The sequence below is a fragment of the Cupressus sempervirens genome, chromosome 5 (genome assembly GCF_028749045.1).
Source record: "Cupressus sempervirens isolate cs-2001-9-10 chromosome 5, ASM2874904v1, whole genome shotgun sequence".
Taxonomy (NCBI): domain Eukaryota; kingdom Viridiplantae; phylum Streptophyta; class Pinopsida; order Cupressales; family Cupressaceae; genus Cupressus; species Cupressus sempervirens.
In genome coordinates, this window is record NC_143122.1 from 223,098,734 (window position 1) to 223,159,681 (window position 60,948).

The 60,948-nt window shown below is 36.7% G+C and overlaps 2 protein-coding genes across 8 annotated transcripts; both read left to right on the plus strand.

Annotated features, from left to right (window-relative positions):
* Positions 1 to 10,942: 10,942 nt before the first annotated feature.
* On the plus strand, positions 10,943 to 57,749 carry LOC149555230 (UPF0548 protein At2g17695-like). Of its 7 annotated transcripts, XR_016364468.1 has the most exons (6): positions 10,946 to 11,243; positions 11,326 to 11,502; positions 11,621 to 11,879; positions 23,079 to 23,311; positions 23,429 to 23,581; positions 57,225 to 57,749. XR_016364468.1 is itself a non-coding variant. In XM_089829306.1 (5 exons), the coding sequence occupies exons 1-5, from the start codon at positions 11,176 to 11,178 to the stop codon at positions 57,408 to 57,410; spliced, it is 747 nt and encodes a 248-aa protein (XP_089685432.1). In that variant the 5' UTR covers positions 10,946 to 11,175; the 3' UTR covers positions 57,411 to 57,749. The 7 variants fall into 7 exon arrangements, 6 of the variants coding, with proteins under 6 accessions (XP_089685435.1, XP_089685432.1, XP_089685436.1 ...); XM_089829306.1 differs by lacking the exons at positions 23,079 to 23,311; positions 23,429 to 23,581 and adding an exon at positions 57,070 to 57,126; XM_089829308.1 differs by lacking the exons at positions 23,079 to 23,311; positions 23,429 to 23,581 and adding an exon at positions 57,070 to 57,126 and having other exon boundaries at positions 10,961 to 11,192.
* Positions 24,212 to 25,392, plus strand: LOC149555231 (uncharacterized). Its single transcript, XM_089829312.1, has 2 exons — positions 24,212 to 24,563; positions 24,699 to 25,392. The coding sequence occupies exons 1-2, from the start codon at positions 24,212 to 24,214 to the stop codon at positions 25,274 to 25,276; spliced, it is 930 nt and encodes a 309-aa protein (XP_089685438.1). The 3' UTR covers positions 25,277 to 25,392.
* Positions 57,750 to 60,948: the final 3,199 nt, after the last annotated feature.

Consider the following 60,948-nt stretch of genomic DNA (forward strand, 5'->3'; position numbering starts at 1 on the left):
AAAGGATTAGGGTTAAGGATTTTCATGATGTGTGATGTGAAAATTGGTTCTTGCAGTGATATTGAGCTATAAGGGATTACAGATTGTAATCAGGTTGTAATCACCAGATTATAATAATATTGGACCTACTATTGGTGGACATAGCCCAGGGATTGGGTGAACCCCATTGAATCTTGGTGTCTTGTGTTCTCTTTTATGTGATCTACTATTTTCTGGTATTGGTTATATTTGCATGTAACTATTATTTCTATCTAAGATTAATCCTAATAACATCCAATCCCTATCTTATCATAAACAAGTCTTTGTGTTGCATTATACTCATCAAGCTTTTCAGTGCTAGAATATAACTTCTCAAGATTTTGCTTGGTTTGTGTAAGCTCTCCTTTAACAATAGTGTTATATTTCTCAAGTTCTATATACTGTAGTTATGTAGTCTCAAGATTTGGATGTCACCTCAGTAATTTTGGATTTCAAATCTACATTCTCATATCCCAAATCTGATTGACTTTTCTTCTCATCTTCCATCAAACTCATCTTAAGATTTCTAATCTCAAGTTCATGCTTTAGAATCTCATTCTCCTTCTTTCATTTACATATTGCATCAGTATCCTTGATATGATCATTTGATTCCTCTTTTTTGGATTTAGTAGATTCAATCTACTCCTTCAACTTCTTAATAAAATATTGTACATTTTTAAGTTTGATCTTTAGATTGTCTCTTTCTTCTGTGACTACATCAAGTTCCTTAGGAGCTTCTTCTAGGTTCTTTTGTAGTTGATCCATACCCATAGAAATCTTACTCAAGTTGTTAGGTCTCCTTTGAACAATTAAGATTTGATACCAATTGTTAGAAATAGGGAATACTTGGCCTGGTGAATTAGTGTTGCACAAAAGTTTTCCCAACTATGGATATTATTTACAATCTTAGAACCAACATATATGATCAAACTGAAAACTAAACATAATAGTGACACAATGTAATTCATAACACCATTATTTGTTAACTAGGGAAACCTTGGCCATGATAAAATCTTGATGGGGATGGTACCCATAAAATGATCCACTAATCAAAAGTATCTTGTGAAAGATATTGACCCTGTTAGGAGTATATTACATTCATATAGTGTATATGTCCTTGTTACAGGAGTAGGCCTTATTAGAAGCCTCAAACCTATTATGAATTGGTATACAATTTAAAAACTAGAAAGCTAAGTCTACTACTCAAAAATGCATATACAATAGGTACAATCTTTACACAAAAAGGTATAGATACAAAAATCTTTCTGACTATTCTGATATCTTCAATTTCTGATTTGTCGTTTATAGCTCTAGTCACAAAATTGATCATACAATTATACATTTTCATATTGTCATCAATTTTGCATCAATACTAATTATGCAAAGTGCACATTACAACATTATAGCATTACATCAAAATTCCACACTTTTACAAATAAAACTATCTTCCTTTATACTCAACTTCTTAGCCAGTTGGCTGTCAAACCTTGCACATTTCCCAAAACTTAAAATAACTTTTTTTTGAGTGAGGATTAATATATAGGATGTCATCCCAACTTTCTTAAGTCATTGTTGTGGTAAACCAAAACAATCCCTTAACCAAAATGTATTTACTTTGTTATCTTCTATGTTATGCATGTATAACTTATACCTATAAAAATTGCCATAACTATGTCCATATAGAGAATATTCTTAAGTGCTCATAAACATGTGCATATTATATCATGTTCTTGCTCTCTCAACTTAGCATAACCTCAACTCCTTTAGTAAACTGTGCTAAAGAAAAATGTATGATTGTTCATTATTTTCCTGAATTATACTTAGACAATTTTCTAAGTCCAAGTAACCAAAACTTAATATAATGTTTTGTCTCCTTCACAGTAGGTATATGTTGCCATAAATGACAACCCTAAATCATCCTTACATATCCTTCTAGCCAAATTTCTAACACCTAACCCTTTACTTCTCCCAAGTCTAAAACCCTAACCCTAACCCTAACTCTACTTCTAAGCATCACAATAATTATAATCCTAAAAATTGCCCTATCATAAGTGAACCCTTCACTTATATTAAGTATGAAAACCTAACCCTAAGTGTACTCCTAAGCATAACACTAATTATAATCCTAATAATTTCCCTATCATAAGTGTGCTCCTAATCATAACTCTATATCTAACCCTAACTTAATGAGTAATCCTACTCCTAGCCCTAATCCTTTGTCTAACCGTTCACTTATTCTACGTCTTACCCTAATTATAATCATAGCCCTAACCCTACTCCTAATAATATTTTTAATGTTTCCTCTAATGGTAACCTTATATATAACCCTACTTCTAACCGTAAGTGAAACCCTAAACCTAAATATAAGCGTACCTATCATCTTAACAAATACCATATTGTATGCTTTACTCTAAACATAACCCTAATCCTACCCTATCCATAAACCTAAGTCCAAGTGTAACCCTAAGAATAGTTCTAATGCTATGTCTAGTTGTAATCCTTTCCATAACTCTACTCCTAACCCTAACATTTTTCATAACAATATCCTTAAAATAAAAATAAATTAAAGTTATGCAAATTAAATAAGACATATAGAATTTTAAAGAAAATTTTGAAGAATAATTTTTTGTACCAAATTTAACAAAATATACAACTATAATAATAAACAATTAATAATTTGATACTAAACTTATCAAAATAAAAATTATAATTAAATGTTTTTCCAATTGCACCACGATTGCCACTAGCTTATATACACCTATATATATCATACATTGAGAGTAATCATTCTCGAGGAGCCTATTGTCATCAATCCCAACTACAGAAAATAAGCTTAGGATTTGATGAAAATAGGCACCTCAAGAATGATTACTCTCAATGTATTATATATATAGGTATATATAAGCTAGTCACTATTCTTTTTCAAGCATTCACTTTTGGCATACAAGTCATCCATCACCTCTTGTTTTCTCTCAAATGAGAGGGATCTTGATTGTACTTATTTGACCAAAGTAATACTTGTGAGGAGATATTGAGCCATCCACTCTTTTGTCATATGTACACATTTCTTTCTTTTCTTTTTGGAAGATGATTGTTTTTCACAAATTTTTCTTACCTTATTTCTCTTATTATGAGGGATTTATTTGTTTGTACATGGGTAACTCATCAAGTGTAGTTATGACCCATCCATACATCTACTTTTTACATTCATCATTGTGTTCTTTAGCTTTTCTTTAAGTTGTACTTAAGGGGGAGTTTTAGAGTAAATAGGTAATCAACTACTAGTTAATAAATTATTAAATCCATTTTACTTGAGTCACTTAACTAAGAAATTTTTTTTTCATTAGATTTTTTTTTGTAAAGTTTTAAAACATAAGATGAGATATCTGTCATAATCTAATATATCTTCATAGAAGATTGATTTAAAGATTGTTTTTCTCTTTTTAAAAGATTCATCACTCATTAAAATCATTATTTAGGAACAATGCATTTTCTAAGGTTACATTTTCTCTCAATTTTTGATAGAAGTTTTAGTTGTACGTGATTTTTAAGAGTTGTAGGTGATGACCCTAATTTATATATACATATATATACACATATATGTACACATATATGTATACATATATGTATAAATATATGTACACATATATGTATACATATATGTATAGATATATGTACACATATATGTATAGATATATGTGTACATATATGTGTACATATATGTGTACATATATGTGTATACATATGTATATGTATACATATATCTATACATATATGTACACATATATGTATAGATATATGTATACACACATATATATATACACATACATACATACATATGTGTGTGTGTACATATATGTGTATATATATGTATACATATATACACACATATATATACATATATGTATACATATATATACATATATGTATACATATATATACATATATGTATACATATATATACATATATACACATATATAGATATGTGTGTGTGTGTGTGTGTGTGTGTATTGTTAAGGGTTTAGGACATATTGTTGATATGTTTTTATGATGTTTCCTTAAACTTATCAAGCTTGGCACATGAACTAATCCTCAAGACCTTTTTGATAATATTAATCTCCTAAGTGATATATATCTATGTTAGTGTTGTATGTGATTGAATAATTATTATATTGAAATGATTATACATATGCAAATATTTGTATACACACTAACATCAAGATGCACTTATGAACAAATATTGGAAAGTGGAAGAAACTCCTGGTAGAATGTTGATCGTTGATGAAGGCAAATAGGATAGATTATTGAAGAATTCAAATAATTGAAGACTTTCAACTCTTATAGAAGTGATAACTCTCCCTTTACTACTCGTGTCCATTAGTTGAATAATTTTAGGAGGGCTTATTATGTTAGATCTTCTTTGAAATAGGATTGAGTTGACTAAGTTTTGTCCATGCACAACTTCCTCTTTGTTTCATACTTCCATTAAAGTTGTAATCTCCTAGCTTGATGTGAGTGGATCCACTAAGTATTTGTGATTTCCTTCTATAAATAAGATCCAATTGTTCCTCGAGGCTAGAACTTCAAAATGTTGTTGTATTACTTTTAGTTCATAGTTTTAAATAAATACAATCTTATATTATCTTATGATGTTTATGAGTTCTTAACAAATAAAATGTTGTTTAAGTCTCTTGTATTTGACTAGAGTTTTTGGAGTGTCACTCAAGGAGGCTCACTTAAGGAGGTAATTTTCGTTTACTGGTTAGAATTAGTTCTAATAGTTGTCTGTTGCTACAACTACTAGGTTTTGATTTTGTGACTTTTCTTGCAACTAAGGTAGAAGAAAGTAGTTCTTTGTTTATTTGTTAAGGATTGTGTTGTTGTCAATTGTCTCACTAATATTAGTTGTTGATGCATGTGTAGCATTTATGTTATTTCCTTCTAACCACTTTACTTTTCAACAATCATTGTCTTTACATTTAAAGTAGACACGAATTTGGTTAGTTCTTACTGCACATACAATTTTGTACCATTTCAAGTTTAACATTTTGGGTTGACACGAATATGAGTCTTCATAATGAAGAAATCACTCTTAGTATGAATATCTAATCCCTAAGTCATGGTTTGGTAAGCCTAGTTGTTAAACCATTAGAGAAATTCAACATAGGGTTCACTACTTCAATAAAAAATATCTTCTTATACCATATTGAATTGGAAGCACCTCAACTTAATGATGATTTAACACCCATTTAATGTGAAGACATCATTCATTTGCATATATGTCCCTTTCTTCTTTCTTCTCCTTTCTCCTAGGTGGAATTGGGGTAAGACCTAATTTATCCTATTTAAAACTCCTATTTTCATGGTGTAAAGCTCAAGGTAGGATCTAACCACCTAGGTCCCCTCTTTCCTTTACTCAATCACTCAGAGTCACTTATAAGCACCAAAATGGTTGTATCTTGGATTATGTGCCCAATTTCTGGGATCCAAGACTTGTTTTGGGATCTTGAAGGTTTTGGACAATGGTTTAAAGGGACGTAATGTACCCTTGTTCAATCAGGGATACACCCCGATGAGCTAATTAGAGATGCAATGTGTCCTTGTTTGGACCCTATTTTGGGTCCATTACTTGGGTCTCATGTCTAGATAGTTTCGAGGTGTTGACTCTAAGGTGGGTTGGTCTACAAGAGTTAGTCAATTCAAATCCCTTTATAAACCCCTTCATTTGTTGTATTTCCCATCCATAAAGTTCATATTCATCAATCATATGTGCAAGCAATCCATCCAAGCTCTCAAGCATTCAAGGCATTCAAGCAATCTCTCCATTAAAGACCAAGGATTCATATATTCAAGCTATTGAAGGAATCTATACTAGATCTTCTATTGCATTTTCTACATTCAAGATCTCCCTTCATACATTCAAGATCATTTTTTGCATCTTCTACATTCATCATCTCAAGATCTACATTCACTTACAAGGCAAATTTCAAGTATATTCATTCATGAAGGTTTTGGATCTTGGATTGGGGAACAAGTTGCAAATTTCTATACCCTTTTTGGCTTTCTTCAGAACTACAAAATTAGAATCAACGTTGCACAATTTTACATGGCTGAATTAGGTCATCTGTAAATTTAGGGCCCATAGAGGTTGCCCCTGTTGTGGAAGGTCAACCCTGCTAGATCATTGAACAATTTTTGGATTTTGTAGATCTCGCCATTTTCAAGGAAAATTCAACTCTTTCAAAGGTTGTTTGACAACCCATTTTTGGGTTTGTATTTTCACAATATACATCATCTTCCTATTTTCTGTTTTAATATACTTTATCATCTTACTATCTCTTTATATTTCATCTCTATATTGCATATCTACTTGCTTAAACCCTCTTAAGGTGGAGGTGAGAGGGAAATAAATATGAGTTATTCACTTCTTTCACATTAGGTTACCCATGCATACTTCCTTTTGTGTCAATTGAATCTAATTAAAGGGGTGGACCTTGGTCTTCCCCCTTTTAAATGTCTTAGGGTAATTGATCCCATTTTACCCCTGCACACTCCGCTATTACACATAAAAAATTGAGAGGTATCCTTTTTGCCAAAGTCAATACAACAAACCCAATTTCATTCCTTTAATATGATAAAGTCATTAAAAAAATTCAAAAAATAAAAATAAAACTACTCACCTAAACTACATTCTTTCATATAAAATTATGAATTTAACATATATTTTTAATGGAAGGGTGCCCTCTTGATAAGTAGGAGATATTTTCTATATGAAGTCAACTATATACTTTTTGAGTCAAACTCATTGACCCATAGTTCATGAGTAGTGGCTTACATGAACTCGTCTACGATAAAATGAATAAAACACTTTTCTCATTACATCTAGGTTTTACACATAGAATGAGGCATTGAAATATCACTCATTCGATTACTACATCTCAAATAAGCCAACTTAAGGTGCAATCCCATGGAGGAGGGATTCCTAAAAATTTATAGTGGATGCTATTGATATTTTTTAGGATTATTTTAATGTGAAAAGTTTGACAAATTTTGTAGTGGAGTTTATGCTTAAAAGGTAAAGCTTCACAATTTATGGAAGTTGGTTGTCTCATAATTATTTTATTTAGCATTTTCAATTAATGCTCAACTAAATAAATAAATAAGATAATTAATAAGAATTTTTTTATTATGATTGACAAATGTTAAGTTGACAATAATTTCTAACCTCCCACTTTTTCTACTAACTCAAATCTATCACTTTTGAAGTTAAGATTTCAATTGATTATGTGTCAATCTTTTCTTGATTTCATGGGACTTCAAGCTTAAAAAAGAAGGGAAGATAAGATGATGATTGGAATGATGGGTAGAAGGCAACAAACCATATCATCAAAGGGCTGAGAGATTATTGTGAACAAGAAAATGCAAAAGAATTAATAAAAGACTTTCTTAGAGACCAACTAGATTGGAATGGAGTAGTCCTACAAACACAAAGAATTGGAAAATGGATAAAAGGCATTAAGGGTAGCCATGTAAGGGAGATGTTGGAAAATCTAGAAGACAAAAATAGAATCCTAAGTAGTAGGAGGTTTCTCAAAGGTATGCATATTTACTTAGACGACGACCTTACCATAACCCAACAAGAGGAAATAAGAAAGGAATGAGAAAAAGTTAAAGCTGCAAGAGATTATGGAAAAGTTGCAAAATAGGAATTGCCCAATTCAGTGACAAAATAACACATGATAAATAGGGATTTGGGCCCACCCAGGAATACTTACCTATGGTTAGTTGGAATTGTAGGGGTTAACCTTAGAGAAGAGAACCTGGGTTGGGGTCCATAGCTAGAAATAACAAAATTATTTTGCTTATAGAGACACATGAACATGGCCGCATGTAAAGTTCCAAAATTTAAGGGGTACAAGAAAGTCTCAATGTGGAATGAGAGTATAAATAGTGACAAGGGACACCAAGGCATTACCATTCTAATTAAGGAAGCTTGGGGCAGATTTATAAGTATTGAGAAAGATGACGTAAATAATAAACACTCAACCTAGGATAGCAAACAACTAAACTCTTAGTCTCAAGAGGAGTTACAAAGAAAGTAGCGATCTGATATGGATGGAAGAAGAGGGAACTCAGTACTAGGAAAGGTCTTCACAAGACAACAAGGGCAATTCCAAGTACTATGGGGCATAATTACTAGGTTTTTGTTGCATTTTCAACATGGTTATTTGTAACGATATGGAAAAACGACCTAATTTGGTCAACATCATGTGTAAAACCTACAACGGGCAAAGTGTGGTAGATTACGCCATATGCTCTTAGGGCTATACCATAAAAAATATTAATTTTGAGATAGGGGAATGCCCCATTGGGCTAAATTTTGACAATAATCCAATTTTACTAAAGCTAGCCACTCACATAAAAGGATAGCATAATGCTCAAAGTTCCACTTACCAAAAGAAAAGGGGGCCTCCAGTTAGCAGAGTATTAATGACACAGGAAAATCATAATATTTTCAAAGAGTTTCTTAACCAGGTGTTTAATAATCAAGGAAATTATATTAAAACATCAAAACAACACCTTGTGGACAAGGATAATCTTGTCCTTATTATCAACAAGGATACAAAGGAATGTAAAAGATCTAGGATCAAAAGAGACACTAAGAATACTTTCCCTAGTAATCCATGGTTTGAGTGCAAGAGGGCTAAAAGATGTATAAGAGAAAACATGTTTAAAGAAAACAAAAAGGAGTACAACAAAATGTTAAGATGTAAGAACTTGAACAATATGTAACCTTGAGAAGGCTTGAGTTGATCAACCTTGGGAAAAATGGTCCCAAGAAGTTCTAGAAAGAACTTCAACAAAAAATGAAGCAAATAGAGAACAACATCATAGGAGCTTAGTGGTTGGAGTATACCAAGATACTTTTTCAATGTGACTTGGGGGAACATAGTACCATGATAACTAAGTCCACAGGTGATCTTTTCAGAAACAAAGATATTATACATGACATTAGGAGGTTAGAAGTAGGTAAAGCTCAAGATATATTTAAAATGGGGTGATGATATCCTTACACCTCATATCAATAACATCTTCAACAATGTCAATGAGGAGGGTTACCCTATAAAATGGACCACTAGTATGGTGATTCCTCTTCACAAAAGTGGAGATAGAAAAAACCCTTCAAATTGTGAAACTATTATGGTCAATCACTCCTTGGCAAACTATTTGGTAGCATGGTAGAGCGGAAAATCAGTAAATGGGTTGAAATAGAAGGAAAAAGAGCAAAGGGGCAGGCAAGTTTTAGACCAAAGTATTCCTCTATAGATCACGAGGTTTCTCTAAGATGCTTGGTTGAAAAAATATGGGAAACTTAGGGGGTTGAGGCCTTTTGTTGTTTCGTGGACTTTACAAAAAATGTTTGACATAGTGACATGTAACAAACTCTAGGATAGGATGGAAGAGCTATAAATCCCTGAGGAGCTTAAGACTATAGTGCATAGATTATATGAGCATGTTAAGGCTAAAATTAGAACTATAAATGAGTTGTTTAAATGTTTTAGTAGTGACATTGGAGTCAAACAAGGGTGCCAATTGTCACCAACTCTATTTGGGCTTTATATTGACAAGTTAGAAGAATGATTAAACATGGTCAGTGGTGAGGGGGTCTAGCTCGCTAACTGTGTGATAAAGTTGCTTTTGTATGTGGATGATCTCATCATAATTGCTAAGATAACTAATGGTTTGAGAAAACACTTGAAGGAATTGTAAATTTTTTGTTAGGAGGTGGGAATGAAAGTGAACACTAATAAAACCAAAGTTATGATCCTCTTGTTGAAGAGAAATAGGAGGTCCTTAGACACGTTTCTCTTTGAGGGCAATCCTCTAGAGATAATGAACGAATACAAATATCTAGGAATCAATTTCCAAAACAAAAATGTGTAGATAAAAAATAATTCAAGGAGGATGGAAGGTGTTGTATTCTCTACAAAATAAGTGCAGGAATACAAAGTTATGGGACTAGAAGACCAAGAAAATGCTCTTTGGTCTACTTGTCACCCCAATGATCTTGTATGGGTATGAAATTTGGGGCAACCGTATGTCAGATTAGAAATGGAGACAAGTTGAAAGAATTCAGAAACAATGTATTGTCAACAGTCTCAAAATCAAAACTAATGTGCCTTATGAGATCTTATTAGTAGAGGCTGGTTCCTTCCTATTAGAAGTCATTGCTTTGGTCTAGATGCTAAGTTACTTAAAGAAAACTCAAAATATGGAAAGTCATCGCTGACCTAAGTTAGTTACAAAGAAAAAACTTGATCGGAGAAAAAGAACATGGATGAAGCAAAATGAAAAATGGATGCAAAAATGGGATGTTAACATGCATATGTGCCCGATTAGTACTTAAGAAATTAAAAAAAGTACGCAAATGAAAAATTTCACAATATCATGTGGACAAGACACAAGGGACAGAAAAAAACTTGTTATATCAAGGAATTTAATCCAGCTACTAGTAATGAGGAAGAAACATATATTGGAGCTACTATTAAATGAAAAGCAAAAATGCTTATAGCACAACTTAGAACTAGCTCTCATCAACTGAGATGTGATACTAGTAGATGGTGGGTGCATAAAGAGGAATGAGAAAACATGACATGCTTATTCTGTGACAGGGAGGTTGTGGAGATGGAACATCAGTTTGTTATGGAGTGCCCAACATACAAGGACATCAGAGCTTGGTATGCAAAGATTTTAGAACGCGACACCCTGAACTACTTATTTGAAGAAAAATAATTGCACAAAACAACGAACCTGGTTATTAAAATTTACCTCCAAGAAATTACAACTTTGATTTCTCATTCTTTTTAGAAACTAGTACTCATTCATGATCCTATAAAGTGTTGTGGTCTCATTTCATTTCACTTCATTGTGAAGCCCCCTCATTCAAGGACACCCTTCGCTCAAAACCCACCTAGATGTGTTGTCTTACGAAACCGTTAACACAGAACAACGGAGAAATAAATCCGCATAGAAATGAAGCTTTCTTGGCTCTTCGATTGTATTACTAGCCAAAGATAAAATAGTCGCTCAGAAGAGGTGTTAGCTCCAACATAGAATAAAGAATAATAATAAAGGCAGCATTGAGTCTGTTCGTCATGCTTTTCATATCATGGTTGGCGTCTCCCTCATCCGAATTTCAGGCCCTCTGCTTAAAACACACATTGTAGGTTGAAACTACATATTTATTCGTGTACGGTGGATGATGGAATGTTTTACGAAATTGAGTTTTGGTGGCTTTCTTGCAGGCCTGGTTCATTCAATTATGAGGAAAAACACAGGAATGCTACAGAGAAAGCTCCTTTAGCCAATCGACATTCTGAAGAACTTGGCAAGGACGGATATACTATCAGTCATTATAGAGTTAGACTAGGTTCCGGACTCCAAGCTTACGAGAAAGGGAAAAAACTGCTCAATAAGTGGGGGTAAGAGCGATGACCCTATTTGTCTGTTGTCTCAATAAGATTAGCTGTCATTATCAGAAGGAAAGAACATGCGTGGTTGTTGATTTCGTATCTTTTCTCTCCTGATTAAATAGTGCAGACATTTTCAGTTAAGGTGGGCATGGGTCGAGTCCAGCACCTGCATCAAAGTTGGGCAAAGATTTTGTGTGTGCAGCCAAGAACTAGTGCCCTGGGTATTGATGCCACTCCAGATTTTATATGTCAATGATCATAAATCCTCAAAAAACATCTACTCTTCTCCAAACTATGACACTGTGGGTTTGAGGAATGTGCCGAATACTCCAAATCTTAAGGCAATTTACTGTTTTGGAAGTGGAACTCTTCAGGGTCATCTGTTGGTAATTTCTCTCCCTTATCTGCACCGTCATTTAATATTAGTAGCTCATCTGTACGCGATCAGGCATATTTAAAGCTTGGTATCACTTTATCAATAATAACTCTTTTCGACATTGGATACAGAACCATTACATATGGGTGTTTTAAAAATCCTTTGACAGTTTGTTGTGTAGTTTAATGACATGCATCATCTATGATATTAAGGACGCATTAATATGCTCTCATTCTCTATCAAGGACCTAACTTTGGAAATCTGTTCTCGCTCAGTAAGAGTTGGGGTACACTTTAAATCTGCAAAGATGGAATTAGTGTCACCATTTTGCAGATTTCTCCCTACTTTAAATATAGAGTCTCAAACCATTTTTGTTTGTTACCATGGGTTTACTAGTAAACAATACCACCCGCTCAATGCATGGAATGAATTATCAAGCTTATAATTAGTGTTCATATTTAGGCTACAGTTTGGGGGATAGACAAATTTCCCTTGGATTATGGAAATTGTGCGGAAATACCTATTAAAATAGTCTATATTTAAAATTTAAATATATAGTCTGTGTTCTCATTATACACACACACACACATACATACAGGGGAGAGGTGGGAAGAAGACGTTTGGTCCCCATCCCGAATCTTGGAAAACTCTTCAGCATATGCGATGTAACTTAAACCCCTAGGACGCATCCCTATGGACTACTACGTAGAATAGATACACACACACACACATACATACAGGGGAGAGGTGGGAAGAAGACGTTTGGTCCCCATCCCGAATCTTGGAAAACTCTTCAGCATATGCGATGTAACTTAAACCCCTAGGACGCATCCCTATGGACTACTACGTAGAATAGCTATGACCCATATTATCAGGGCCAGGTTAATGAGTATGTCTAGTGGGGTCCGATTATCTTGGAATTACACCGACTTACCTCTAGATTATAATTTGCTCGGCTTGAACAAGGAAAATCTAATTGTAACCAACATGCGACGACTTCTGTTGGACTTGAGCAAGCTAAATCATGATGATAAAGCTTTCCAATTCAGTGAGTGCTGCATATTGATGTAGTTGCATGAATGGAAATAAATAAGTGAACTGAACCACAAAGAAAATTGAAGTTAAACACAGGGTTCATCCTAGAGAAAGTCAATGTGAGAGAACTCTAGAAGAGTATGGCTGTGCCATATCTCTTTGTAGTGTTGCAAATGAATTGCCTTCGAGGTCTCCAAGAACATGAATGATGCTCTCTTGTTTGCTTTGCTTTGCAACTTCCTTAAACAATCTCTTACATTGCACTAATACAACTCCTAAAATGTTTATCTTAGAAGCATCACACGAACCTCAAAGCGTTACGTATACATGATTCATGAAATGACCAAATGCACTATTCAAACAATATTAACTTTCTAGAGGATGAAATTCCATATGTTCAAGCCTCCTTGGATTCATTTGAGTATACTATTTTGTGTCGTCCACACGACTAATGCCTTATTTTGTGCAAAATGGATTTGGCTGTAAAGAACCTTCTTGATGAGTTTGAATTTAATAACACCTGTCAACTATGCCTGATTTTTCAGCTTCCTTTGTCTGTGAGTGTCTGAATCACCTTGGGATTTCTAAAACTTGCATCATGGCTGTCTTTTGTACAAACACTATTTATCTGCTAAATCTCTTTGCTAGGAGTACCAAAGGTGATTAGAGTCACATTTCCATCCTTTTGACTAGTGAGTAAGACTAGTGGCTTTGTTGAATTGAATCCAACTAATTCAAGGCCAAGGTTAATGCCTATTTGACAACTCAATCAAAGAGATTTCAAATAAGTTATTTCTTTGAAAAATTTATGTTATGATAGGGATTCAAGAATATGCTGAGAACAATTGAACAACAGAAACAATGAGAAGACAATGAACAGTCAAATTCGAACTGTAAGAACAAAGTTGTGTTATGCTTAGTTTGATACATGATTTGTTAGAATATATGTGTTGGCTATGCCTTGTTAGCCTCTCCTAAATGTCTAACTTACAATAACTGCTAATGTATACAAAAAGAGGAATATGAAGCATTAGTTAGGACATGGCAATTCACATTCTCATTGAGACTATCACAATTCCTAATGACCACCAATGACAACTAACTATGTGGTAATGTTGATGAGCTATGACTTGTGGTTTGGAATATAAATGTTGAGTAGGATAAAGATCTTGATGATGAAATCATGAAGAATATTAACGCTTAAGATTTGTGGTATGTTCAAGTAATCCACATCCTCTTGGATTGGTTGTCCCTCCTCAAAAAGAAATGATCCATTGTAGGTAGTTGTTGCTAAAAAATTGGAAACATGTTTTTTTTTAAAACATTTTCTTTGGGAAGGAAATTGACTTACTTTGATGATTTGGAAGAGAGGGATCTCTCATTGTTGTGTCCTTCTAGCCATAGTGTCAATGACTTAATTCATTTCCATTGGAATGTTACATTTTAGATTGATATGTGTCTATTGAAGTGTCTCTGCAACATTTGATGAATCCAATAGAAGTGAAAAGTATGGACAGAAGAATTACGCGTTGAAGTGTCACATCCCTCCAGATTACTCATACTTTTGATGCTTTGGTTATGTTGATGCCCTATATGGTATTTGGTTTCCGTAAAACAATGGTTTTCTATTGAATTGATGCCCTAAAAGATCGTTTGTTCCAGCAAACCATGATTTTGTTTGATTGATGCCCTAGATGGTTTTGGATGTTTAAAAAGTAGTGGTTTTAATTTAGATTGATGTCCTAAATGTTAACTACATTTATCTCCTACATTCACAATCATTAGTTCAAATACTTCATGTGGAATGACATGATGATATCATTCTTATCATAAAGTAATGTAATTGTTTATCTTACATTTATGTATACATAACAATGTTGCAATGTCATGATTTCAGACTGACTACTCTTGTTCAGGACAGATGGATGCAGGAATGACATGACCTCTGAGAAAAAAGGGGAGAAGGTGTCACTAGGAAAGGGGGGTGCAATATGATTATGTTCTATGTCTGTCTGGATTGCAGGAAACTGGTAAGTACTGATTAGAATTGGGCTTGTGTAACCTAGATGGCATAGGTCTCTATGAAGATCGTGGGCAGGGGAGGAGGGCTATTGATATCTCTTAGTCGTTTGATTGTAGTCTTGGAGTTGTATGATTATAGTGTCCCTGACTTGCGCCATGCTCGAGCATCCTTCCTTTGGTACTCTAGGTGATAACTTCAGTGCCAATGTTCCTTCTGATTATTATTATTTTCTTACCAAATGGTTATGTGTGTGTGTATGTATAAATTTGCATTTACATATGTGTAATATATTTGGGCAAGGTACTATGGCTCATAATTAATTACATATATACAAGTGCATATATTTCTGTTAAATATTATATATATAGACACACACACACACACACAAATAATAATGAGGCTTGGCCATTTTTAAAAACATTTCAACATTCATATTTTACTAAAACATTTTGATATTAATTATCAATTCAATTTATGAGGCTACTGACCACCTTAGCTCCTGATCGAGTTTAATACTCCTATGGCAAAGAACTTTGGAATTTGAAATTATTCAATGATTTAATAATGTGAGCACCAACTAGTGAACTCTCGACACTGTGGAAACATGATGAATCATTAACATCTCGGTGATATACTTGGCAAGGTGGGAACATTGAAATCATTTTCAATTCTATACTTTGGCAAGAAACATGAATAACCTATATATAATCCTCCACTGTGACCAATGTGGCAGATATGCTAAGACCATTTTCATCAACCAAAATGAAGGGTGGGGAACTTGTAGAGCCAGCTCATCAAACATTGTGGAGTATGTTATGTGAATGGTTTCTTGAACACAATATCCTCTCTTCATTTTTGTTAGCTTGCATTGAAATTGGCATACTGACTGTCCTGAATTTCTTCTTCTTTGTTGTGGGAGTACGAGATGAGAAACTGAGTCTTTGGAAGGCTGGGAGTACGAGGGTAACGAGATTCATGTGATAGAGGTTGTGAGTAGTTATAGTTCTTCTTTATAGCTCAATTGGCCTACTGGCTGTCCTGAATTTCTTCTTTGCTCCTCATGGCTGAGACAGGTGCCTAGGAGGGAAATGAGATTCCTTAATCACACAGATTACTTATCTATGTGATTAAGATGAATGGTTCCAATGAACTGTTGCTGGTCTGGTAATTGATGCCTCTCTCTCTCTGTCAATGCCTTGGGCTTTGTCAAGGAACCTGTGCTCTTTTCTGAGTTGATAAATAGCATTAACTATGGCAGCGAGATGCCTAGGAGGGAAATGAGATTCTTTAATACTCCTATGGCAAAGAACTTTGGAATTTGAAATTATTCAATGGTTTAATAATGTGAGCACCAACTAGTGAACTCTCGACACCGTGGAAACATTATGAATCATTAAGATCTCGGTGATATACTTGGCAAGGTGGGCACAATAAATCATTAAAGTTTCAATTGTATACTTTGGTATGAAACATTACTAAACCTATATCTAAGCCTCCACTGTGATCAATGCGGCAGATATGCTAAGACCATTTTCATCAACCACAATGAAGGGTGGGCAGATTGTAGAGCCAGCTCATTAAACATTGTGGAGTATATTATGTGAATGGTTTCTTGAACACGATATCCCCTCTTCATTTTTGTTAGCTTGCACTGAAATTGGCATACTGGCTGCCCTGAATTTCTTCTTCTTTGTCGTGGGAGTATGAGGTGAGAAATTGAGTCTTTGGAAGGTTGGGAGTACGAGGGTAATGAGATTCGTGTGATAGAGGTTGTGAGTAATTATAGTTCTTCTTTGTAGTTCAATTGGCCTACTGGCTGTTCTGAATTTCTTCTTCTCTGCTCCTCCGTCTGAGACAGATGCCTAGGAGGAAAACGGGATTCTTTAATCACGTAGATTACTTATGTATGTGATTAATGAATGAATGGTTCCAATGAACTGTCGCTGGTCTGGTAATTATGCCTCTCTCTCTGTGTCAATATTATGCCTTGAGCTTTGCCAAGGAATCTGTGCTCTTTACTGAGTTGATTTTGTCCCCCTCAGCACCCAAGATAATGAACTTCATTCCGATAGCATACATAATGGCAAAAGAAACAGAGGGTTGCAAAAATGACCTAAAAACTTATAGTTTAAACTCTTAATCAATTTAAACCTTTGATGAAACTTGTCAACCTTAAATAGAAAATCTAAAAGTAATTGTAACTGAAACAAGAAACCGGCACTACTGATGGAGCCCTATTTTTGGCAAAAAATCAGTGCCTCCATTTATAATTTTGGAGACTCCACGAAGTCATCATCAATATCATAGTGTTGGAATATTGCCACTAGTGTTAGTAAGCTTGATGCAAGACAGAAATATTAGAAATAATATAAAGCATTCTTGAGAAAATATATGAAGACCTTGTGAGCTATTTATAAGGAGACTATAGTCATTGTTATGATATGGTTTCTGTCATAGTGATTGCTAATTACATAAACAGATTTCATGTACAAGATCAATGGTGTATGAGGATTCAATCAAAACTATAAAAGCAATTACAGCAGGGTGGTACATGGAAGTTTATACTTAGAAATATTGATAACTATTTCATCACACAGTATGCTTAGAACATAAAGAAGTCAAACATGAATAATTGTGTTGGACTCAATGAAACTGTATACAGCAATCATGCTTTGAGAATAAAATACCAGTGATTATATCAATGGTTAATGCAGTGTCACAATAAGGAGCATACCCACAAGAGCATTCAAACAATAGAACACATGATGACCAACATATCTGCTGTGAGTCAAAGAATATGAATAGAATATCAATTTAAAATATTGGAAATTTCTTACCCAGCAACAATGCTAATATTAAATCTGCAAAGTGAACAAGTCATTTCCAATGTTAAACATCGATACACACTGAAGAAGTGATGAGAGTTTATAAGACAAGCAAAGGGCTAATAGTTTCCATTATAAACTTAATGTTTCGATATAATTGTATCCAGCAGCTTGATATATTGTGGAAGAGCTCAACAGATTAAAAATTTAGAAGGAAGAAATGAAATATTCGGCAGCCTGTAATCAATTTTATGATATATAAAACATCACATGAAAAACTACTCGGCACATCCTGCAAGATGAAAGGTTAATATGCTATTTAAATTCTGAAGCGTATCAAATATGAAGAGATACATGTGGAGATGCTTCAGCAGTTACGGACATGCAAATATTCGACAAATTCCTTGAATACAGATCCAGAGATTTTTCACCAATCTTTTGAGAGCCCAGGATTCTCTAACATCATTGCAGATGGATTTCAAACCCTTACGCCACCAGTTACAGTCATGTATTCCAAATCTCCTTAAGGTTCTGATGCATAATATGTTACAGCTTAGCATCCTTCGAATGAATATGGAAAGGGAATGAATATTGTTGTTTGAAAGGCATTCAGGAGTGAAGAAGGCTGAGTGATTGATCTCAGTGATTAATCAACATGCTATACTGTCACAAGTGGAAGGATATCTGAAGACTGTAATGATGTTGCCGTGAACTTCCAATTTCAGAATGGATATGAACACAGAAATAATATTGAGTGCACATGGGTCAAACAAGCAACAAGATCAAACAATTCCAAAAACAAAATCCATTATTGATCTTCAAGAGGTCCTCTGTGTACGTAAGATCTTTGTTGAAGAGCTGTCAAGCATAGTTATTTCAAGGCTAAATAATGTTTGAACTAAATATTTTTGGCAAGATAGGCATGCCGTCAAAAATGTTTCATGCATACAAAACGATGAAGCCATTAAAACAATAAAATAAGGTGAGAGAACATTACGATAATGTCAGGAGCACTAACTAAAACAATTTTTATGAAGAGGTGCAATTAACTTTAAAGGATGTAAATTCTATTTATGATTTTTCATATGAAAAGTCACATCCTTAAAATAAAAAGATATACATAAGATGTAAAATAAAAGAACAAGACATTTGGAAAGAAGATATTTGACTAAAAAGCATTTTAAAGAAACAATATTTTATATTTATTTGTGTAGAGGAATAAGGAGCTCAGATATGACTTTGTAATGTATGCCAATATTATATTTCAATGATTTATAATAGCTTGTTGCTTTTTGATTATTTAAATGGCATGGAGAATTATATTGTAGTTGATCGGTCCTTTTTAATCATGTTTTTAAATTCTGTAAACAATTTATGTCAGATTAGTGGACGAGGTCATCTATGGCATTTTAAAACTCGTTCATCGCAGATATTGTGAAATATTTAATTGTTTCTGAATCTATGTCCAATCTGTCTCCCCAACCTTAGGAGTTAAAGTGCAATCTGGACTAGTTTAGAATTGTGTATATATATTTGATCCGTCGCGTCTTAATTATTAAATAGTTTATAGTTTATATGCATAGAACATTATAAAGTTGCACGTTATAATCTTCATTGTAGTTGACTCTGTCGACCGAATAAGCTAAAGCACTGGGATTTTTATCATTAAAGTATTGGATTTATATTTGAAGTCAGAGAATCTGTAACTTCCTTCTTACAAACCTCAAATACATCATTAAAAAACCATATACAGAACACATTTCAAACTATCACATAACTCCATATTAATTGAGTTCAAAGACCTTGCCAGTTGGAGAACTCCAAACCTTAAATTCGCTATAACAAGTAGTCAGCGTTTGAGTTGAAGGTCTACCTGCTTAGGCGTGGCGGAGCCTAAAATGCAGGGGAATCAAAGTAATTCTCATTCGAGGGTCAAAACTGATTGCAGAATCTTGTTGGAGAATCGGCAAGCTCTTGGATTTCCAATCTGCGGTTTTGGGAACCAACAACTACAATAAAAAGATACAATGTGCACGATTTTGTGTGGAAACATTGGATGGGAAAAACTGTTAATGTTTTGCACAAGAAATAAAGATACAAAAATAAAAGGAATAACAAAATAGATACAAATGACACTAGAGATTATCTCGGGAAAACCCTTCCACTTGAAAGGAAAAACCCATCCACACCACGAAAATATCACTTTTTTGATAATTAAATGTTCAAGTACAATGCATTTTTGCTCGATACTATATATATATATATATAGAATAGAGAGACTCTTCATTACACAACTAAAGGTCTTCAGTTTCCAAATATAAAACTCTTCATATTTCCATTTGCATGCCTCTTCGCATGACATGTCTCTACATATTATATCATCTCAAACATTATCATAAATGTCTTCTTCAAGTGAAGATAACCATAACGGCCATATTTCTACACATACAATTAGAGATAAAGATCTCTATCACAGCGACAATCTTCAACACTCCCTCTTAGCAAGAGAGAGATCTTTAGCTTGGCAGACACACATAGCTGCAACCAAAGATGTCAATAATAAATTTGCATCACATAAAATATGTTGTCTTAGCATAACATAATTCACCATACTTACTTCATAGGCACATAAATTAAAGTCATGGAGTCATACACATGACTTCCACCATGCCTACTCGCAGAGGGTGGTCCACCATACCTACTCGTAGAGTGTGGAATGAGGAATTTCACTTCAAACTTCTCCCAGAGAAGAATGGATTTCCACCATGCCTACTTGCAGAGGGTGGAATGAGGGCTTTCACCTCAGACTTCTCCCAGAGAAAAATGCATTTCCACCATGCCTCATCACAGAGGGTGGATCTGCCATACCTACTCGCAAAGGGTGGAATAAATGATTTCACCTAGAATTTCTCTCACAGAGAATTCATTAACGACGTTTGTATGAATGGTTGAGATTCTCTTTCAACTGTGTCTCACTCTCAGCAAGAACAACTTTAAGTCCCAAAATAAGATAGCTGATTCTAATTGATTTGTTGTCACATAAGCTTGCAAGGGGTTAGACATATTTCTCTGTTAAAACTTCCCTTTGAAGCTGAATATACTTCCTCTGAATTTTCCATATCAACAATTCAGTCCCATGAAACATCCTCATGTTCATGAATCTCTCATCATTTCATTCATGCTTCCTGCAGTGAAGAGAGATTAATAATAATTCATAAAATCAATGAGATTAATGCTCAAAGAAAACACTGTTCTCGGTGTTGTCACAGAAATTCAATATTCAAGATATAATTATAGGATACGTATCTCTTAAACATAGATGTTTCCATTCAGATTCACCAATGTTCTGCACATCAACTCTGTTTGTTTTGCATGCAAAGGTAAAAGCCTCTAGAGCATATCTGAGCCTTGATCATCTTCTTATCAACATTAATGCTCCTTGTTGCAAACACCATATCAATGGTAGACTTGGACTCTAGGCTAAATTCACTTCTAGAAAATCTGGACTAAAAAATTGGATTTCCTCACCCCCAGAATCTTTGACCAGGACCACCTTAAACAAATAATCACAGTCATCATCTGCCTTATAGGCCATTGTCCGACCATAGAATATTTTGGGTGTCAAAAGTCCAAGACCTAGATATCTCACCAGACAAATATATCACTTGTTCAATGGAGAAAAGTTATGATCAAATTGTTGCAAACACACCCAATAGCTGAATATGTGACAAAATATGGACACTATGGAATCACAATACGAAAATATTGAATCTCAGAATACACTCTGCTACTCATACACAAAAATAGAGTGAACATAATACTGCAGTTCATCTACCGAGATCAGAATACACACGATACAAAATATGGAATTAAATCTGACTCAGAATGATACGTTGTGAGTTTCTATCAGGGTAACGAGAATCGCCCAAAAATCGCCTGAATCGGCGATTCAGCGATGGCGATTTTTTTGGAGTTGGAAATCGCCATCGCCTATTTCATCAGGTGAATCGCCTGAATCACTGATTTGGGCGATTCATCCAAAAAATCGCATGAATCGCCTGATAAAATCGGCATGAATCGCCCGCGGCCAGTAAAGTATAGAGTTGTAAAATTAAAAAAATTACTTGTTTTTTTTACTTTGTTTTTGACCTATTCTCTTTGTTATAACCCTAAAGGGCCTTCTATTTGTTTAACATGAGTAGAAGAGAGGAAAAGTGAGAGAGAAGAAGAGAAAAGAAAAGCCATAGGTTTCTAACCAACAAGAAGAAAGAGCACAAAAGAGATTAGCAATCCATTTGGGGAGGCCATCAATTGCATTGGGAGCATTAAGGAGCCAATCTCAACACTCTTCAACTCATTTGCAAGAGGTAAGTGCTCTTTTTTTTTTTGCATGTTAGTGTATTATGCATTTTTTGTTAAATTTTTATAGTTTTCAAGATTTTTAGTTTAGATCTTGAATGTTCGTTATTTTCACTAAGTTGCAAACTAGGGTTTGTTGTTTTGTAGCTTTTATTAGCTTCAAATCTTTGATATTTTACATATAAAATTTTATTGCAGCAGCCTTTGCTTTCATTTTTCGCAAATTTGCAATGGGTAGAAAAGATAAATGTTGGAAATATAATGAAGATTCCTGGAAGAACCAAATATCAAACAAAATGTATTTTTTGTAAAGAAAAAATAACTTCTGGGGGTATTTATAGATTGAAATACCACATTGCTGCTATACCTTGACACGATGTTACAATTTGCACTCACCAAACTCCTGAGGCAAAACGCACTTGCTTAATGGCATTAGAAAAAATTGAAAAAGACAAAGCCAATAGGAAAATGCAACTTGAAGGGTTAAGGGGTATTGGCTCCCATGTTCCCGCATCCGCATCCACAGCCGCATCCACATCTGCATCTGCATCAGCTTCTGCATCCGTAGGTTGTGTTGGAGAGGGTTCTTCTAGGCCTCCTTTTTATCCTAGTTCTTCTGCTCGTGCTAGTGCTAGTCGGTCACATACTGAGACAGAGTCCCACACCAACCTATTGCAGCCTAGAGTGCGGAAAAATAGAATGGATAGTTACTTTGTGCCCCGCACTACTCCTGGTTCCCAACCCACGCTTGAGGGCATGGGTTTGAACAAGGAGATTCATGATGCTGCCAGAAAGGAGATATGCAAATTTTGGTACTTTTGCAACATTCCATTTATTGCAGCCAGTTAATTGATTCTTTTTTCGTTGTTTTCTTTAAAGTTAAAATTAAAAGTAAAAGTAAAACTTTAATTATATCTACTTTTTTTATAATTTGAGTCTTTGACATCTAAATTTTTATTTGTGACAGGGCTCCTTATTGGCAGAACATGATAGATGCGGTTGCTATTTGTGGTCCGGGGTTTAAAGCCCCAACTGAGGCTGAGTTGAGCGGATACCTTTTGGATGAGATGGTAGAGGACATGAGGGCTGAGCTCGAGGAGAACCGAAAGGAGTGGATTGCAAAGGGTTGCACCATCATGACTGATGGTTGGACAGATAGGAGGAATAGAACACTCCTCAATTTTCTTGTATCCTGTGGAGGTGATTGATCATTCTACTTTCCTACATACATAATTGTAAATTTTGATTTGTTGAATGCTAATTTGTTGATGATCCATTTAATTTGAATATTCTAATTCGTTGTTTTGTTACTTGTAGGATATACCATGTTCATCAAATCCATCGATGCTTCCGCACATGTAAAAAATGCCACATACTTATGTGAGGCTATTGAGGAAGTCATAGCAGAGGTGGGAGAACAAAATGTGATCCAGGTGGTGACAGATAATGTAGCAAGTTATGTTGTTGCAGGTAAACTTTTAACTTTTCAAGTTTTGAAAATAAATTTATTTGAATTTCTAATTGACTTAAAATTGTTGTAGGTAAACTTTTGATGGAGAGGCACCCCACCATATTTTGGTCCCCTTGTGCGGCACACTGCATTGACCTCATGTTGGAGGAAATTGGCAAACTTGAGTTTGTCAAGTCATGTGTGGAAAGGGCAAAAAACATATGCAAATTCATTTATAATCATTCATTTGTCCTTAGCACAATGAGGAAGTACACAGAAGGCAAGGAGTTAGCTCGCCCAGGTATCACGAGGTTTGCCTCGAATTTCATCACCTTGGAGTCCTTGTTGACATCAAGGGATGAATTGAGGAGCATGTTTGTTGGGCGGGAGTGGATTTCCTCTTTCTATGCTACGACCACTGCAGGGATAGATGTGGCGGATTGCATATTTGATGAGGATGGTTTTTGGAAACCCGCTAGAGAAATCTTGCAAGCAAATTTATTGCAATTTAACATTTCGTATTTTACTTTTACTTTAAGTTATATTATTTTATATTTAAGTTTTGACTCAAGTTTTTTGTTTTACTTTATATGTAGGTCACTGAGCCCCTTGTAGCTTTGCTATGAATTGCTGATGGGGAGAAGCCCTCTATGGGCTACATTAATGAGGGCATGGATAGGGCCAAGGAGGCCATCAGAGCCCAATATGCAGGAGTGCAGGAGAGGTATGGCCCTATTTGGGACATCATCGATAGGAGATGGCAGAATCAACTCCATCGACCCATCCATGCCGCAACTTACTTTCTGAATCCGGCATATCGTTTCCATCCTAAGTTCAAGGCAGATGCGGAGGTTCTCACTGGCTTATACACAGTGATTCAGAGGTTGAGTAGCGATGAAGATAGCGCTGCTGCGATTGTTGAGCTAGAGCAGTTCAACAATAAAGAGGGGCCACTTTTCTCTGGCAGGATGGCCATAAATGCTCAGACAACACTACAGCGAAGTAAAAATTAAATAATATATTCAATGTTCATGAATCTAGATTCTAAACTTAAAGTTGATTATGTAATTTTAGAGTTAACTTGTAATTTGTAAATGAGACTAATTGTTTCTATTTTCAATTTTTCCCTTATTGCAGATAGATGGTGGCAAATGTTTGGGGCCACAATCCCAAAACTTCAAAAAATTGCCATTCGTTTTTTGAGTCAGCCAAGCAGCGCTTCTGGATGTGAGCGCAGTTGGTCCATGTTCGAGCACATCCATTCGAAGAGGAGAAATAGGTTGACAGTGCAGAAGTTGAATGATATTGTCTTTGTTCATTACAACCTCTGTGTTAGGATCAGACAGATTTTGGGCACTGACTCCTCTCCGATCATTCTGGAGGAGATTGATCCAGAATTAGAGTGGCTCACAGAGGTTGTGGATCCAGTCTTCACTGAGGAAGACCGTGTGTGGGTTGACCAGGTGGATATAGAGGCTGAGGCAGCTAGAGCACGTTCTTCAGGCATTGGTAGACGCACATGTGCACGCACAGGCACCGGCCCTAGCGACGTTCATGAGCCCATCTTACATGCGGGAGATATGGCTCGACAGTCCTCTAGGACCTGCATTAGACGCCTTGCTACTAGGCAGACTGGATACTCAGAGGCTGAGGCTGAGGTTGCAGCCGAGCTTCAGGATGATGTTGAGGATGATGATGATGACTATGAGTCTTAGGCTTGAGCTGGAGCCTTGTTTTTATATTTTGTTTACATATATTGATATTGAATCATTGATAGACATGTTTCAAACTTTCATGGATCTTCATCTTAGATTCTTACATACATTTATGATTTGATGTCTTATGGATCATCTTACATACATTCTATGATTTAAATCATTATGATCATTTGATTTCTATTTATTTTAGCTAGGCTACAATTTGCATTTTAGATAACATAGGTACATATGTGATGAATTTTATGTTTCATGTTTATATATGTTAAGTTTTAACTTCTATTTGATGATGTTATAGTGTGTTGAAGTTATATTCAATAAAGGGTGCATGAAATAAGTTTTAAATTGTTAAAATCTTTAAATTTAAAGGGTTTTTTCAAATTTGCCGATTCATCGCCGATTCACGATTCGATTCAGCCTCGCCGATTCCGATTCTTGTTACTTTGCGTTGAATAATAAATAATCTTTGCTCACACAGAGATGAGCGACTAAAATGTCCGCTTCCCACCCAAATCACTGATCCTTGACCCAAGAGAAAATACAAAGCTAGTACAAAAGTCATCTTTCATAACAGTAGGCATGTTTCGATAAAAATGGTAAGAGGTGAATATGAAGTGCAATAAAACATATACCTCCCAATAAGGTTAAGAGATAAATACGAAGCACACTAACAACTGTTGCAACACAATTACAGCACATAAGACAATATGAATCGACACAATAAAGAATTAACACGACACCAATGATGATGTGGATGCTGCCAACGAACAACAGTGCCAAGTAAACCCAATGCCAAGTTATACGAAACCAAATAGACAAGAAGCCTCTAACTCGTGATGCCACATCTGCAATTCACAACAGAAATTTGCTGAAGATAACCAATATAGGATGAAGGAGCTCTCTCACAATAATATAGATGAGATGCTTCACAGGTCTCGACAAGATCTTGCCCTATGTCCCAAGCTGCCCGACTCCAATGGTGCTTCTCAACACCATTACAAACAAGCAACAATGTCACTTTGGCATTATGAAATGCCTTCTACATCTGCCTCACCCTATGCCCTAAAAACCCCTCTCCCTTAATTACTGCTACCTAAACGTGGCTCTGATACCATGTTAATGTTTTGCACAAGAAATAAAGATAAACAACACTAAAAGGAATAACAAAATAGATACAAAATGACACGAGATTAGTGTTAGGATTAACAAGACAAAAATAACAATGACATACAAATATAACCAATATTGTAGCCGACGGTAGAGTTGGTATCCAAAAGGTCGTGTGATGGATGAGTCACCCCTTTGGGAAGTATATGTACATCGTCCGTATGGACTATTGGATCATCATTGTAATTGGAGTTGCATATTTGCTTATATGAGTAAAGTCTTTGTTTAGTGTTACATCTTAATCTATTAATGCGATAAGAATAGTAAATAATCTTTGCTCACACATGGATCAGTGACTAAAATGTCCGCTTCCCACCCAAATCACTGATCCTTGACCCAAGAGAAAATACAAAGCTAGTACAAAAGTCATCTTTCATAACAGTAGGCACGTTTCGATAAAAATGGTAAGAGATGAATATGAAGCGCAATAAAACATACACCTCCCAGTAACGTTAAGAGATAAATACGAAGCACACCAAAAACTATTGCAGCATAATTACAACACATAAGAAAATATGAACTGACACAATAAAGAATTAACACGACACCAATGATGATGTGGATGCTGCCAGCAAACAACAGTGCCAAGTAAACCCAATGCCAAGTTACATGAAACCAAATAGACAAGAAGCCTCTAACTCACGATGCCACATGTGCAACTCACAACAGAAATTTGCTGAAGATAACCAATATAGGATGAAGGCACGTTTCGATAAAAATGGTAAGAGATGAATATGAAGCGCAATAAAACATACACCTCCCAGTAACGTTAAGAGATAAGTACGAAGCACACCAAAAACTATTGCAGCATAATTACAACACATAAGAAAATATGAACTGACACAATAAAGAATTAACACGACACCAATGATGATGTGGATGCTGCCAGCGAGATGAATATGAAGCGCAATAAAACAGTAGGCACGTTTCGATAAAAATGGTAAGAGATGAATATGAAGCGCAATAAAACATACACCTCCCAGTAACGTTAAGAGATAAATACGAAGCACACCAAAAACTATTGCAGCATAATTACAACACATAAGAAAATATGAACTGACACAATAAAGAATTAACACGACACCAATGATGATGTGGATGCTGCCAGCGAACAACAGTGCCAAGTAAACCCAATGCCAAGTTACATGAAACCAAATAGACAAGAAGCCTCTAACTCACGATGCCACATGTGCAACTCACAACAGAAATTTGCTGAAGATAACCAATATAGGATGAAGGAGCTCTCTCGCAATAATATAGATGAGATGCTTCATAGGTCTCGACAAGATCTTGCCCTGTATCCCAAGCTTCCCGACTCCAATGGTGCTTCTCAACACCATTACAAACAAGCAACAACGTCACTTTGGCATTATGAAATGCCTTCTGCATCTGCCTCACCCTATGCCCTAAAAACCCCTCTTCCTTAATTACTGCTATCTAAACCTGGCTCTGATACCATGTTAATGTTTTGCACAAGAAATAAAGATAAACAACACTAAGAGGAATAAAAAAATAGATACAAAATGACACGAGATTAGTGTTAGGATTAACAAGACAAAAATAACAATTACATACAAATATAACCAATATTGTAGCCAATGGTAGAGTTGGTATCCGAAAGGTCATGTGACGGTTGAGTCACCCCTTCGGGAAAGTATATGTACATTGTCTGTGTGGACTATTGGATCGTTATTGTAATTGGAATTGCTTATTTGCTTATATGAATAATATCTCTGTTCTATGTTACCTTTTAATCTATTAATGCAATAAGTATCCGTTTACCCTGTACGGTAAACATTTGGTGCCGTTGCCAATCGAACCTGGCATACAAGAGGTGTTATGAAGATTAATGCCGAATCTGCTCAATAAAGATGGAATAAAATAAAAGACATGATATATGCACAACACGAGAAGCATTAATTTTAACACAACAGGTGGAGCACAGACAAAAGTCTCAGCAGCTCACCTATAGACACCGAGGTGGTGAAGGAGCACAGACAGAGGGTGTGCATTCACCTAGTAGACCGAGGAGTGCTGGGGACTTGTTTGAAGAAATGTGCTAGAGATTGAATTTGGTAGAAGAGACAAGGGTAGAGTTCTTAAACTTGTGTACGCCAAGGGTAGAGAGTCCGAATGGAAGGGAAGAAACCCACACGGCTCGAAGTGCCAAAGGAGCACGGGTGTGGGGTGAACTCTTCGTTCCCAATACACCTAATGAACATACACAAGTAGAGAATTGAATAACTTCGCTTGAAGATCTCTTCACACTGGGTAAGGTGGTTGTCCAAAGTAAGGCAGTTGTTCAAAGTAGCGTGGTTGTGCAGAACGACGTGGGTACTCAAAACAACGCGGGTGCACAGCAAGTACCACAGATTCAGAAGAAATTAACAATGACAGGACCTAAGGAAAAATTGTCGAAGTTTAATGGCAATGGGACGGCCGATCCAGTTAGACACTGTAAAACTTGTGAAACAATCTAAATGGCGAATGGTGTAATGGACCAAGATGACTGGGTCCAACAGTTTCCGGTGACCCTATGGGGTGTAGTGATTGATTGGTTTTCAGAGGCCAATCCACAAAAATTAACTTAATGGCCAAATGTCAAGAAAGAATTCATAGTAGAGTTTTGACTACCGAGGGATGATAACGAGATAGTAGCGAAGATCTATAGTACTAAGTAGAGAAAAAATGAAACGATCCGTGTATATGCAAGGAGGTTGAAAGAGTTGGTGGGAAAAATGGAAAGCCAACCAGCTGACGAGTTGAAGAAAAGGTGGTTTGTTGAAGGGCTACGACCAATATTAGAAAAATATGAAAATTGTACCTCTAGCGTCAAACGTAGATGCATATAACCGAGCGATGGACCTGGAGAGTGAGCAAAAAAAAGCAAAAAGAAGAAAAACAAATCATCGGACTTAGACGATTTGTCTTCCGAAAGCAGCAGTAGCGACAAGGAGTCAAGTAAGAAGGTTCGAACACTACAAAAGGACATGTTATGAATGATGAAGGAATTCAAAAACATGAAAAAGAATCCTACGCTAATGAGAGAAGGGGAAGTGTGGTGTACAGATTGTAAGGAGGGCCACACAAAGGGTTCCTGTTCGAAAAAACAATTTTGCGATATCTGCCAAATTATGAGACATTCCACCAAGGAATGCCCGTTCAATATGAAAATGAAGGGACATCAACAAGTATTACTAACGCAAGAAGTGTCCACCTCAGGAACAGGAACGAGTACAAACAATGATGCAACAACCTCAGGAGGGTATCGTAACAACAGGAGGTGCAGATGGGGCAGTAACAATAATAATAATAACAGTAATGGGGATCAAAGTCAGATATAGTACGATCAGAGTGGCCGGCCGATAATACAACGTCGTGCGTGCAACCTCTAGGGACACTTCACCGGATTGTACCACGAAAGGAACACCACAACTATTGTGCAGGTGGTGTGGCCCTGGAGACCACGAGGATTCAAAATGCTTGAAGCTTGGGGTGAACCTATTAAGTATAGAAACATGTGATGATGAGGAGAAATTAGCCCTCACTCGCATACAAGTAAAAATGTATCCAAATTCAAAGGAAGAAAAGAAAAGGTTGCAGCAAGTGCGAGTAGAATTAGAAAAAGAAATGGAGACTGAAAAACACAACTGAAGGATACATCTAGCACCTCAAGGAGGAACCTGGTAGAGAAAAATATCATAAGGCAGGTAATGTAAGTCGAAGTTCCCATGAAACTGAATGACCTTACAATGCCTTTGCTATGGATTGCAATCCTGAACATGACACCACTTCCAAAGGTGACATAAGAGCTAGGAAAAGATGCACAAGGTGGCAGTGGCACAACCTTGACAGACCCAATGCTACTTGCGCTCACTACAGGAAGACACCCTGCAGTAGTAAAGATGGGTATTATAGGAACCATCCTCACGGACACAATTGTAGATGGAGGATCATGAGTGAATTTGCTACCAGAAGATATATGGAAGAAGTTGGGGCAACCTATGTTATGGCCACCTACATTTCAATTGCTCACCACCGATCAACATGGGATCAAGCCTTTAGAGACTCTGATGGTGCAACCTATAACCATCGGAACACAACCATTTTTATTGGATTTCGTGGTTATACCATTAAAAAGAAAAAGGGTACGATGCCATCCTCAGACGGGGTTGGCTAATATAGGCAAAAGTGAAACATGATTGGAAACAAAATACTCTGTCCATGGAAAGTGGAGGTCAAAGATTTATAATTGACCTACATACACAGATGTTTGGAGAGGAGGCAGCATCGTCGAAATCCGAAGGTGAAGGTGGACGAGACGACGAAGGGAAGAAACAAATGGAGTGTAGTCGGAATGAAGTAACTATTGTGCTTAGTACTTGTTAAAGCTTAATCGGACTGGGTAGTTAGGAGGTGAAGGAATGCTTCGGTTGGTTCTCCCAACCAATTGACCCTTATATAAGTACTTGGAATATTGTCAATGTACTCACAATGTTTTTGGTATGACTAAATAAACCATTTCCTCGCCCATTGGTATTGTGGTATTAAGGTGCCTTCTATGTTTGCTTCATGTATATATTAAGGTGCCTTCTATGTTTGCACGTAACTGGTTATGTGTGGAGGAAGAAAGAGCCAAGACAGAAAAGACACTAAACCAATTCATGTCGTTGATTCCAAACATATATTCGAGGCGGGTACCAGGTGAAGAAACCAAGGAGGAAGTCGCCTTGAGGACACTACATCTCTAGCAGTAGGAGAGACGTAACTTGAAGGGAGGACAAGGAGATTCCACCACAATCCAAGAGGGGCTGATTGAGCATACAATCAAAGGTATAGCCAATTTGGTCATCTCAGAGACACCGGGAAGGAAGTTAGGGCACAAATATCCAGAGACACCTACACGAAGAGACCTCCGACAGGAGCAAAGTCCTGGAGAAGAGATACTTCCAGTAATCAATAATCAGACTCCTCGTTAAGTGGGAATTTCTAGTTAGGAGGAGGTATTCCATCAGGAGGGAGAGTTCCATCGGGAAGAAGAGTTCCATCGAGAGGAAGTGTTCCATTGGGAGGGAGTGTTCCGTCGGGAGGAAGAGTTCCATCAGGAGGAAGAGTTCCATCGGGAGGAGGAATTTTGTTGGAAGTGTTCCATTGGAAGGAAGAGTTCCCTTGGGAGGAAGTATTCCGCCAGGAGGGAAAAAGGCCAACATAATGGCAATAGACAAACAAAAATTGCCGAGGTTCACGGGGGACAACTTAGAGGACCCCATGCGCCACTGTAAAACATGCATAACCATATGGCAAGCCAATGGAGAAGGTGACGTGGTTGAGTGGCTAAAAGATTTCTCTGCCACACTAAGTGGTATAGCCATTGACTGGTATACCGATTTGGAGGCAGGAAAGAAAACCACATGGAATAATATCTGCATAGCCTTTGAGGAAGAATTCAGACTCCTGAGAGATGATGATGAAATAGTAACGAAGATTTATAACACAAGGCAAGGGAAGAGTGAACCCATTAAAACCTACATTAGAAGACTAAAAGAGCTGATAGGAAAACTTGACAACAAGCTTGCGGATGGACTAAAGAAAAGTTGGTTTATTGAAGGATTGACACCGTCCCTTAGGAAAATTCAAAAAGATGAAAATAGTCCCACCATCAACCTTTGGGGATGCGTGTACTTGCACGATGGACATAGAAAGTGAGAGCAAAACTTCCAAGGCAAGAAGGCATGGAAGCGCGAGTGAAAGTTTAGAAGAAAGAAAAGATGAATCTGAAACCATCCAAGCCCTGAGAAAATACTTGAGGTGATTAATGAAGGAAGTGGCAGGGATTAAGGAAGGACAAAAAGAGAGGGAGCTCTGGTGCACTAACTGTGAAAAAGAAGGCCATACAAAAGGAGCATGTCCAAAGAAAACATTTTTTTGAGATTTGGCAGGTACTGGGGCACGCAATTAAAGATTGTTTGTACAACTTGAAAACACGGAGCGCTCAAGTATTCTTTACCCAAGGAGAGCAATCTACACCACCCTCTGCCCCTCCAAAGAATACAAATATAGAAGCCTCACCAAGAGGATACAAAAATAACAAAAGAGGAAGTAATAATAATAGCAACAACAACAACAATAACAACACACCGCGATGAGCAATCCAGTATGATTCTAAGGGGAGACCTATAATCCAATGTAGAAGGTGCAATGAATGGGGACATTTTGCACGAGATTGCCAGGACGAAGGAGGATAGAATGGAGGAATGTTGTGTAAATGGTGTGGGCCAGGCAATCATGAGGATGCGAATTGTCTGAGACAGATTGGGGTAAATATGTTAGATATTGAAAATCTAGAAGGCGAAATTCTTGCGGTCACGAGGATGCAAACAAGAAAATTAGCCTATCCAGAGGCTACTACGGAGACAAAAAGATTTTAGGAAGAAAAGAAGGACATTAAAGATAGCATGGGAGAGGAAGGGAAGACAAGGCTAGAAAAACCTACTTTGGGTAGGGGCGTACCGAATATTGTGAGCCAAGTACTGGAAACCACCATCCCTGTGAAAATCCCTGATTTATTGGAAACGTTACCCCAGTTGTAGGTAGCATTACACAAGGGGCAACTTCTAAGAAAGAGAAGGAAGGAGAAGCACAGACGAAAAACAACACCCTATTCACTATAGGAATGGGGAGAACACCAATCGTAGTACAAATGGAAATATTAGGGTGCAAGCTTTCAAATACGATTGTTGATGGAGGTTCCAGCATAAATGTTTTATTTGAAGAAACGTGGAAGGAAATAGGAAAACCCACACTCTGGCCACCGACATTTTAATTAGTGGGAGCTGACCAACATGAAATAAAGAGTACAGGAAGCTTGATGGGACAAAAAGTCACAGTCAGCACTCAATATTTTTTTTTGAATTTTGTAGTCATTACCTTGGAGAAGAAAGGGTACGATGCTTTATTAGGAAGAGGATGGTTGGTTACAACAAAAGCTACCCATAACTAGAAATGAAACACTATCTATTAAGTCTGAAGGAAGAAAGTACATCATAGATCTTAAGAATTAGTTAGTAAGTCAAGACCTAGCATGAGACTTCGAAGGGGAAGACTATGAAGGGATGGAACTAGACAAGGAAGGAGTGCTCAGACGATGACACAAGTTCCCTGAATGGATTATTCCACTGGCAGATGGGAGATTATGAAGTTTTCCATGCATAATGTAATATGCTGCAAATACAAGATTCCAAGTCAGAAGAATGATACCTAGAGGGGTACACAGAGTATAAGGAAGGTGTGGCAACCCTCAACAAGACACCTGCACACGTTTTCGAAAAAGAGGTGGAATACAAGGAGGCCAAACTCTAGACTTTAAACTTGGCACCTCCACACGTTTTCGAAAAAGAGGTGGAATACAAGGAGGCCAAACTCTAGACTTTAAACTTGGGAGAAGTGGATCAACCCAAAGAGATTCGGATAGGGAGAGGAGCCGTACAAGAGGGAGCAATAGTCGTACGAAGGAGAGGAGCGGTACAAGGGAGAAAAGGAGCCATACAAGGAGCAATAACCATACGAGGAGCAAGAGCCATACGAGGGGGGGGAAAAGCTATACAAGAGGGAGCAATAGCAGTACGAGGAGCAATAACCAGATGAGGAGCAAAAGCTATACGGGGGACAAAACTAGTTGTACGGTCGACACACTAGGTGAAAGGAGTAGCTGTACAAGAACAGGGGAAGGAAGGATGGTGTACGAAGGTAACCGCACGAGGGGCGACAGAGTTTAAGACTGTCGTACGAAAGAAAGGCATTAGACAAACATTTTGTATGGCCGTACAAAGGACACCAGGCAAGTACTTCATACGAAACCCATACTCCATAACAAGATCGTACTAGGAAGCCGCACTTGTACTTATCATCTCCAGAGCAAGTCCATACGAAGGAAGGTATAGAGACAGTTACTCTTTGGCCGCATGAACATATACTACAACCGTACAAAATTGGGAAGCGGTCCATACAAAAGTGTGTAGAAAGACACATCATACGAACGTTTGGCACACTTGTCACATACAAACAACTAAGGAAATTTGGGAAGTGAGGCATCACCATGCAATGGTGAAATTAAGTATAGGAAACTTGAGCAGAGGGAACATTATTGATTGCAAAAGGAAGAAGCCTGCGGTACTGAAAGTGAAAGAGGAGGTAAGGAAGATGACAGAGGGCAAGGGTAAAATGGCACAAAAGATTACTTCTGAGAATGTCACATTTGAAAGTGTGATGGGAAGCAAATGTAGGACCTAGTGGGAGAAAGCGGAAGATGATCATCCTTTGAAAAAGGCAACGTGCACAATCGAGGTAGATAAAATAATTTTCATGCTAATCATTGAACAACTGCCGCCTCTCATGGAGATCCCTGTAGCTATGAAAGTTGCCTTTTGGAGGACTTTCTTGGAACTCCGGTAGGGAAAAAGCTTGGCTAAGGAATGGAACTGGAAAGGAAAACTCTTCAAGATCAATGGAAAGCAGAGAAAGTTGCCATGGAGGACGGGAGGATAGAGAAAACTAACTTGGAAAGCAAGATAGCCACAACAGAAGCAAAGAAGATGGACGCCCTAAGGGTACTACAAGGTGTTCGGACAAAACAAAAGACAACTGAACGTGACTTGCAACGGCTATGGGGAGCTCCGAGTACAGGGATGTCTTCCCATCCCTCTTCTTAAAATCAAAGTTTTTTATGTTTCCGTGTTCAGCAGTCGTCTAGAAGACGATTTCTTTTTTTGGGGAGGATAGATGTAGTCAGAATAAAGTAACTATTGTGTTTAGCACTTTTTAAAGCTTAATTGGGCTGGGTAGCTAGGAGGTGAGGGAATGCATCAGTTAGTTCTCCCAACCAATCGACCCTTTTATAAGTACTTGGAATACGTTCAGTGTACTCACGATGTTTTTGGTATGAATAAATAAACCATTTCCTCATCCATTGGTATTTTGGTATTAAGGTGCCTTCTATGTTTCCTTCATGTATAGATCAATTGCATTACTCCATATCATTTGCATTACTCTGTGAACATGAGTTGTATTTCCATTCTACATGGAGCCTAACGAAGAAGGAATACTGTGATTGGAAGGAGGGTCTAACGATGACGACCTGGACTCGGTGATTGGCCTACTCCATTGGCAGATGGAGAACTATGAGCTCTTTTCGAGCTGTAACATGTTAGGGTTCGAGGATGGAAAAGAGGAGAATGAATTTCCAAAGGAGTATAGGGAAGTGAAGGAAGGAGAAGCACAAATAGATGAAAAACCTGTGCATACGTTTAGTGAAGACGAACCTATTAAATATGAAGAACCTACAGTAAAAACGATGAATTTAGGGGATGAGGCTAACTTGAAGAATATATTTGTGGGAGATGACTAGAATCCAGTCCTAAAAGTGATAACGTTTAAAATATTTATGGAATATAAGAATGTGTTTGCATGGACGTATAAGGACTTGGAAGGAGTATCGCCGAAATTATGCATCCACCGTGCACCTATACGAAAGCGGCCATATTGGATGAACAGAAACTATGCCACATGGGTTACTGATGAGATCAACTGAATGCTTGAAGCAGGCATTATTTTTAGGGTGCAAACAAGTGAGTGGGTATCACTGATTGTGATATTTCTAAAGGACACCACTCAGATAAGGATATGTGTGGACTTTTGATGCCTGAATGCAGTAACGATCAAGGATCCATTCGCGATGCCATTCACCGATAGTATATTGGAAGAAGTTGCGGGGCATGGAATCTATTCATTTATGGATGGATTCTTTGGATACAACCAGATATCCATCGCGGAAGAGGATAGGCTTAAAACAACCTTAATAGTAGAAGATGGAGTATATGCCTACAATAGAATGTTGTTTGGACTGTGCAATGCCCCGACAACATTTCAGAGAATTATCTTGCACATCTTCAATAAGATGTTAGTCGGAAACTTCAAGGCAGTTTTGGATGATTGGTCAATTTTTAGTGCAAAGGACAAGCATTTGACCATACTCGGGGAATGCATGGAAAGATGCAGACAAGCGAGATTGGCACTAAACCTGAAGAAGTGCAGATTCATGGTACTACAAGGGAAGCTATTGGGACACATAGTATGCAAAGCAGGAATAAAAATGGATCTTGACAAAATCCAGGTAATCTTGGAAATGCCACCGTTGACGGATGTAACGGAGGTAAAATCATTCCTCAGATACATTGGATACTACCGAAGGTTCATTAAGAATTTTGCGAAAAATATCCTATCTACTCAATAAACTAACTTGCAAGGGCGAACCCTACAAATGGGAAGCGAAGCAGAATGAAGCCTTTGAAGGACTGAAAACAAGATTAGCCACAACACTTATCTTGGCTTATTCAAACTAGGACAATGAGTTCCATGTCCATGTCGACGTATCAAATTATGCAATTGGAGCAACGTTAGCACAGATAGGTGATCATGGATTGGATCATCCAGTGTACTTTGTGAGTAGGTTACTATCTAAAGCAGAGGAAAATTATAGTACAATAGAGCGGGAGGCTCTCGGAATGGTGTACGATGTACAAAAGTTTAGACATTATCTACTGGCGACTCCATTCTTATTTTATTTAGATCATCAAGCACTGTTATATCTTGTGAACAAGCCGATCATCCAAGGATGGATAAGTAGATGGCTATTACTGTTATAGGATTTTACATTCAAAATTGTGGTACCCCCTGGGAAAAGCCATGTAAGCATGGACCATTTATCAAGGATCAAATTAGGAGAACTACCAAAGGGAGTCAACGATGATTTTCCTAATGCACAATTATTCAAGATTGTCGTACTACCATCCTGGTACGCAAGTATCAGGGAATATCTTTCGACGAGGCAATTTCCTAGGGAAATGTCGTTAAATGAGAGGAGGAAACTGGTGCTGAGGAGTCGAATGTTTCAATTGATTAACGGGTTGCTATATAAGATGGGACCCGACCAAATTCTATGACGATGCATTCTAGAGGAAGAAATCTCGAAGGTGTTGAAGGAATCACATGAAGGACCCGCAAAAGGACATATGGGGCCGGGTACAACCATGTGGAAGATACTTCTGGTAGGGTTATGGTGTCCAACTGTGCACAACGATGCCAAGGAGTGGGTCATTGCGTGTGATATATGTCAAAGGGCTGGGAAACCACTGAAGAGGGATTTCATGCCTCTGAACCCTTCACATGCACATGAATTATCTTAACGCGGGGGGTTAGACTTTGTCGGACCCCTCAAGGTAAGTAAAACCCTTAGATGCAGGTACATTGTGGTAGCAACGAAGTACCTTACCAAGTGGGTAGAAGTGCAAGCTCTACCAGACAACTTTGCAATAAGCACAACAAGATTCATCTACAAACAAATCATCACAAGGTACATAATCCCGCTACAGTAGACAAGTGACTGTGGGGGACATTTCCTCAATAATGTCATCTGACTATTGACCAAAGAGTTCAAAATATACCATTCTCTATCGAGCCCGTACTATCTTAGAGCAAAAGGACAAGCGAAAGCTACAAATAAAATCTTATTCGGAGTAATTTATAAATCTTGTGCAGTTGAAGAAGAGGATTGGGAAGAAAAGCTACCATCGACGATATGGGTGTACCTTACTTCATACAAGGTAACCATGGGACACACTCCATTTCAATTGATGTATGGACAAGAGGCCGTGGTACCGACAGAATTCATGGTGCCAAGTTTAAGAGTCGCGATTGAAAACAAACTAGGAGATATGGAAAGTCTGAGGGAAAGATTGTATAATTTAAATAAAACTTGACGAATGACGACTGCAGGCACAATGGGCCACTAAAGTTACACAATATAAGCGTAAGGCATGGCATGACAAGCACTTGAAATTGAACAAATTTCAACCAGGCCAATTAGTTCTAAAATATATTGGGCACAACGAAATCGAACTGGGAAAATTTAAGGTGAAACAGGTCGGGCCATATAAAATTCGCGAAGTTGGCAATAATGGAGCAATGAAACTATGGCACTCGATAGGAAGGAAGTGCCCAATGTAGTGAATGGGTTGAAGCCGGAAGTCTATCATGAAAGAAATAACGGGCCTCTGCAAACGAACAACTCAAAGATAGTATAAAAATAATAAGTAATGTATATATGTAAGATAAATAAATAATTTTAATAAATATGTGCAAAATGAGAACAAGATAAAGAAGTATAGGTAAAAGATTATTATAGTAGAGAATGATAACACTACGGTACAACCAAACAAAGCACCTCTCGAGTGAACTGAAGACCGTATGTTATATGACAGAGGGAGGGTAGAGCATAATAGAGGTATCGTACGATTAGAAGGGGAAAGAAAAACACACTAAGATCCAGGAACACACTATATGGATATCATATAAAGTGTTAAGGCAGGGATACCGTAGGACTACAATATAGATGGCAAAGATTAACAGTTAAGATACCATACACTATATGGACACACAAGTAAGCATAAAAGGAATAGCGCAATACGATCTGAAGAAAGAAAAGAGTGCAGGCAAGCAAGTTCCCTGCATATTGTATGAACTTGAAGACAGAAGAGGAGACACCGTATGGACTGGGAGGTTCAGCATATGGACACATCATATCGCACAGATGCATCAAGAGCAAAATCAAAAGGAAATGCACAACGTATGGCCAAACATGAATACTGTACAGTATTGAAGACCGACCAAAGGCGAAGTGCAAGCTGTTGTATGGCCCTTTTGAGAAGAAACTGGGCATCGTGTGACCCTTTTGAGCAGAGAAGAAATTGGGCACCGTACCACCTTTTGAGCAAAAATTGGACACACCGTGCTGTCTATATATACAACATACAAATGTACAGACAAGATAAATAGGTGATAACACCGTACGACTTTGAAAAGAGGCTTAACAAAAAGTACAACTGTCTAAGACAGGAGACTATATTGCACTTGCAGACATCACCATACAATGGCGAGCAGAAGATCGAATGGGAGAATCCTTGTATGACATTACTGCGAGTCTTGGTTAGAAGATCACCGCAAGGAACCGTATGACCCACCAGAAACAAGCCACAAAACGTCTATTGTACGAACTCATAAAACAAGTATCAAAGTAAAAAAAAGACAATACTATGTATGATAATTAAGCACGCAACTAGGCAATTCATGAGTCATACGGACTCAACAAATATGAAGAATTGTACAGATTCGTACAGAGGCCAAACAAACTATAGAAGAACCTCTCGAAATAAGTTGAATGGAAGAGTCAAGCAACTGACCTAATCATTTTTGTATTCTTCACACAAAAAGAAAAAAGAGGTAACAATTATGCATTCAGCCGAGAAGAGAGCTTGGAAGAAGAAATTAGAAGAAGATTCATCAATTAGCACAATGAACAAGAATGTACAAGCTTTACCATTGGAAGTGCAGATTGCAAGCAGTACAAGGAAAAAGAAGGCAAGGGCACAACCGGCTGCAACTACGCACCTCACACCCCAAAATGTGACTTTTGAGGGTTTAAATGGGCTGGAGTGTAGAAAATGTTGGCAAGAGGCTCCAAATGACCACTTTGTGAAGGAAAGCATACAGAGGGCACAGGTGGAATGGGCGCTGCGGATGCTAGTATTCTGCATTCGCGACTTCGAGGGTTTTCTACACATCGTGCTAGAAACCTACGACCTATTCTCGCGAACAAGCTCATTTCCATACCTAGGGCAGAATCTTGTAATATCATTTAGAGCTGTAGGCTTCACTAGGGTATTCGACATACTAGGTCATGCACAAGGAGGAAGAAAAATCAATAATAAGCCAAAGAAACTGGACTGGGAAGTCAAAGCGCAGTTGGTAGAATTAGTATGCAGGAAACGACTTGTGGCAGAAAGCGAAGCCTTAATGGATTGGGATTGAAGAAATCCGCTATGCAGGAAGGACATTGGCATTGTTTGATGGACTTAGTAAAGAGTAGACTCACCTGTTCAAGTAGGACATTAGACATCTCGTTTATGCAAGTGACCATGATGAACGACATCATGAATGGCAGAGCGCATGCATGAGTTCATGACGTTGTAGCACAAAAAAATTTATATGCCACACTATGCCATCGGCCTATTTCTCAACGCTACAACATGGATGATACTCAATGACAGGTTGTAGATCAAGCTAGGTCGGACAGAACCAACAAAGCCTCTGATCATGCATTGGAAACATCTTGATACTCTAGGAGGGCACAAGGCCATTAGACAGAAGAGGCTGCGGTAGGAGGTAGAGAGCTTAGAGTATGGGAACATTGATAGTGGGAGGCAGGACATCCTTCGAGGATACTGATGACTCAGAGGAGGAAGTGGAGGACGAGGATGATGATGATGATGAGGACGTCGAGGTTATCACAACACCACCACTACTATTTCCGAGGTCCCTCATAGCTACCTCTCACTTGCACTTAGTCCCTACAGGTGTTCACATTCCTGGGTTTGGACAGTTTAGGCAGCCTGTGGTTATGACTCTGCTCACCATAGCAGCCAAACTAGCAACGCAGCCACCACCACAGCCATCAGGCCGGCTAACAACATTAGCACCTTCAGGGGGTGTTGAGCCTTCAACCGATCGAGAGGATTTACCAGATACAGTCATAGTCCTACCAGAGTTGGGGGCTGAGACACACAGAGTTATGCCCGATGATGTGGTAGAGACAGAGGAGGAAGTACTTACACAAGAGGAAATAATGGATGTACCTATGTAGGTAGAAACAGGTGAGGGTTTGAGGACACTCGGTGTTCACCTAGATGTAGTGGGCTCGGATGCAGTGGTCGCAGTAGATGCAATGCTGTTAGCGATGCCAGTCATAGAGGAACGGGACAAGCAGAGTAGGGCAAGCAAATCCCAGAAGTTGAGCACATCCTTGAGTATGAGGTTTAACCGCACACCAGCCCCACGGGCTTTAGGCATTTTGACACTTGCGTGAGAAGTAGCCCCAGAAGGAGACACAGACATAGGTGGAGGATCGCTCTACACAGATCAATGAGATGCCACACTCCTCGACAGTTAACTCTAAAAAGAGAATGATAGAGGCAGTGAAGATGACTATGGGTGCTCAACAACCCACAGCAGGGTTGGAGACAACAACGGGAGAGGATGTTGAGACATTCTTGGCTGACATAGTGACTTGGGCTCGCCAAGTGGTGGTCTTTGCGCAAAAACAGGCTTTGGATTCAATGGTACAGGAGCTAGAGCACGCTATATCCTTCATGAGAGTTGGTTGCTCGGCTGCTTTTTTAGTCTGTTTTGAGGAGTGCAGATGGCCTAAAGTAGAGACTTCGGAGATGCGTCAAGATTGGGCCACTACCAGAGAGCCGGTTGTAGAGAGCCGCATAGAGACTCTGACTCATGAGATAGTACAGACTCATTCATGATGCTTATTATGCTCTTCGGAGGACCCAGGCAGACCAGGTAGTGGTAGAGAGGGCTCAGGAGGAGTCAGCTACTAGGTTAGTAGCAATAAAGGCAGACCTACCTACAGAGAAAGCAGTTTGGGAGTCAAAACGAGCATCTTGGGAGTCCGAGAGGACATCATTCATGGCTCAGCTAGATGAGACTAGATGAGAGAAGAGGCATCTACAACAAGAATCAAAAGCAAAAGAGGCAGAGCTTGGAGAGATTGCCATGATGATGCAATTTGCCCAGGAAATTTAGATGGAGGCCGAAGCAAATTTGGAGACATGAACTAGGTAAGTGAATCAGCTACGAACAAACTTGAACGAGCTTAGAGCACGAACGTCTACCACACTTGGGACACATCATTCTTCTAGTTGTGAACTTTGATGTAATTAGTGGATTAGTTATTGAGTCATATTTTTTGAGTTTTGATGTATTAGTTGTCTCTATTTTGTTGTCTAGAGACAACTTTATTTGTTGGGGGGGATGATGTTGTCGGTAAAATCTATATTGTAGCCGACAGGTAGAGTTGGTATCCGAAAGGTCGCGTGACAGTTGAGTCACCCCTTCGGGAAGTACATGTACATCATTTGTATGGACTATTGGATCATCATTGTAATTGGAATTGCATATTTTCTTATATGAATAAAGTCTCTGTTTTGTGTTACATCTTAATCCGTTAATGCAATAAGTATCCGTTTACCCTGTATGGTAAACAATAGGCACATTTCGATAAAAATGGTAAGGGATGAATATGAAGCGCAAGAAAACATATACCTCTTAATAACGTTAAGAGATAAATACGAAGCACACCAACAATTGTTGCAACATAATTACAACACATAAGAAAATATGAACTGACACAATAAAGAAATAACACGACACCAATGATGATGTGGATGCTACCAACAAACAACAGTGCCAAGTAAACCAAATGCCAAGTTACACAAAACCAAATAGACAAGAAGCCTCTAACTCACAATGCCACATGTGCAACTCACAACAGAAATTTGTTGAAGATAACCAATATAGGATGAAGGAGCTCTCTCGCAGTAATATAGATGAGATACTTCACAGGTCTCGACAAGATCTTGCCCTATGTCCCATGCTTCCCGACTCCAATGGTGCTTCTCAACACCATTACAAACAAGCAACAATGTCGCTTTGGCATTATGAAATGCCTTCTGCATCTACCTCACCCCATGCCCTAAAAACCCCTCTCCCTTAATTGTTTCTATCTAAACCTGGCTCTGATACCATGTTGATGTTTTGCACAAGAAATAAAGATAAACAACAATAAAAGGAATAACAAAATAGATACAAAATGACACAAGAGATTAGTGTTAAGATTAACAAGACAGAAATAACAATTACATGCAAATATAACCAATATCAGAAAATAATAAATTGCACAGAAGAGAACACAAAACACGAAAATTTAACGTGGTTCACCCAATCCTTAGGCTACATCTACCAATAGCAAGTCCAATATTCTTATTATCTAGTGATTACAACCTAATTACAATCTATAATCCCTTTCAACTCAATACTGCCGCAAGAAGCTACAATCTCATCATACATTATGAAATCCCTAACCCTAAGCCATTTTATACAAGCTATTTTGTTGTTAATTAGGGCTAGAATAAGTCGTCCAATGGAAAAATAGCAGCCGACGCTTTTTACAATAATAATGATGGTTGAGCTTTCGGGGGCGCTATCCCCCAAAACCCTTGCAGGGGCATTGCCTCTTGACCCCACCCTATACTACAACAGGGAGCACACCTGGGGCTCTGCCCCAAGAACTCGCAAGGGGTGCTGCCCCAAACCCCTCTAGTAATAATTTAGGGGGAATCGTGCTGAATAAAGTGGGAAAAAATTAACATCTGAGTTTGATTAGGCTCCACATCACAACAATTATCATGGGATAACCTTTCCACTTGAAGGAAAAAACCCAACCACAGCATGAAAACATCACTTTTATTGATAATGAAATGTTCAAGTACAATGATTTTGGCTTGATACAATATATATAGAGAATAGAGAGACTTCATTACACAACTGAAGGTCTCTTCAATTTTCAATTATAAAACTCTTTATATTTCCATATGCATGCCTCTTCGCATGACACGTCTCTACATATACAATTATCTCAAATATTGTCATAAATGTCTTCTTCCGCTGAAGATGGCCATAACAGTCATATTTCTATTACATAAAATTAGAGATAAAGATTTCTATCACAGCTACAATCTTGAACAAAAGCTACGGTGTGAAATAGTGCTAGGATTTACTGTCCAAATTGTTGAATATTTTAGCTTTATATGTAATTTAGCTTATTAAATTAATTATTCAATATGTCATATTAATGCAATATTTGTATATAGGGAAATTCGTTTGTTTTTAATATGGTTGCAGGTTTCATACTACATGGAAATTTTCAAGCCATTCTAGGACCCGCACGTCTCTACCAAATGTCTTCCTATCGGATATTGTGATTGATATATATATATAATCAAAGATTATATTTACCTGCGGTTACAGTTTGGACATCATACGTCTTCCTTATTTCATCGTATTTAAAGACTTCCAAGTATTGAAGACGATGTCATATATAAAAATGACAACCGGCGGCAATTGTTCATCATTTTTATTGCAACTTACGGCTTCCTCTTTGTCTTGGTTATTAAACGGCAGAATATTATCTGTGTTCAAATTCTTGTATCGGTTTTAGTAAAGATTTCTGGACTTTTCATTTCTTGTCAATGGAGTCTAATATATATGACATACTCTTCCTAGCAGGACTATTGTGATTTACATATGAAAATAGATTTTATTCTTTAAACGTGATTGTAAGCAATATATAGTTTGAATATTGCTATGACGTGAGTGTATTACAGGAGTTATTTTGCTATTTTGTAATCAGACAGCAGGTCTGAACTTTGTAATAAACTTTTCATTCAATAAAGGTTCTACTTTGAAGGCTGGGTTGTTTCCCTCACTAAGAGGGTTTTTCCCAGGATATATGCTGATTGTTTTTATATATGTTTTCTAGTCTATTTTCAACATGGTATCAGAGCCAGGTTCATAATTTCTCAGACTAGACTAGATTCTTTTCATTTTTAAATCATGGTGCTTGGATTGAAGGTAGAAGATCGTCTGGAAGGAGCCTCTAATTTCATCTCATGGAAACCAGAATCTTGTTGGTTCTGGAAGAAAATGATCTTCTTACATTTGTGGAGTCTGAAGTTTCAGAACCCTCTCATTCTAAAGAAAAAGAAGCTTGGAAAAAGAACATGATTCTGGCCAAAAGAATTATTATTGACTCCATGAAGGATCATTTAGTTCCTACTATTTCCAAGCTGAAATCTGCCAAAGAAATGTTTGATTCACTGCATAGTGTGTATGAGATAAACAATACCAGCAGAACTTTGGCTCTTCGCATGCAGCTTCTTCATATCAAGATGTGCAAAGGTGACTCTATTGTCTCTTTCTTCTTAAAGATTTCTGAACTTAAAGATCAGTTAAGCTCTATTGGAGAATCTGTCAATGACAAAGAACTTGTTATGCTTGCAATGAATGGTCTCCCTCATTCTTGGGAATCTTTCATTCAAGGTATTAGTAGCAGAAGTGATTTTCCAACCTTTGAAAGGCTGAGAACTGATTGTATTCAAGAGGAGTGTCGTCCGGAAGCTAGAGGGAGTTCTCGTAAATCTATTCAGGTAGAAGATCAAGTGCTTACTTCTCAAACTTCTAAGAAAAGAGGAAGAAAGAAATTTTTCAAAAGGTTTGAAGATAAAAATCTTTCCTCATCTTCTGAATTTAAAAGAAAGAAAGATTTCTCCAAGATTAAATGCTTTAGATGTAAAAAACTTGGTCATTTTGCTAAGCATTGCACTGCGAAACTCAATTTTCATGATGTGACTATATCTGATTCAAAAGTTTCTTCTCTCTCAAAGGATTCTTATGATCACTTAGAAGGTCTTGTTCTTATATCAGCCTTGTCTAGTCATGTGCAAGCTGATCGTAATACTTGGTTAATAAATAGTGGTGCATCTCGTCACATTTCCGGGTTCAAGCATCATATCTCAAATCTGGTTGAATCAGATCCTTATCTTCAAGTGATCATTGGTGATGATGCATCTTATTCTATTAAAGGGGCAGGTAACACTTTATTAAAATTAAAATCTGGTATTCCTCTTCATCTAAGTGATGTTTTATTTGTTCCTGGTATCAAGAAGAATTTAATTTCCATATCAGCTTTGGAAGATAAAGGTCTTAATATTGCTTTTTCTGATGGAAGTGTAATGGCTTGGAAGAAGGATTCTGATTTTAATTCTGCTCAAATTATTGGTGAACGTCATGGAAGTCTTTATAAGCTCGCAGCAAATCAAGTCCATGTTTTTAATCATTCTACTTCCGATATCAACTTATTATGGCATAACAGATTTTGTCACCTTAATTTCAAATCTCTTTCTTCTTTAGGGAAGTTTGTTGTAGGTCTTCCTTCTCTCAGTTCCTCATTTGATGGCATTTGCAAAGGTTTCTCTTTGGAAATTTTTTTGAAAAGTCCTTTTCATTCAAGTGAAAATAGATCTAAGCATGTTTTAGAGCTGATTCACTCAGATTTATGTGGACCAATGTCATCAGCTTCTTTAAGTGGTTTTTGGTACTATATTATTTTTATTGATGATTGTTCTCGTAAAACATGGATCTATTTTCTTAAAACCAAAGAATCTGATGAAGTTTTATCCAAGTTCAAGGAATTTAAAGCCTCAGTTGAGAATTTATCTGAAAAGAAAATCAAGACTCTCAGATCTGATAATGGTGGTGAATTTATTTCAGGTTCTTTTCAATCTTTTTGTGTTGAAGCAGGAATCAAGAGGGAGTTTTGTGTTCCCTATAATCCTCAGCAAAATGGAGTTGCTGAAAGAAAAAACAGATCTATTGTTGAGGCTGCTAAAGCTATGATTCATGACAAAAATTTGCAGATTTTTCTTTGGGCAGAGGCCTACAGGACAGCAGTTTATGTTCAAAATAGGAGTCCTCATCGTATACTTAATAATATGACTCCAGAAGAAGCTTTCTCTGGTTCTAAACCTAATGTAAGTCATTTAAAAGTTTTTGGTTTATTAGTTTATAATATATATTCATATTCCCAAAGATAAGAGATCAAAATTAGATCCTTCAAGTAAAAAGGGAATTTTTGTTGGTTATAGCGAATCTGCCAAAGCTTATAGGATTTATATTCCAAGGCAAAAGTCTATTGAACTTAGTAGAGATGTTTCTTTTGAAAAAAATTTTGATTGCTCCAAATTTTCAATGTTCCTATGGTTCCTGAAAATTCTTCTTCTAATCCGGAAATCTTCTCTGAGAGGGAGAATTCTCCTTCTCCTAAAATTCAAGATATTTCTGAAGCTGAACCTAGTGGTCCTTTGAATGAGAAGAAGAGATTGTTGTGGGCAAGGAATATTATGCAAGAAGCTGAAAATTTTTCAGCCCTTGAAGGAACTTTTAGGGAAAGTAAACGTCCTCAAACTTTTGATAATTATTCTGCTTTAATGTGTAATCTCATTGACTCTGAACCTTCATGTGTTGAATCAACTTTAAGTCAGCAGGTTTGGAAGGATGCCATGTTAGAAGAATATGAGTCTATTCTAAAAAATAAAGTTTGGGAGGTTGTTCCTCGTCCTAAAGATAAATCAATTATTTCCTCTAAATGGTTATTCAAAACAAAACATGTTGTAGATGGGAGTGTGGACAAATTCAAAGCCAGATTTGTTGCCATAGGTTTCAGTCAAAAGGAAGGTATAGATTATGATGAAATTTTTGCTCCTGTAGCAAGGTACACTTCTATCAGAACCATCATTGCTATTGCTGGAAGTAAAAAATGGAAAATTCATCATATGGATGTAAAAACAGCTTTTCTCAATGGATTTATTAATGAAGAAGTTTATGTAGAACAGCCTGATGAATTTATTTTATATAACAAAGAATCTCATGTATGCAAACTTCATAAGGCATTGTATGGTCTTAAGCAAGCATCTCGAGCCTGGTATGAGTGCATTGATGGTTATCTTTTGAGTTTGGATTTTTCAAAGAATGAGGCTGATCCAAACATTTATCTCAAAAGGTATAAAGATCTCATGTTGATTCTTGTTCTTTATGTTGATGATCTATTTATCACAGGAGATGATGAAATGATTGTCAAATGTAAAAAAGATTTGTCTTCTGAATTTGAAATGAAAGATCTGGGTTTAATGCATTATTTTTCTTGGTCTAGAAATTTGGCAACTATCTAATGAAATCATTATCAGTCAAGGTAAATATGCTCTTGATATTCTGAAGAGATTTGGTATGCTTGATTGTAAGCCAAATATGACTCCTATGGAATCTAATTTGAAAAGAATTCAAGTAAATGCAGCTGATTCAGAATTGATTGATTCTACTATTTACAGACAACTGATTGATTCTCTCATGTATCTCATCAATACAAGGCCTGATATTTGTTTTGTTGTCAATACTTTGAGTCAATTTATGAGTGAACCTCGAAAATTTCATTTTACTGCAGCTAAGCATATTTTAAAGGGACTTTACAATATGGAGTGAGTTTTTCTTGTTCTAATGACCTGAAACTTCATGGGTTCTCAGATTCTGATTGGGCTGGTTGTATTGTGGATAGAAAAAGTATTTCTGGTTTTTGTTTCAGTCTTGGTTTAGGCATGATTCCCTGGTGCAGCAGGAAACAAAAATGTGTAGCTCAAAGTACTGCTGAAGCTGAATATGTGGCAGCCTGCTCAGCAGCTCGTGAAGCTATTTGGCTTCGAAAACTCATAAGTGGATTATTTGAAAAATCTTCTGATCCTACTACAATATTTTGTGATAATCAGAGCTGCATAAAAATTTCTATAAATCCAATTTTTCATGACAAGTCAAAGCATATAGAGATTAAGTATCATTACTTAAGAGACATGGTTATTCGGAAGGCTGTGGAGCTGAAGTATATCAGTACTGAAGATCAGACTGCTGATATTTTTACCAAGCCTCTATCTAAGGTGAAATTTTGTTTTTTCAGAGAACAACTAAGAATGATAAATCTTAAGACTTAAATGGAACTAAGTCTAGTTTATTTAGATTTATCTATTATTATTATTTTTGGTGTGTGATCTAATAAATATTGTAAGATCAGCTATTACAGCTCTTTCACTATGCGATAGTGAATATCATGTAGAGAGAGTCCATGATATTATCATGTTGAGTAAATCCGTGATAAGAGTTGTGTGTTATGTTGAGAGATTCCATAATCATTCACGTTGAGTGAGTCCGTGAATGAAGGCTTAGCTGTGAGTCTTACAAATTTGTCATGTTGATCAAATCCAGTTATGAATAAATGTTTTTATTGAGAGATATTGAATGTTTTAATCAAATTGGATTTCTGTGCTGTTTATTTAATTTACAAATTCCATATAAGCTATAAGAGGGAGTGTTGAATATTTTAGCTTTATATGTAATTTAGCTTATTAAATAAATTATTCAATATGTCATATTAATGCAATATTTGTATATAGGGAAATTCGTTTGTTTTTAATATGGTTGCAGGTTTCATATTACATGGAAATTTTCAAGCCATTTTGGGACCCGCACATCTCTACAAAATGTCTTCCTATCGGATATATATATATATATATATATATATAATCAAAGATTATATTTACCTGCGATTACAGTTTGGACATCATACGTCTTCCTTATTTCATCATATTTAAAGACTTCCAAGTATTGAAGACGATGTCATATATAAAAACGACAACCGGCGGCAACTGTTCATCATTTTTATTGCAACTTACGGCTTCCTCTTTGTCTTGGTTATTAAACGGCAGAATATTATCTGTGTTCAAATTCTTGTATCGGTTTTAGTAAAGATTTCTGGACTTTTCATTTCTTGTCAGTGGAGTCTAATATATATGACATACTCTTCCTGGCAGGACTATTGCGATTTACATATGAAAACAGATTTTATTCTTTAAACGCGATTTTAAGCAATATATAGTTTGAATATTGCTATGACGTGAGTGTATCACAGGAGTTATTTTGCTATTTTGTAATCAGACAGCAGGTCTGAACTTTGTAATAAACTTTTCATTCAATAAAGGTTCTACTTTGAAGGCTGGGTTGTTTCCCTCAGTAAGAGGGTTTTTCCCAGGGTATATGCTGATTGTTTGTATATATGTTTTCTAGTCTATTTTCAACACTAATCAAGCCTCACAATTAAAGAGTTTACAATCTTTTAGGGCACCGACCCCAAGGAATCACCAAATCCCTTACTGAAGCACCAACTTCTCAAAACACAATCATTAAGCATTCCTAAAGCAACAACTCTAAGAATGTGATTACATATTTTACTGATTTTAATTTCAGAAATATTACACTTAAAAACAATGAAACAATTTGTTCAGCAATCTGATTATCAAATATTCTCAGTTATGCTGTCTAATGCTGCACATCTGAACAACAGTGTTCTGCAAGTAAAACTTCTCCAAATAAAGTATTGTCAACTGTTAGAATACTAATCTGAGAATGTAAACTGCCACTGTTATGTCATCAGAGATCAAATTTGTATATAAGCCTCTAGAGAATGCAGAATCATAAGAATAATAATCAGTAAATTAAGATTGCAAACTGTCACTATAATATCTGATCACCTGATCATCTGAATCACAACACAATCTTTAGTTTGTCACTTCAAGCTGTCTTTGTATTTAAAACCCTTTGCACTCCTTTATACAAACATATTGCTTTCACAATCAGTAGCACATTTACTGCTTTCAGCACACACACTGTAGTTTGCATAAAATGCCTTTTGTTATGTCTGATAATATTGGTTGCCCGTCAATGTATTAAGTTTATTATCACTCTTGGGTGGTTGTTGCGGTGGTTGCTGATGGTTGTGTCCATATTGGCAACTGTTGGGTCCCTTAAATGTCACATACTGCGAAGGAAGGGGGTATGATATTGCCAAGTAATTTGTAATCCTTGGCTGACTATCTCTAGTCTTCTCTGTAATGAATTCTTGAGCTAATACTGGTATATTTTACTCCTATATCTGGTATGCACTGCCATTTGTGTTTTTATTTCATGTATGTATATTCTTAGGTATAGCAGTAAACATTTTGGCATAGTTTCATTAAAAGAAATTGGGTCAGCATTGCGTGATTCATGCCCTTGGATTCTAACAAAGCTTAGAAGAGGAAACAGATTGGTCAAAACCAAGTGATCAGGCAATCTTTAGGAACCACGGAACAAAGAGAATGAAAAAGATTACGAGAAAAAGTTGATGAAACATACTTTGCTGACCAAGCAAGACAACTGTTCGTATAGACATAGTTAGATGAGTGATACGAAGGAAATCTTGAACAGATTGACATATTGCACGACATTGAGAACCTATCCATCTCAGGAGAACTCATCAGTTGAAGATCTGAACCGAAGACCCTCAATGGAAGCAATATAAGTACGATTCAAGGCCTAGAAGTTTCCAAGGTGTTGGGACAGTGGAGATGAACGTGTGGAGGATGCGTGCATGGCTGAGAATGCAGGGAAGCACCAAAACATAGCAGGCAGAAGAGTCCATGCAGGTCTAATGCACAAGGGGGCCATCAGGTGAGAAAGATGGTGACTCTTTTGACAAGTTCAAATGTGGATGAACAAGAACTACCAAAGTTCACAAGGAATGGGTTGAAAGACCCTAGGAGGCATTGGAAGACTTGTGAGACTATCTAGGTAGCAAACAGTCAGAATGACAAAGTCTATTTGCTTAGAGTGTTTCCAACAAGGCTATGAAGTACAATCATTGACTGGTTCACCGAACGAGATTCTTCATCCATAGCTTCTTTGGACACACTTAGGAGGGCGTTTAAGGCTGATTTTAAATTGCTTTGAGACAACAATGAGATTGCATTGAAATTTAAAATACCAGAGAAGGGAAGATCGAGAGTGTGCAAGCTTACAAGTGTTGTTTGAAGGAATTGTTGGGCAAGTTGGAGAATCATCCAACCAATTGGTTGAATAAGAGGTGGTTCATTGAGGGGTTGATTCACTCCTTGCACAAGAAGATGAAAGTGGTGCCTCAACCCTCGTACACTGATGCCAACATTCACGCAATGTACATCAAGAGTGAAAACGAGATATCCTCCCTAGGGTAGAGGACATATGATAATGATAGCACTAAGGGTAATAGTGATGATGAATCTACAACAGTCCAAGCCCTATGGTGAGACACGAGGAGAATGATGAAAGAACTAAAAGTTGAGAACGAGACCATTAAAGAAAGTGACAAACTATGGTGTATGAAGTGCAAGATTGAAGGTCACATGAAAGGTAATTGCCCTAAAATGATGTTTTGTGAGATTTTTTAAGTGATGGGTCATTTAATAAAGGAGCGTTCATATAATTTGAAGACTAGAAGCACACAAGCACTCTTCACATAAAGAGAGTCCACTCCATCAAGATTGCCAAAGTGGCAAAACAACAGGAGTTTGTTGTGAAAGTAGTGTGGTCCAGGGAACCATGTGGAGATCGAATGCCCAAAGAATGGAGTAAATATGTTGGACATGAGGACTTGTAAAAGGAAGTACTATTAATTACTAGACTCCAAACTAAGAAAGTGGTATATCCCGATGCCTATATGGATAAAGACTTCAAGAAGCCAAGGCTGACATTGAATGGGCAATGGTGGAGGAGAGGAGAGCCTCAAAGGATCCTGCCAATACTCCACTACGGTTGGAGTTGGAGAAAGCTATCATGAGATTGTTGTTCAAGCCATCATACCAATATGAGTGCCACAACTAAAGATGGCCAATATCAACATAGTTGGTAATGACACATTTGGTCAAGAGCATGACAAACTAGTGAAGAACCTGATAGAGAGTCAGCTACTGAATCGATGCCACTAATGGTAGGTGTTGGGAAGAATCCGATTGTCATTGAGATGCAGATAATGGGATGAAAGTTGACAAATATCATTGTCAACAAAGTCTTGGGCGTCAATGTGTTGTTGGAGGAAACTTGGAAGTGCTTGGGGAAGCCAACACTTCGGTCGCCAAACTTCCACTTGGTAGGTGTTGACTAGCATGACATCAATCCACTCAGGACACAAATGGCACAAAATGCCACTATTGGAACTCAACATTTCTTTTTGGATTTTATGGTCATTCCGTTGAAAAAGAAGGCATACGATGCCCTTCTCGAAAGGGATTTGCTAATATGGGAAAGTCAAACCACAATTGGAAGAACACATTCTCCATAGAGAGTGTGGGAGGAAATATGGCATGGAACTACGGAGCTAGGCAAGGAGCCAAGAGTTGGCATCAGACTCAAAGTCTGAGGGTAAAGAGTTCAAGATGGAGGAAGGACAATGAAATCCAATGATAGAGGGGTGTTGGAACTTGGTTACTACTTGGAGGATGACACAAGCTCTCTCAACCAACTGTTCCATTGGCAAATGGAGGACTCTGAGGTATTTGCACCAATGTGTAATATTCTTAAAGTTACAACTCTTGGCAAAGAGAAATCAATGAAAGTGTGTAAAGTTATAGATAATACATCTGGCAGTATGAAGATGAAAAATGGAAAGAAAGAACATCTGATAGTACGGAGATGGAAAATAGAAAGCACTAAATAACGAGGACTATGCAGAGGCCATTAGTTAATTCATATTCTACGCAAATTTATAAATCCCACTTTTGGCTTGGGTGTAGTTGTCTTTGTAAACGTCACAATTCTATGCAAAAGCATTAAAATATATATTCTTGATTGCTTCAAGTCATGCAAAGATCTCTTTAACCTACAAACCAAGTGTTGTCCCTTCATAATAAAATTATGATGTTTCATAAATATTTCTTTGTCAAAATTCCCAACTAAAAAATTGTTTTAAGATTGATTCTCTAATTCTAAATCAAAAGCAACAACAATAGATAAAAGGAGCCTAAAAATTCCTACTACATGAGCTTGTTTATCATTTTGAAATTACTCAAGCTCCCAAGAAATAATATCCTTATCCCAAAGCTTATAACCCTTTTTGTTTAGCCCTCAAATTAAGCGTAGAATGTTTTTCTTTAGGAACATGAACAGATATGTCACTGCTAGATATGCTAAATGAGAAACTAGCGTTTGTTTATGTATCCATACCTCATAGGGAGTTTTATCAACAAGAGAAGAAGTAGGTGACCCACTAACTAGGTAATAAGCAATGCAAACTACTTTAGCTCAAAAACATTTTTCAGTCTTTGCATTACTCATCAAGCCTCTAGCTTTATCCATTGAAGTTGCATTCATTCTCTTTGCCACTCTATTTTGTTGTGGCTCATCAAAGGCCCTAGAGAAAAAAATCTTTTTAACTCCCCCTCCTAATTCTCCCTAGAATCACAATTGTAATAAATTAGGCTAAGGATCTTACCAAGTATATATTTCTTTAAACAATGTGATCATGGATTCAAATCCTACAAACATAACATATATATATATATATATATCCAAACTTCCAGAAGTGTTCCTAAGTTGCCTATTTTGATTCGGGTTCAAAATTCATTTAATTGCTTCTTCTTTTTGGGTGAGGAGGTGGGCAGGTGGGTTTGAATTTGTTTGGGTTCGTCTATACAAAATATATATGTATATACATGCGGCAACAAATAAATTCATATACTACTATGCTAATAGTAAAGCAACATAGGAAAATACACCACCATATATATTAACCTTTTCGTCCAAATGATATATGTTTTACCTTTTTATGCATTTTTAGTGGTCTATTTTTGGATTGGAGGGTTCAATAAAGTAGACTAAATCAATTTTACCTTATTTTGGCCTGCAACTTTTCATATCATAGGATGCACTTGAATCTATTGACCAAGAGTCATTAGAAGTCATGTTAGTAGAAACAATAAAAGCTCTTAAGATATAGGTACGAGGAAAACCACTCATGAATGACTTCTGAGACCATGTGCTAGAAACCATTAGTTAATTCTAGGCATTTGTACGCATTCACAAATCAGGAACATCTAAATTGCTAAATAAGAAACCTCCTCTTTTAACTTGTGATTTTATCCAGCTTTTTGGTACCATAAGATTTTTATATTCTCCAAATGATATTTAACTCCCCTTTTTTATGCTCTTTCTAATTTGGCAACTAACAAAGACATTACAGGTTGCCTTCTTTGACCATGACTTTGCTTGAGCAGGTGTACTCGCTTTGTGCATGCCAAGCAACCTATAAATAAATGTTACATGGTTTTATTTTTGATAGCTGTTAAGGGGTTTGTAATTATTCTACATGTAGATTTTTTTTAAAAGGGATATTTGCGGTACAAAATTCATTATTGTTGTTTTGTGAGCATGTCATACTATAATTTCACGCATCTATGTGAAAAATTAATATAAATCCTTTGTTGATTTTACTTGGATCCAAAAGATTTTGGTTTTGGTCTTTTACATTGGCTTTTTAGTTTTAACGTTTTACCGTTTATTCATTCCCAAGCCACTTATGATGTATGCTTCTAAAGGGTGGATTATTATATATCATATATCATATGTTTTGCAAATTATGAATTATTTTATTATGTATATATATACAAAACCCCCTACCTATACCAAGCAGAGAGCAGGGGGTATTCGCCATACACTTGTACACAAACCCATACCTGTTTTTGTACTAGGACCGGTGACTTAGGACTGCCTAGTTTAACTTATTGCAATTTATTTCCAAGTTCAAGCACATCCTAATGCAGAGAATATTTGACTAGATTAAAGGGTTTATATCCAGGGTTAATCAATGTGCATTCATTTTCATAGTTGGACAACTCACCAAGGTCTGAAGAAAGAAATGGGATGAACTTGGCTAGTTTTCGGCAAAAAACTCCGGAACTCAAAAATTGCTTAAATTTGACTAGAAATGCATTTTTTGCAAAATTCTGTGAGAAGATGCTTCCGATGAGTCAATAAATGAGAACACAAAAGAAACGAGCTTAGTCTAGACTCTAAATACATTTAAACACAAGGTGGGTACAAAATTGCATTTTCGTGAGGAATGCTGATGGCTGGAAGCAATATAGTAAGTCATTTATGTAAAACTAAAAGTAAATACATCATTACAATCACATCTTCCTCTTCCCATATCTAGTAAAAACTAAGGGAGAGATAGAACTAGAGGACCTAGTTCTAAAAGCCTGCACTATGCCTCCTCCCTCAGTATGTCTAACTCAATTTTTGGCTCGTCCTCCATCCTGGGTGTAGCTCTGCCTCTAGCTTCTCCTAGTACTAGCAATGACTATCATTGAAATCGATGTCAATTAATGTGAAACCAAATCCACCCCTCTCCTCCATAGCCTGCCTCTCCAAATCATTGATGTCATCCTCTTCAAAAAACACCTCAAATCCGCTTCAAATCTGCCTCAAATCAGTTTGCAAGCTTTTGGAAGAGTATTTTTCCCCTCTCAGCAAAATACAAGTTAAGAAATGAGAAATAAAATTAATTTCGGTTGTGTTTTGCCTTCAAGTGATGTTATAAAACTACAACTGAGCTTTTAACAAAATTTTGCCAAGTTTTTGCCAGCTTTTTGTTGAGTTTTTGGTGCCAATAAAAGTCCTAAAAAACTCGCCAGGCCAGAAAACTCAGCCATTTTTTGCAACTCAGTGAGTACTCTGCCATTAGTACATTTATGTTAATTTTCATATTCATAATTGATCTCAATGGAAAATCAGTTTTCATGTCTTTAATAGTTCACTTTTTACCGTGATTAATGAAAATGAGAAAATCCTCATCCTCAGACTCTATTCAGAGATGTTTTTGCCAGTATTGATCCGGATTTGGATGCTCAAGTAGAATTTGGGGCCTTCCAAAAACTAGGACATTCAACTTTTAAAAGACAAGTGGTATATGTCAAAGTCTACTTTGAGCTAACTGCCTCATCTGAGTTATGTGTGCACATATAGTTTTTTAATCAGACCTTAAAATATCATGCACATTTATAGAGTTGTTTGCAAAGTCATGTATGATAGATGCTGGAAGCTAAAAGTTTAAGTTTTGAATCTTTTGTAAATGTATGTCAACATATATGAAGTTTGTGATGAGCCATTCGATAGGTAAATTGTCAGGTACTTTTGTTCGACATATTTTACATCTCATTGATCAGGCATTTGTGTTGGTTGCTAAGAGGTCGTGTGGAAGAACTAGGGAAGCTTATTTCATCGTTCAGTATATTTTCTTTCTTCATGATCAATTTTTATGAATCATATCCCTTACATATTCGTTGCTGAACTAATTGAAAGTACTCTAATGCATGGACAGGCTGGGGAGGAAAGATTTTCGGTTGAGTTGGATGCTAATGATAATGTTTGGTACGAGATACTTTCATTTTCAAGACCAGCACATGTTTTGTCCTTTGTGGCACAGCCATATGTTCGTCTTAAACAAAAAATCTTTGCCCAACAATCGACACAAGCAATGCTGAAAGCTATTTCAGAAGGAGTTTAAACTTGCTTCTGATACTCAGAAGAAGCTCATGAAAGACTTTCTGGTCTTGTGCACTTGGTTATACTTCCAAAGCTGTTATATTTTAGGTTTGCCTCGAATAAACAACCTTCCTTGTCATGTTTGAGGTGCTGTTTCTCACCAGCAAGATGAGGTAGTAATTAGAATGCAAATCTCAGAGGAAGAAAAATAAATATCTGCATTTTACATAGAATTCTTATAAACATTTTCATATCTGAATCCTACTAGAATGTATTGGTGTATGTTTTTTGCTGCTTGAAAGTTTTATTTTCATGTTTTTATTTGAAGGATCAATGTGGAAGGAAAATATGTTGTCTTAAATTACTGGATTTCAGGCTTCCACCATGTAAGTTTGGTTGTCAAGTAATTAATAGGGAATTTATTTGTCACCACTTACTAAATTAAGATAACTGTGTTTGATTCAACTGCTTGATTCTGTCAGGCAAGTCAAAACTAAACTAAATCTGAATCATGCTTTTCCCCTTCACAAAAATTATGGCACTTCTGTTATATCTTCAAGTGACATATTGTAAATACCACAGTAACTGGTACCCACTTTCAATGCAACCCGCTCTCTCCTCATGTTATAAAGGGGACCCCATTTGGACAGATTCCCATATTCTCTGATGAGCTCTCAGTATCAACACTATTTTTGCAACACTAAGCACTTATCCACATGAATAAGTTTCACATATTAATGTACATTTTGTTTAACATTACAAACTAAATTTTAATTCCAGCCCCATCCTTTATATTCGCATCATCTTGACATTATTCCTGTTTTCTGTTCCATGCCCAATCATTCAAACCCATTCCCATCACATGAATTACTATTTTCATTATATTTCTAGTTTTATTGTTTTTTAAGCTAGTAGGAAATCTTTTCATGATATTATTATGATACACTAATAAATCCTATCATAAAGCATTGCTTCATAAATTGTACATTGAGAGTTACCAATAAGATTTTGTTCATTTTGTAAGTAATAATATTCATAAGGTTAATAAATTTAAGGTCTCTGAGTTCCCATTTTTTACATGTCTACCAAAGCATTTCCAACCACAATATCTGAGAAAAAGCCCCCTTCCATTGCGCTTTGATGGATGGATGTGCATAGACATTTCCTTAGCATTGAATTTGGCATATGTAGGAAGGATGCTGGAAAAGGTTGTTGAATTTGGTTTTACACATGCCACTTGCATTTGCTTGAGAGTTTTTGAGGCCTTTTCAGCAAGCCCGTTTTGTGTGTCCTATCATGACATTTAATAAAACCACAGTTCTTTGAGGCATTTTATGAAATAGTTCACCACCTTGTTTGTGATTTGACATTTTACATACATGTTTAACAAGGTAGTTGCAAAAATATCTCACAGAATCCATCCCTTCTCTATACTTTGATGGATGTTAATGAGTGTTTACCTGCGTATCCCTCCCTGGCCTAAAATCCCGTCCTTGTACCAGAAAAGTTTTGGGGACTTGGGGGCCAGGGACGTCCCTGTTAAGAAAGTTAGCAGTTTGAGTATTGAAACATCTGCCTTATATATATATATGTGTGTGTGTGTGTGTGTGTGTGTGTGTGTACTAACAATTTATAGTGCAGTATTTCAATTTTGTTTTATCTGTGTAACCCTATACAGTTGGGTGGTTAGTTTACACTAGACCGTATAATGAACACTGCCGATTATATTTATATCAACAGACCACTAATCAATGTTGAAGCGCCATCTCCGATTTGATATCGGGTGGCTTCATTATGCTAATCAACATTGATATCGAGTTTAACCCATGATTTATATAATATTGTTTAGTGTTTGCTATGAATCGGTGTATATATGTTGGGACATGAACGTACAAGGTCATGACTATTATGTCATGTTGTTTTAACATATATATATATGTCTCAATCTAATTCTACAGATCATATCAATAAAATCGACAATGATGATCTCAGATAAGGATATTATACTTTACAACAAGTACATTAAAGATTATCAACAGGGAGATGCCAATCTGTTATATATTAGAATACATATCAAACACTTTGAGAAGTCCACCAAACACGATCTATTAAACTTTACATGGTATCAGAGCCTACTTGGTAGAGAGACTATCAAAAGTACTGCAAATATGTCAAATAATGTAAAAGTAGAAGACAGATTCAAAGGTGTTGTAAATTTCTTTTCATGGAAAATTCAGATTACCACAATCCTTGAAGAACTAGAACTAGAATCATTCATTGAATCTGATAATCCAATTCTTGAAGATTAAATTGAAAAAATCACTTAGAGAAGGCAAAACAATAAAGCCAAGAAAATCATAATAGACTCCGTAAAAGATCACATTCTTCCTTGCATTTCAAATCCGAAGAAAGCCTTTGAAGTATTCACAACAATAAAAAATGCATTTGAAATAAACAACTCAAGTAGATTGATCACTTTGACGAATCAATTGATGAATACTAAAATATAAGGGAGAATCAATCTCATCTTATTGTGGAAGGATATCTGAAATTAAGAATCACTTAAATTCCATTGGAAACAAAGTAGAAAATCAAGAACTCTCTATATTAGCACTTAGAGGATTACCACTATCATGGGAAGCATTCATTCAAGTTGTCAGTAGACTTTCAATCCCTTCATTTGATCAACTAAAAATTGATTGTACGTCAGAAGAGTCAGGATTAATTTTCAGAAATATTGTATCAAATCAAGAGGGAGAAAATCAAGCTCTTTTCTCAGCTCCAAATCATCAAGGAAAGATAAGGAAATTTAAAGAAAAGAAACATGACTATAAGAAAAAGAATAATAAGGTCAACAATACTAATCTCTCTAAAGTTAAAATGCTTTAAATGTGAGAAATTTGGACATATCTTCAGCAAATGTCCTAAAAGGGAAAAAATCTTAGCCTCATTAGCCAAAAGTAAGAAAGATGAAAATCTAGTTTTCTACTTTGCTTTATCAAGTGAGATAAACTCTAATGAAAGTGTGGATAATAGATAGCGGTGCTTTTTTCCGACATATAACAAGATTCAAAGACAAATTTGAAACACTTGAAAATTACAGATCTGAAGGAGTTACTATTGGAGACAACTCCACTCATCCAGTCAGAGGCTTTGGGACCTACTCTATTCAATTAAGGATTGGAGTTACATTAAAGTCAAAAGATGTTCTATCTGTACCTGGAATAAAAAGAAACCTAATTTCAATCTCTGGATTAACAGATGAAGGTTTTCAAGTTACTTTCAACAAAGACAAAGTCTTGTACTGGCCTAAAAACACAAGTCTTAAAAATGCTATCACTATCAGGACTAGAGATGAGACCTTATATAAACTATGTAATATTCAAAACCAAGCTCTTAATCATGAAATAAAAAATTCTAATGAAATATGGCATAGGAGACTTGGACATATTGGTTTCAGTTCACTACCAAAGATAGGCAAAATCACCTCTAGAATTCTAAACATAATTTCTACCCCTTCAAGTATATGTAAAGGTTGTGCTCTAGGAAAGAACATTAAA

Coding starts and splice junctions, on each gene's coding strand:
- LOC149555230 (XM_089829305.1), top strand. CDS start 11,809: ATGTGCCGAATACTCCAAATCTTAAGGCAATTTACTGTTTTGGAAGTG. Junction 11,880..23,078: donor CTCTTCAGGGTCATCTGTTG/GTAATTTCTCTC, acceptor TATTTGTGACAG/GGCTCCTTATTGGCAGAACA. Junction 23,582..23,652: donor AGCAAGTTATGTTGTTGCAG/GTAAACTTTTAA, acceptor AAATTGTTGTAG/GTAAACTTTTGATGGAGAGG.
- LOC149555231 (XM_089829312.1), top strand. CDS start 24,212: ATGGGCTACATTAATGAGGGCATGGATAGGGCCAAGGAGGCCATCAGA. Junction 24,564..24,698: donor TCAGACAACACTACAGCGAA/GTAAAAATTAAA, acceptor CCCTTATTGCAG/ATAGATGGTGGCAAATGTTT.